Source organism: Euleptes europaea, chromosome 4 (genome assembly GCF_029931775.1).
Source record: "Euleptes europaea isolate rEulEur1 chromosome 4, rEulEur1.hap1, whole genome shotgun sequence".
NCBI lineage: Eukaryota > Metazoa > Chordata > Lepidosauria > Squamata > Sphaerodactylidae > Euleptes > Euleptes europaea.
This window is the reverse complement of record NC_079315.1, coordinates 95057701-95129789: the sequence shown is the minus strand read 5'-3', so window position 1 is coordinate 95129789 and position 72089 is coordinate 95057701.

Genomic DNA, 72089 nt, shown 5'->3' with positions numbered 1-72089 from the left:
GTCCAGCAGAAAAAACAAGTTCAATATATGAATATATTGTGCACTTGTCCACTTTGAGACCTACATGAATTTCTTCTGGTCCTATTTGAGACTGTGATTCTTCCTTGCACTTTATTGATACAGATAGCTGATGAAGCCATGAGCGAAACGTGATTTGGATCTAGACAACACGTCCTGACAGCTTCCCTCCGTGGCCTCTTGCCTGGGACTCCGCTTTCCAGCAATCTACAACACACAAAGAAGTCTATATTTGAGTATAAAAATTGACTTACCTGTTACTCAGGATATTCAGGAATTGAAATTGACTTACCTGACTCTCAGGATATTCATATATTGAACTTGTTTTTTCTGCTGGACTGCTATTGATATCTATATGTGTATCTTGTTGTTACCTTGTTGTATATATATATTGTTCACTTTTGCACCTTTCTTCACCTTTATAAATTAGTACTTTAATATATATTGTGTGAGTGCTGTCTGGATTCTTTCCATTATCCATACAGCATTGAGCCTTTCTTTCTCCAGGACTACCTGGAGGTTGGCAACCCTACTCCTATTGTAAGAGACCCTTCATGGCCGACATACTTTAGAGACCACCTCTTCCAGTATGACCCTCTGCATTCTGTCAATCAGGCTCTGCTCTGAGTATCTGTGTCAACACCTTGAATTGGAGCCAGAAGCTTACAGGCAGACCTGGATCAATATGCTCTCATTGCCTTGTATCAGTCAGGATTAAAACAGTATCCTTCTCTAACAGCTGCAGCATTTCAGTCATCTTCTAGGGCACAAATAAAGCGGTGGACTATGATCTGGAGGACCGAGTTCGATTCCCCACTCCTCCACATGAGCGGCGGACGCTGATCTGGTGAACCGGGTTGGTTTCCCCACTCCTACAAATGAAGCCAGCTGGGTAACCTTGGCCTAGTCACAGTTGTATTAAGAGCTCTCTCAGCCCCATCTACCTCACAGGGTGTCTGTTGTGGGGAGGGGAAGGGAAGTTGATTGTAAGCTGGTTTGATTCTGCCTTTAGTGGTAGAGGAAGTCAACATATAAAAACCAACTCTTCTTCTTCTTCTTCTTCTTCTTCTTCTTCTTCTTCTTCTTCTTCTTCTTCTTCTTCTTCTTCTCATTTCCATAGTACCTACTAAATGCTCCTCCTCCCCAGAAAGAGTGGGGACCAGTGCAACAAATGCAACTGATGAAAAACTACTTTGTTGTTTTGTAAGTTATTTAGGACCAAATCAGGATCCATGAGTACTCCTGGACGTATTCAGATGGAGGAAATGTTACCCTCCTCAACCTATCACAACCTTCCATGGGATCTTCAGAGCATTCACATTCCTTTACAGCATTATTTCCATCTTGATTCGGTTTCAGCTTTTCCCATCTTATCCTCTTGATCCCTGCCTCCAGCCGTTGGCTTTGAACTGAGATGGCTGATCCTGGGGGCTTAGATAGTGACATATAAAGTGTCATCATCATGCTGATGCTATCTAATCTCAGAACTCCAGATAATCCTTCTCAGTCATCTTATATCACTGGCAGTGATATATACAGTGATAACATGAAGCGGTACCATCACAAGACAATTCGCAAGGTGCTCAACCGGCATAAGCAATGACCACCCTGTTTTCTGTCTCAAAAAAAAGTATTAAAGATCTAGAGACCCAGGCCAGAAACCTCAGTGAAATGGTATGGTCCAAATTAACAAAGCTACTAAAGGGTATTAAAGCATTAATTGGTATCAGTGGTAAACGTGAACCTTTTTTGTTCAAGTCCCCTTGGCATTAGCATTTCAAAAAGCAGTTGATATAACAAATGAATAGGGCTGTTGATTTGGTTCGGGCCGAACCGAAAAACAGCCGAATTTCCCCCGATTCGGCTGTTTTTCAGTTCGGACGAATTGAACTCAAAAAAGGCAGGAAACGGGGGAGCCGAATTTGCCGACTTCGGGGGTTCGGCGAATAAATTCGGCAGATTCGGGCCCCCCACGCCTTCACGGGGCTTCCATGAAGGCACGGGGAGGGGGCCCTTTAAACAGGTCTATTTAAAGGGCCCTAGCGCAGAGAGCGCAGAGGGGTTTGACAGCCCCCCGCCAGCCTTCCCGGGAATCCCGGCAAGGCTGGGCGGGGGTCTTTAGACCCCTCTGCGGTCTCTGCGCAGAGGGCGCAGAGGGGCTTGACAGCCCCCCGCCAGCCTTCCCGGGAGTCCCAAGAAAGCCAGACCACTGCTTGCTTTTGGTCTTGCCTTTGGCCCCTTGTCCCCTCAGACCGAGCCCCAGTAGGGATGCCAGCCTTCAGGTGGGATAGGGTTGCCAGGTCCCTCTTTGCCACCAGCAGGAGGTTTTGGGGCAGAGCCTGAGGAGGATGGGGTTTGGGGAGGGGAGGGACTTCAATTCCATAGAGTCCAATGGCCAAAGCAGCCATTTTCTCCAGGGGAACTGATCTCTATCGGCTGGAGATCAGTTGTAATAGCAGGAGATCTCAAGCTGGTACCTGGAGGTTGGCAACCCTACGGTGGGACCTGGGGTTTCCCCAGAATTACAGCTCATCTCCAGACACAGAGATCAGTTCCCCTGGATAAAATGGATGCTTTGGAGGGTGGACTCTATGGTACCCCACTGAGTTCCCTGTCCTCCCCAGGCTCCACTTCAAATCTCCAGGAGTTTCCCAACCTGGACCTGACAACCCTACCCACCCACCTCCCAAAGGTGGTCAGGGAGGACCTAACAATCCTAAGCCCGAGTATCCTGACAACCACCCTCTCGACATTTGTAAAAACACCTAAAATATAGGGCCAAGTCTCCACTTTGAATTTCAAAAAGTGTTTCATTGGATGTGAACATCCCAATTTTATTTTCATTTCTCCCTTGTTAGAAATGAACCTTCTAGTCTTTAGTTGCGCACTGTTTTCTGTTGCCTCGTGTTGATTTGCTCCCATTAAAATTAATCAATTTTTCAATGTTATTGTTGTGTCAGTTGTGCATAAATGACATGAAAAATGGAGGTAAGTATAAATGGCACATAAATGGTACAAAATGAAATCAAAGGAACAAAATAATAATTGACAGAAAGGAAAATAAAGACAAACCGTTATGACTACATACAAGTTCAAAATGAAATAAAAATGTCCATGTGGCCTCATTCCTACTAAAATATATTAGTCCTTGTAAAAAGGAGGGGCTCCATAAACAGGAGCAAAATCCTCAAAAATACAATGATAAAGGCTTCTTAAACCCATTTTTTCAGTGGTTTAATAGGTAGGGTTGCCAGGTCCCTCTTCACCACCAGCAGGAGGTTTTTAGGGTGGATCCTGAGGAGGGTGGAGTTTGAGGGGAGGGACTTCAATGCCATAGAGTCCAGTTGCCAAAGTGGCCGTTTTCTCCAGGTGAGCTGATCTATATCGGCTGGAGATCAGTTGTAATAGCAGGAAATCTCCAGCTACACCTGGTGGTTGGCAACCTTATTAATAGATCAAACAAGTCTTGAGATTTTGCAACCTCTGTTTTGCCTAAGGTTGCCAACTCTGAGTTCAGAAATACCTGAAGATTTGAGGGAAGAGCTGGGAGAGTGGGGTTTAGGGAGAGGAGGGAGCTTGGTTGGCTAAATTGCCATGCAGACCACCTTCCAAAACAGCCATTTTCTCCAGGAGAAGTGGAATAAATATCTTAAATAAATAAATAAGCAATATATGTAGTCTGGAGATTAGCCGTAATTCCAGGAGATCTCCAGGCCTCACCTGGAGGTTGGCAACCCTAGGCTCACCTATACAGAAACTCTACATGCATGGAAGACCTGTGTGTTGCCCTTTCCACATAAAATGACAAGCACACGTATTGGAAATATTGCCTGTAGCACTTATTCCTCTTGGTGGGCTCCCAGGACGCATGGTTTTAGCGTCTGAAATTTCACCCTGGCCTGCTCTCAAGCCAGAACCTCTGAAGTGCCCATTTGTGGTAGTATCATTACATAATGGCCTTGTGGTTCACCTATTGATCTTCCATGTTCACAATTTCTTGGAAGAATACACTACGATGAAAGGGTTGAGCCTCATTAAAAACAATAATACAACAAACAACATATATATCGGCTGGCTGTACGTAATTATGGAACGAGCTGATTTCTGTATGGAAGTGTCTTATATTTTAGGGGATGTAAATGGAAGCAGCTGCATAGTCATTAAATAGTATTCACTGAAGTCAGCAATTATAGCACATGCGTGAGAATTGGGGTGAAAATGCACATCAGGCAAAAAACTTGGATGGAGGGAAAGGGCAGCATCGATTTACCGAGGGCTACTGTCAGATGGATGGTATGAGGGGACCTGCTCAGCCATCACCTGTCGCTGACCCAGCGCATTTAGAAGTTGTCACCGATTCTACAGGAAAGCCATTCTGCTGACATCTTGCAGAAAGAAATCTTATAAAAGAAAACAACTAGCAACTGTTAACGGTTTCATTGAAACAAACCTCACCCTCTACTCAGTAGACGCTTTACAAAACTAAATAATTTTGTAAGTATTCACTTATACAAAGAGAGGGGATGGGGTGAAGCAGGGTGCCTTGGAATCTTCTCCCATTTCAATTTATGGGCCGAAGATAGGGTTGCCAGGTCCCTCTTCACCATCGGCGGCAGGTTTTGGGGGTGGAGCCTGAGGAGGGCGGGGTTAGGGGAGGGACTTCAATGCCATAGAGTCAAATTGCCAAAGCGGCCATTTTCTCCAGGTGAACTGATCTCTATTGGCTGGAGATCAGTTTTAATAGCAGGAAGTCTTCTGCTATTACCTGGAGGTTGGCAACCCTAGCCAAAAATCATGTTGGGGGAATGATCAGTGCCTAGCATGTTCGCTGGTATTACTATTTTCATTTTAATGATTGCTTTGGCAGCATTTACTGCTTACATACTGAAGAGCAATGCTTGATGTGCCTTCTTTGAGCATGAGGGACCAGCTCACAGAACGTTGACAGAGGCCCGTCTCTGCATAGCTTGTCCATACTGGATCAGAGCAAAGGAATTTTGTGGTACTTTAAAAACTAAAAGCCACTACGCAGCGGCAAATCAGATTTACCATGAAGTGTAAACTCTGCAGGGAATCCAGGCAATCACAACTCTTGGATGCATTTATCTATATGACTGATTGATTGATTGAGTTACTTACTTCATTTAAACCCTGCCTTTCTCCCCAATAAGGACCAAAGTGGCTTTTCCTCTCCTCCATTTTATCTTCACAACAACCCTGTCAGGTAGGTCAGGCTGAGAGTGTGTGACTGTGTCAGGCTGCTATCTCGGTTTCGTTATTGCCTCTGTCTCTGTGCTGTATTGTCTGCCCCCCAAGGTCGCATGCCTAAGCCTAAGCCTGGGAACTCAGCTCCTGGGAAACTGTATTCCTGCGTGTAATCTCCCGCCTTTCCTGCCTTATAATATCTCCCAGCTAGTGAGCCTTTCATAGCTGTCATTTTATTCGTTTGCACTGTATGCCTATTTGATCAGTAAAATCCACCTGTTTGGACTCTATACGACTTTGTGGTGATTTCTGGTTCTGTGGGCCAAGGGCTGACATTATGACAGCTATCTCACATCTTCACCGTTCTCCTAGCCAGGCTGGAGCCCAGGGGGGTTCGCCTGCCACTTGGATGGGAGCTGTGCAGCTCTCCAGGTGATCTACTACCCTGGAGCCCTTCTCAGAGGACCCTACTCTGTTACAGGACTTAATTGCTGAACTTTTCCGGACGAACCGAGAGGTTTGCCGCTTGAGGGGACTGGTACACGCGCAGTGGCAATCTCTTACAGGACGTCTCTGGATGTTAACATCGGAGGATACTGATGCTCGTTTAGATCTTCAGGACTTGGATCAATTACTGGACGATGCCCGATTGGCGACTGAGGATTTACAAATATTAACTGGACTTCTGGATAATCTTATTTCTCGACAAACTCTTTCTACCATGGCGGGAGCCCCACCGGAGGGTTTTTCCCTGATCCCGGATGCGGCCAGCTGCCAGGCTGAGGCCAAGCGAGTCGCTATTAGCACCGCTCTTCTCCTTGTGGAATGTACAAAGGACACCCCGGTAGCCACCTTGGCTCAAGTTTTGACCCCGACGTTTGGAGCCGAGGCATCCGCACTGGCGGTTCGAGTACAACCTCTGCTGGGCGGGGAACCTGACCCCATACTCTTGCTCCTCGAGACAGAACTTTTGCCGCGCATTACGGCAGAGGCTGCCCTAAGACTTGAGAACGCCAAAGTTCTTGCGGATCAGCAAGCCGCCGAAGCGGCTAGGGTCGCAAGAGAGAGAGAGGCGGCGGAAGCAGCCAGGGCGGCTGCAGCAAGGAATCAGGCGAACGTGGACACGCGCCCCAAGGACTATGTACTGGGACTATCAGGTCTCACCTTTTCCCCGGCGTTTGTCCCGTCGCGTACGACCCAACGCGCACGCCGTTTGGCTGACCGACGTCGAGACTCAGATGAGTCTGAAGACGAGGATTTATATGGGGATAGCTCTCAATGGGCCACGAGCTTCCGAACCAGTAAGCCTCATCTTACTGGGGGCCCAAGTGAGGAGGTTCATCTTTTACGAGCCCAGAATCGGGAGCTCTCCGACCGTGTGGATCAACTCCAAGAAGTAATGGAACTTATGCTTCACGAGAACAGGCAATTACAACAAACCCTGATAGCTCAGAGACAGCCCGTTCCGATACCGGGTCAGGCGGTACCCGTACAACCACCCGCTAATGTGCCTGCTCCACCCTTACCTCCTGGAGCTCCTGTTGCTCCTCCGCTCCGACCACCCGTGCAACCACCTGCTAATGTGCCTGCTCCACCCTTGCCTCCTGGAGCTCCTGTTGCTCCTCCGCCCGGACCACCCGTGCAACCGGGTCAGCCCGCGCCCGGCCCTTGGAAGCAACTCAAATTGAGGACTACGTATGACGGATCTCTTGAGACTTTGCCTTGTTTCTTGCATCAAGTGGACAGTTATATGCGAGAACAAGGTCAACTTTTCCCCACGGAAGATAGCCGGGTGCGGTACGTAGCTTCCCTCCTGACAGGCAAAGCGGCTGACTGGATGGTCCTCCAGTTTGACACCCGCTCTCGTGCGATTCGTTCCCTCAACAACTTCATGACTGCCCTGAGAAGGAGGTTTGAGGACCCCTTCCTGGGAGAAAGAGCCAAAACGGAACTTTTACAATTAAAACAAGGCTCTGCTACAGTTCGGGAATTTGCCGATGAATTTCAGCGACTGGCAAGTAAAATTGTAGGTTGGCCCGAGACCACCCTAATCCATCATTTCAGGGAAGCCTTGCATCCTGACATTCTGAACTGGTCTTACATGCGGGGCGATCCCGATACCCTCGAAGGCTGGATCCTATTAGCCGAGGAAGTGGAAAGCCGCCGCCGCTTTATTTCTCTCGTCCGTCAAAAGCACAAGGAGAAGGGCACCCAAAAGCCTCAACCCAAGGCACCACTGCTCGTCCCACGAAATCCCCCACGTCCGCTCCAGGAACGTGAAGTCCGATTTCAGAGGGGTGCCTGTCTTACATGCGGAGAAATGGGCCACTTTGCAGCCGTTTGCCCACGCCGCCAGGAATTATTTCGTCCCAGCACGACAACCCGCGCCCGAGGTCGTCCACCACGCAGAGGCACCGCGGCCACCCGCAGCGCAGCTCCGGGAAGGCCCACACCCTCTGCACTCCATGCCGGGGACCCAGCCTCCCTGCCTGCTTCCAACGACCCCGCCGGGTCTCGGATTACAAGTGCCCCATTGGGGGACAGCTTTCCCTCTTCGGATGAGGAAAACCCTTGGATTTCTCCAGCCTTAAACCTGGAATCTCCCCTCGACTTATCAAAAAACGGCTTCGGTCTGTGGTGAATGGAGCATCTCCACAGACCTCTCAGGATCTTCCTATCAAACCGAATGCTCCTACCAAAATCAAAGAAGTGGACTCCACCGTCTACGTAGATGCAGTTTTACAACAACTTAACGGAGGTCCACAAATCCCCGTCAAAGCACTAATTGACTCCGGTTGCTGTCGCACTCTCATAAGCGAAGCCACGTTTGCTGCCCTCAGAGCCGACTCAGAGGCTTTACCCGCCCCCGTCCAATTTGCTCAAATGGACGGGAGCCAATTCCAGGGGGGCCCAGTTGATCATCGCACCATAGGGGTGGCAATGGGAATTGGTTCCCACTGGGAACAAATAGACTTCACTATAGCCCCTATCCGATTTGAAGTGGTCTTGGGAATTAACTGGATTAAAGGACATAGTCCCAGTATTGATTGGGAAACAGACACTATTTCTTTCGCTAGTCCCACCTGCGACCAGCATCGGCAAAACTTTGCTCTGCCATTTCCGCCCGTTCCAGCGTTAACCTCTACTGCCCCAGTACCACCGGCTCTACCCGCTGTATACCGGGACTTTGAAGATGTCTTCGACCTTAAGGAATGTGATGCCTTACCCCCCCACCGGGCCTCAGACTGTGCGATTGAAGTAGTAAAGGACTGCACATTAACCAAAAGTAAGATTTACCCTATGAGCGCTTCCGAGCGCACTGTCCTCCGGGACTTTTTGGACAAAAACCTCGCCAGAGGGTTCATTCGCCCTTCGAATGCCCCAAACTCGGCCCCCGCGTTTTTCGTCCGGAAAAAAGAGGGCGACCTTCGCCTGTGCATTGACTTCAGAAAGCTCAATGCGGTTACCCAGACCAACGCCTATCCTATCCCATTAATATCGGATATTTTGGGACAATTACAGGAAGGCCGTGTGTTCTCTAAATTAGACTTGGTGGAAGCCTACTACCGAGTCCGTATCCGCGAAGGAGATGAACACCTCACTGCCTTCTCTAGCTGTTTCGGAATGTATGAATTCCTTGTAATGCCGTTCGGATTAAAAGGGGCCCCGGGGGTCTTCATGCAACTCATCAATGAAATCCTACATGACCTTCTATATCGTGGGGTGGTGGTCTACTTAGATGACATTCTCATTTATTCGAAAACTATGGACGAGCATGTGACTCTGGTCAGAGAAGTTCTACAACGCCTGCGTAACCATCAACTGTTCGCTAAACTAGCTAAGTGTGAATTTCACCAAAGCAAACTCACGTTTTTGGGATACATCATCTCCCACCAAGGTCTTCGCATGGACCCCGCCAAAGTCCAAGCCGTCCTCGATTGGACTCCCCCCACCAACCGTAAGCAAGTACAGCAATTTCTGGGATTTGCAAACTTCTATCGGGGATTCATCCCTAACTTCGCCCAAGTGGCTCTACCCATTACGGACCTGCTGAAAACTAAAGGAAAAGTAAGCTCGGCTGCCTTGCCCTCCGCAAAGATCCTATGGACTGAGCAATGCCAAGCCGCCTTTCTGGCCCTCAAACGCCTCTTCACTTCGGAGCCGGTGCTACGGCACCCAGACCCAAATCAAATGTTCATTGTGCAAGTCGATGCTTCCGATGTAGCCATGGGAGGGGCTCTCCTCCAGCAAGGACCGGACGGTCTTCTTCACCCTTGCGCTTACTTTTCAAAAAAATTTGCGCACGCTCAATTAAACTGGCCCATCTGGGAGAAAGAGGCCTCTGCAGTTCATCATGCACTGACTTTATGGCGGCAATTCTTGGAAGGGTCTAAAATACCCTTTGAAGTTTGGACCGATCACAAAAATCTAGCTGCCCTCACGGGGTCCCATAAGCTATCGGCGAAACAACAACGGTGGGCGGAGTTCTTTGCTCAGTTCCGTTTCACCCTGAAGCACGTCCCTGGGAAGCAGAACGTTCTCGCGGATGCCCTCTCCCGTTTACCACAATATCCGGTAAAACTCGAAAGACCCACCAACTCTCTGTTCACCCCTATACAACGTGGGGCCCTACCTATGCTGGCTGTGCAAACCCGATCCCAGCATCAACACACCTCGCAAGCTCCGCCAGCCCAACCGGCTGCCCAGCCGCCACCGCAACAGACCGGAGTTCCCGCCCCTCCTACTCCTCCGACCGCTCAGCCGCCTGCAGTCTGCGCGCCGCCACACGTAAGCACTAGCCCTATAACTATTTCTCAGATCTCCAGAACCGACGGGGGGGCTCCCTCCAAACTCCCCATCTCCGAATCCTTTTTAACTGTCCTTCGGGACCAGTGCCTTTTAGAACGTTCCGCTCATACCCTACCTCCTGGTGTTTTGGAACAAGGGGGATCCTGGTACAAAGACTCAAAATTGTATGTACCCAAAGCTCTCCGGAAGGACGTTTTACATTTAGCTCATGGAGCCAAAACAGCTGGGCACTTTGGGTTTCTGAAGACCCTTCACTTATTGCGCAGACAGTTCTGGTGGGGGGGAATGCGTTCCGACATTGACTCCTTCATCCGCAGCTGTCCCGTTTGTGCCGCTGCGAAACGATCGCAGGGCAAACCCCCGGGACTGCTACAACCTCTTGAAACGCCCAGCAAACCTTGGGAAGTGATCGCTATGGACTTCATGACTGATCTCCCTCTCAGTGGGGGTAAAACTGTGTTGTGGGTTGTTACTGATTTGTTTTCTAAGCAAATACATTTGATTCCATGTGCAGGGATCCCCTCTGCTCAGAAACTAGCCCGCCTCTTCGTGACGCATATATTTCGTTTACATTCGTTTCCGCGTAAAATAATTTGTGACCGCGGAAGTGGTTTCGTTTCTAAGTTTTGGAAAGCTTTCCTCAAGTTGGTGGGGGTGGAACAGGGATTGTCTAGTGCATACCATCCTCAAACTGATGGTCAAACTGAACGTGTCAATGCTGTACTCGAATGTTATTTGCGTTGTTATGTTAACTACCACCAGGATAACTGGGTGGAACTGCTACCTTTAGCAGAATATGCCTACAATAATGCCATGCATCAATCCACAGGTTTTAGCCCGTTTTTTGCTGTGTATGGACAAGATTTCAGTCCCATCGTTCCTACAGATGATGTAGAGGGGGAGGGGAACCCCGACATTGCCTCCTGGGCACACGCCCTCCGTACCACTTGGCCCTGGCTCGTTAGCAACCTCGACCGGGCCAAACGTAAATACAAAGCGCAAGCTGACAAACATCGCTCCACCGGGGGTGATCTGCAAGTGGGTGCTTTGGTTTACCTTTCCACCAAAAACCTCCGGTCCACCCAACCGTGCCATAAACTCAGCGCCAAATTCATTGGCCCTTTCCCCATTACTCGGGTCATAAACCCTGTCACAGTGGAACTGGCTCTCCCCAAATCTTTGAGGCGTGTGCATCCTGTTTTCCACATAAGCCTCCTCAAACCCCATGTTGCTTCTCCACGGTGGCATCCGGACCCACCGCCTGCGCAACCCATCATGGTGGGGGGGGGAAGAACACTTCGAGGTCTCCAAGATCCTTGACTCCCGTATTCACCATGGTACTCTCCAGTATCTAGTTCGTTGGAAACATTTCCCCCCTGCCTATGACGAATGGGTGCGCGCACGGGATGTCTCCGCCCCCGGCCTCATTGACGCCTTTCACATTGCTTACCCGAACAGGCCAGCCCCCTTGCGAACTGGGAGGGGGCCTTGAGGGGAGCAGAATGTCAGGCTGCTATCTCGGTTTCGTTATTGCCTCTGTCTCTGTGCTGTATTGTCTGCCCCCCAAGGTCGCATGCCTAAGCCTAAGCCTGGGAACTCAGCTCCTGGGAAACTGTATTCCTGCGTGTAATCTCCCGCCTTTCCTGCCTTATAATATCTCCCAGCTAGTGAGCCTTTCATAGCTGTCATTTTATTCGTTTGCACTGTATGCCTATTTGATCAGTAAAATCCACCTGTTTGGACTCTATACGACTTTGTGGTGATTTCTGGTTCTGTGGGCCAAGGGCTGACAGACTGGCCCAAGGTCACCCCGCAACCTTCCATGTAGGGTTGCCAACCACCAGATGGTGGCTGGAGATCTCCCATGCACTTGTCCACTTTGAGACCTACATGAATTTCTTTTGGTCCTATGAGACTGTGTTTTTTTCCTTGCACTTTATTGATACAGATAGCTGATGAAGCCATGAGCGAAACGTGATTTGGATCTAGACAACACATCCTAACAGCTTCCCTCCGTGGCTCCTGCCTGGGACTCCGCTTTCCAGCAATTTACAACACCTAAAGAAGTCTATATTTGAGTATAAAAATTTTCTTACCTGTACTCAGGACACTCAGGAATTGACATTGACTTACCTGACTCCCAGGATATTTATACATTGAACTTTTTTGCTGCTGGACTGCTATTGATATCTATATGTGTATCTGGTTATTACCTTGTTGTATATATTGTTCACTTTTGCACCTTCCTTCACCTTTATAAATTAGTACTTTAATATATATTGTGTGAGTGCTGTCTGGATTCTTTCCAACCACCAGGTGGTGGCTGGAGATCTCCCACGATTACAACTGATCTCCAGGTGACAGAGATTGGTTCCGCTGGAGAAAATGGCCACTTTGGCAAGTGGACTCTATGGCATTGAAGTCCCTCCCCACTCCAAACCCCGCCCTCTTCAGGCTGCAACCCCAAAATCTCCAGGTATTTCCCAACCCAGAGCTGGCAACCCTACATAGAACTGATCTCTGTGTCTGAAGCTTAGTAATAATTCCAGGAGAACTTTAGGCCACTCCTGGAGGTTGGGAAGCCTAAATCTGCTAAAAATTCATAAGAGCCTCTCCAGTCACAAAGACCAGGCTTATTGATAGCTAACTATCCCTATTAAAACAGTATGGAGTATGCAAAAAACAAAACAAGGGCACTCATCCTTACCAGTGTGTCAGGAACCTAAATTCCTGCTCCCACTATTACAACTGATCTAGGCAATCGAAATCAGTTCTCCTGGAGAAAATGGCCGCTTTGACAATTGGACTCTATGGCATTGAAGTCCCTCCCCTCTCCAAACACCGCTTTCCTCAGACTCTACCCCCAAAATCTCCAGGTATTTCCCAACCCAGAGCTGGCAACCCTATTTCTTTTCCATCTTTCTCTCCATTTGGAAACTCAAGACATATTACAAAACAGTAAAAAAAAACAAAAAAACAAAAAAAAACCCAACTTCTTGGCCACCCTAATTTAAAACATGAAAACACTAATTTCAACGCCTCCCTAACAACCCACAGAGCTTACTCTATACCCAGCTCTAAAACCAGCCATTAAATGCAATGTACTTTAAGAGATGGTATGCTTAAACAATTCAGCTTTATACTCTTTCCAAAAGGGTAACATAGTGAGGGTTTTCCTAAACATTTTAGGTAGGCCATTCCACAAAATCAAGCAATCGGGAATATCATTGCTCCTGACTATATCTAAAGCTGGCAGTGTGCAGCACATCTATAACATTGCAAGGGTACTTTCTGTTCTTCCTGAAACAGTTTTTCAACTATAAAAAAAGTTTAAAAAAAATAAGAGGAAGAGAGGAGAAAATAAAGTCAGTTGGTTGAGTGGAGGAATATGGTGCACTTTTTAAAAAGTTGGTGGACTACCTGAATAATAGAGGGAGTAGGAAGACAACGGTGTTTGATTTGCTCATTAAAACATCTATCATTGGCGGTTCTAGGAAGGGAAGGAGAAAACCATGTGACCACCAGAGGGAAATATTACCTGCAACTCTTGTTTGCATCTGTACGCACCAAACATCTTGGCACTTTGGCAGTCCATTCATTACCAACATGAAAAACAGCTGTATATTATGTGTGATGTGCAGCAAGTGTATTCTGGAATTCTAATTCCATGCGGACGCATTCCACTTTTCAGGTACACTCACTTCAGAGAATCCTGCCGCTGGTTAGGACAAGATTCCTCACTGAATGACTGCTGCTACAGTCTATATTATTGTCTTGCACAAGGCACCGCTGGACTGAAACAATTGTGACAATGCCATCCGGTGTTAGAGCGTTTAGACTGCCATCTATGGGATGGATCTATGCAGCTGAGAAGAGAGAATACGCGTTGCACGTCAAACACAATGAAGAAAAAACTCAGAGCCTATCTCAGTGGCTGTGGAAGGCGTACCCATGCATTTCAACATCTGCAGCTCCCGCATTCAAAGTCAATAGTTCAGTATGTCATGGAGGGTGCAAATAAGATGAGTGGGAAAATACGCGCTTCTAATCTCCTCTTTAATAGAAAAATGCAGGTGGATCTCTGTGCTCATGCTTGAGAAGGGGAGTGCATAACCTTCAAAACATTTAATGGAATAGATATATATAATGAGAGCAAAAAGAGTCATGCAGTGGTATAGAGGATGGTGCTGAGTTGTTTTCTGTTGCCCCAGAAGGTCGGACCAGAACCAACGGGTTAAAATTAAATCAGAAGAGGTTCCATCTAGACATTAGGAAGAATTTTCTAACAATTAGAGCAGTTCCTCAGTGGAACAGGCTTCCTTGGGAGGTGGTAAACTCTCCTTCCCTGGAGGTTTTTAAGCAGAGGCTAGATGGCAATGCTGATTCTATGAACTTAGGCAGTTCATGAGAGGGAGGGCATCTTAGCCATCTTCTGGGCACTGGGTGTGTGGTGGGGAGGTAGTTGTGAATTTCCTGCAGTGTGCAGGGGGTTGGACTAGATGACCCTGGTGGTCCCTTCCAATTCTATGATTCTATGATTCTATGGTAGAACATTTGCATTGCTACAGGGAGTAGTTCAAGAGTCCCTTTCCCAAAGTCTGGGTATTCAAAAGGTAAAGATCTGTGTCCTTTTGGTTTCTCTCCCTTATTCAACATTGCTGTGGATGGAAAAGAAGAAGAGTTGGATTTTATATGCTGATTTTCTCTACCTTTCAAGGAGAATCAAACCAGCTTACAATCTCCTTTCCTTCCTTTCCCCCAACGAACACCTTGTGAGGTAGGTGAGGGTGAGATAGTTTGAAGAGAACTGTGAATAGCCCAAGGTCACCCAGCTGGCTTCATGTGTAGGAGTGGGGAAACCAACCCGGTTCACCAGATTAGCCTCTGCCACTTATGTGGAGGAGTGGGGGATCAAACCCGGTTCTCCGGATTAGAGTCCACTGCTCTTAACCACTATACCACTAATTGCAGTATCACACCGAGATCTGCCCTAAAGGAAGATGTCATGTATTGGGGGCCCATCCTTATCCCTCCCCTCTTGAGTTGCCAACCTCCAGGTGGGGCCTGGAGTTCTCCCAGCGTTAAGTGATCTCCAGACTACAGAAATCAGTTCCCCTGGAGAAAATGGCAGCTTTAGAGGATTGCCTCTATGGCAGGAGTGTCGGACTCAATTGTTATGAGGGCCAGATGTGACATACATGTCTCTTGGTTGAGCTGGGCCGTGCCTTGCCAGCCCAGATTGAGAGTGGGGGTGGGGGGTGGCTGCCTTGGCTGGCTTGCGGGCTGAATAAGAGCTCTCAAGGGGCCATATCTAGCCCGCAGGCCTTATGTTTGACACCCCTGCTTTATGGCATCACTTTCTTGCTGAGCCCCCCTCCTCAACTCCACCCATCCTAGGTTCCATCTCCAACTCTCCCGGAATTTCCCAACCCTGAGCAGGTAACCCGACTGCTCTCCCAGAAAGGGGATGATCCCTGGAGGGGCTATTGCAGCTCAGCGTGGTGTAGTGGTTAGGAGTTGTTTCCCCACTCCTACACACGAAGCCAACTGGGTCCCTTGGGCTAGTCACATTCTCTCAGCCCCACCTACCTCATAGGGTTTCTGTTGTGGGGAGGGGAAGGGAAGGTGATTGTAAGCCCGTTTGATTCTTCCTTAAGTGGTAGAGAAAGTCAGCATATAAAAACCAACTCTTCTTCTTCATCATCATTTCAGATCAACCCACTCCCCACAATACCACACACTCTAGTAAGGGGTTTTGTTTGTTTTACTCATGAGTTTGTTCTTGAGCCCGTAACAAACATTACAAGAACCAACAGTCCTGGTTTCATGCATCAACCCGATTAAGAATGGCTACATACATGAGATTTAAATTGGATTTTCTTTTGATGTGACTGTAAATCTAGGATGGAAGGTTGATTTTCCTTCCAAGTTCTCTCCTCCACTAAAATGTATTCTTATGGGGTACAAATGGTGTGCATGAGGTCCAAATGTACTTCTTTATTGCATGGAAGGTAATATCCCAAGAGCCATTTCATCCTCTGTGGGAAGCAAGTATAAGTATGAAGACATAAGGTCTGTTTATAATAATTCCAAAACACCTTCCTCCCTCATATTTACTACATGCTCCTCGAAGTGCACCTCCCCTCACATATTAAGTGTTTGTTGTGGCAATGAAAGCCAGTGTGAGACTGGGATCTGGGAGGCCCAGGTTCAAATCCTCAATCTGCCTTCAAAGTTAGCTGGGTGACCTTGGGCAAGTCACACACTTTCAGCCACAACATTCCTGGTAGCAGCCTGTTTTGAGGAATGGCCTACCTAAAATGTTTAGGAAAACCCTCACTATGTTACCCTTTTGGAAAGAGTATAAAGCTGAATTATTTAAGCATACCATCTCTTAAAGTACAGGGCATTTAATGGCTGGTTTTAGAGCTGGGTATAGAGTAAGGTCTGTGAGTTGTTATGGTGGCTTTGAAATTTGTGTTTTAATGTTTTAAATTAGGATGGCTAGGAAGTTGGACAAGAGTCACTGGAAAAGACCATTATGCTAGGAAAAGTTGAGGGCAGCAGGAAAAGAGGAAGACCCAACAAGAGATGGATTGGTTCTTGTAGGTTATCCGGGCTGTGTAACCGTGGTCTTGGTATTTTCTCTACTAATGTTTCACCCACAGCTGTGGCAGGCATCTTCAGAGGAGTTACACTGAAGGACAGTGTCTCTCAAGAAATGGATTGACTCAATAAAGGAAGCCAAAGCCCTCAATTTGCAAGATCTGAGCAAGGCTGTCAAAGATAGGACATTTTGGAGGACTGATTCATAGGGTTGCCATGAGTCGGAAGTGACTTGACGGAACTTAATACACACACAGGAAGCTGGATGGGGTTTTTTTTACTGTCTTGAGTTCCCAAATGGGGAGAAAGATGGAATAGAAATAGGGTTGCCAACTCTGGGTTGGGAAATACCTGGAGATTTTGGGGGTGGAGTCTGAGAAGGGTGGGGTTCAGAGAGGGGCGGGACTTCAATGCCATAGAGTCCAATTGCCAAAGCGGCCATTTTCTCCAGGGGAACTGAATTCTATTGCCTGGAGATAAGTTGTAATAGCGGGGGATCTCCAGCCACCACCTGGAGGTTGGCAACCCTAAATAGAAATGCAATCAATAAATCAATAAAATATACCATGTGTTCTATTTATGACTTTTCAGAAACAACAGAAAGAAGTATTTAATTACTCAGGAGGTCACATGTAGGTGATGAGATAAGGGAGCTGGTCTTGGGATGCTCTATGGCCCATGCCTCTTACCCGCAGTGACAATCAGAAACACATCACACGAAAAGGGCTAAATCTACATTGTCTCCCTTGATCACATCTGCAGTGGGGATTTTGATAGGGGATTTTGATAGGCTATTGTGGAATCATCTTGGATGCACAAAGTTAAGGCTGCCATCATAAATGATTTCACTGGAACTCACAAATGTTCTACATATATCTGAAGAGTCATCATCCTCATAAAGGTATTTGTCAGACCAAGAGAGTCAGAACTGATTAAACCATGCTTGGTTTATTATCATTGTCTGAACATCTCACAGATTAAAGTGGAAACTAGTCTAATAGCACACATGAGCAAACGGATAAAAATGGATGTTTCTAACTGTTTTTGATTAACTGGGCCTGACGGAGGCTTGATAAACATGATAGTATTTTATGATTTTAATGAGGTGCTCAGCATGTTCATTCTGATTTTTCTCTAAAAAGTGTTCTGACATTTAATCAAAATTACCTGGCAGTCCTGGACCTAGTCTTCCAGAGAACAAAAATGTACTGGAGAGATCACGGACAGGATTTGGGTGTCATTTCAGAAGAGACCTCAGAATACAGAATAAGTTCCATTAGTTTAAATTTTGTCTCGGTGAATATAGATGTTAAAGAATAATAATAATAAAAAAAAACTACAGCAGTGAGGGCTGTTTGAAAGCATCTACACTGCATTCAGTATCCATTTACCTACTAATATCAGACCTTAAAAAGTAAAATACAATGAAACAATATTAACAGTACCAAAACAAATGTTAAATGCAGAATTGCCACAAGTTGTCCAGGCTTCATCCTTTGGAGCGGTGGAGTCTGATCTGGAGAACCAGGTTTGATTCCCCACTCCTTCACATGAGCAGTGGAGGCTAATCTGGTGAACTGGATTTGTTTCCCCTCTCCTACACACGAAGCTGGCTGGGTGACCTTGGGCTAGTTACAGCTCTGTTAGAGCTTTCTCAGCCTCACCTACCTCACAGGGTGTCTGTTGTGGGGAGGGGAAGGGAAGGTGATTGTAAGCTGGTTTGATTCTCCCTTAAGTGGCAGAGAAAGTCAGCATATAAAAACCAACTCTTCTCCTTCTTCTTCATCCTCCAAATGCCTTGCTCAAACTGTAAGTTTTGGGCCTCAACCAAAAACAGTTACAGCAAAGCAACCTAGCAGAGACCGCCCCCCTCCCAAAGATGGCAACCACATCACTTTAAAAGCCTTGCTACTTGTGTTCACCAAATATATTTAAGACATATATTTGACCAGGGGAGAGACAGATGTGGAAAAAACGCAGGCAGGTATGGCCTCCTACGTTCTAACTCCTACAAATGTATCAAGCTTTGCCAGGGTCTGACCAGAATCTGGAGCTGGTGTGCTCTCCAGCATTCTCTTTCGGTGGGTTTGCCTTGGGAAGGGCCTCAGAAAAGACTGAGGAGGAAGGGTTTGCTCAGCACCCGGGTCCCTCTCTTGCTGCTGCCAGTTGCCTTTCCTACACCTCAGGCTCTTCCTCCCTGGGTCTCCCATGGTTCCCCTTTAAAAGGGGACCCTGGGAGTGGGACATCTCTAGCCCACCCTACCCATCTATTCTGCGGGCTGTACCTGAGGGAGTGGCGGGCCCACAGCCCAATGGGATGCTGGTTTGGGGTCCCAACTCACCTGCCCCTCCCCGCCCTTGGTTGCTTTAAAGGGCATCACTCCTGGTCCCTGCAGGCCTAAGGAGGCCACTGCCACCTGTTTCCTATTCCACCCTTCCAAAGGAGCCTCTCTTTCTCCCATGAACTGTAGAGGGCTGTGCCCTACTGAGCCTCTACCATTATAACTGCCTCCTACGGTTGTTGCTGCTTCTTGGGTGCTGGCGGGCACTTCGCAGGAGCTCTTCCAGCTGCCCTAGCTTCCTCTGGTGGCCACCTCTTTGCAGTTACCTCTGATGGCCTCTACCCCCACTTGTTGCCACTCTTTCTGGCTTGCTGGCCTTCTCTGGCTGTTGTGGTAAGGCCAGGGGCAGTTTCCACAGCATCAGGCCAGGCTCCTGTGGCCTTCTTCCATCAGCTTCCCCAACATGGTCTCGAGGCCTCCCTCTCCTCATGGGTAAGAGGGATGTTGGGAATGCTGGCCTTGGCACAGTGGTCTGCAATAAACCAGTGTCCATCTTGCTTAAAACTGCGTGGTGGTGCTATACCATAAAAACACAACTGCACTGCTGGACCAGATTGATGGTCCATGCAGTCCAGCATCCTTTTCACACAGGGGTCAACCAATTGCCCTGGGACCCAAGGCCTTCCCCCAATACTGCCTCCTAGTACTGGTATTCAGAGGTTTACTGTATGGAGGTTAGTCATCATGGCTAACAGTCACTGATGGACCTATCTTTCATTAATCTAAGCCACTTTGAAAGGCATTTATATTTTGGCCATTACTACATTCACTGGCTGTGCTCCACAATTTAATAACACATTGAGCAAAGAAGTAGAGGCCAAAAGCAGCTCTTCATGGCGTTCCAGAGCTAATGGTAGAACGCAGTGGCTTTCAGGAACACTCAACCTTTCTGCTTCAACAAGCAGTGATCAAATCCACAGGCACACTCAGCTCAGCAAAATTTGTTCGTGTTGAGTTCACAACATATTGTGGCAGTGAACTCCTTAAACTGATGCTTTGTTGTGTGCAGAAGTACTTCCTTATGTTAATCCTGAACATACTGCCAATCAAGGGCCTTCGGTGATTGTTGCAGGAAGTGGGAAGCTGTTCCAGAAAAGCCATTGCCCAAGAAGAAGAGACTCATGCTTCTCGTTCCAGAAGACAAGTAAATCAAAGGTTAAGTGGAGATTGTGGGGATTATGAAGAAGGACATTGTGAAAGCCTTTTCATGCCGGTGGTTATATAAGTCAATAGATATGCATTTCCGGTCAAGAACATCCTGAAAGTTTGGAAGCCACCACCCTTGAATGTTATGTGAATAATAGATCTAATCCCATCACTAATAACAACCAAGCTGATGGCAGCTTTGACTGAATAGAGATATAGCAAGACTGTTCTCATGGAAACCAGGTGAACGAATTGCTAAGGAAATAGCTGAGGGGGACACTGGAGGAAACTGACTAGTAGTGACAGGTAGATGCTAATTAGCAATCAAAACATAATTGAGATAAACAGCTGTTTTTTTCATCACAGTGACTACCACCGAGACAGGAGAAGCATGATGATCAACCAGGATATGCAATCACTTCTTTTGACGGCGAGGAGGCAGAAACACACGCGCAGGAAAAAACACCACGAGTATATGAATACTGTAAACTCTCGCAGACAAACATGAAAGGGATGAACAGGCACACTGATGAGATCAGAAAGTGAGACAAGCTGACAGGTTGGAGAAGGCTGGATATGTAGAGAACCAATCACAGCAAGTAGAGGGGGTGGGCCACAAATGATATGCATGCAGAAGGGGGAAATAGTACAGAGCTTGGGCATTATCTGTTTGAAATCCATGAGACACCTCTGTGAGCAGCAGCCTGAAACTGAATCATTCTCCTAAAGGGTCTGCTGGACCACTGTGCACAAATGCTTTCTCCAAAACCTCCGAGAGCACACAAAACTGGGGTTGAGATCTGTACATTCTCCAGAACTTCAACCTTAAATCAAATGTAAATGTTAATAGTATTGACAGAGAGCAAAGAGGGGATAATGTATGCAATTTAGGAATACAACAAAATGATCTTTATGGTCAGCCAAAGTGAGGATTGCTACCTTTTCACTGCCCCTGTGCTCCTGCAGCTTGTGCATGTAATTGCAGCCCAGGGCAGCCTCAAGGTATTTTGCTTCCCCCAAGCAGCTCATAAGTAGTGTAGGTTTAGAATCATAGAGTTGGAAGGGGCCATACAGGCCATCTAGTCCAACCCCCTGCTTAATGCAGGATCAGCCTAGAGCATCCCTGACAAGTGTTTGTCCAGCCTCTGCTTACAGACTGCCAGTGAGGGGGAGCTCACCACCTCCCTAGGTAGCTGATTCCACTGTCGAACAACTCTTACTGTAAAAAAAATTCCCCAATATCCAGCCTTTCCACCCACAATTTAAATCCATTTTTGTGAGTCCTATCCTCTGCTGCCAACAGGAACAGCTCCCTGCCCTCTTCTGACAGCCTTTCAAGTACTAAAAGAAAGCAGTCATGCCCCCCTTCAACTTACTCGTCTCCAGACGAAACATTCCCAACTCTCTCAGCCTTTCCTCACAAGGCCTGGCCCCTGATCATCCTCTCACTCTTCTGCACCCGCTCGATTCTGTCCACATCCTTTTTGAAGTTTATTTAATGTATTAATTTATTTATTAAAATATGTATACCCAGGCTTTCCTTGTGGTTCAAGGCAGCTTGAGGAGCTTCCGGAAATGAGCTACTCCAGTCTTCTCCTCTGGCACCACTAGCCATCTGGACTCAAGAAGAAGCTGAGCCCCAAATGGTACAGCTAGCACTGCCAGGTGGCAGCAAGGCAGGTCTAGGAAGCCATGATGGGTGCGAGCGATAGCTGATGCTACTGCTCCTGTACAATCACCATCTTCACACTGTGGTGTCCTGAGTGATTGCTTAAGGTGCTTGTGTGCTGAACCAGCCTAGCAGCAGCCAGACTCACAGAAATTAAGCTGATGACCTTCTCCTTGTCACTGAATCATGTCAGGAGATGTATAACTTGCTACATTCCTGCATGTCCATCTGCTATTAAGGCACAAGCTAAGCCAAATAATGCCCTGAGCTGGATGGCCCAGGCTAGCCTGATCTCGTCAGATCTCAGAAGCTAAGCAGGGTCAGCCCTGGTTAGTATTTGGATGGGAGACCACCAAGGAATACCAAGGTTGCTGTGCAGAGGAAGACCCTGGCAAACCACCTCTGTTAGTCTCTTGCCATGGAAAAACCCATAAGGGGTCGCCTTAAGTCGGCTGCGACTTGACTGCACTTCACACACACACACAAGCCAAATAAAGTTATATAACTAGGCATTATTTTAACAAAAGTCTTTTATGCATGGCTGTTTCACTCACTTTCCCCTCCGACGACTTCGGGTCTTTGAGTTATTATGCATGCCGTTTCCGACCATCAGAAGTCGCCTCGCTCTCCCCCTGTGTTTCCCTGCATTTTCAAATTCAAGATAAAACAGGTCTCTAGCGGCAAGAATAGTGTTAGCATCACAGTGGAAAACAGATAAAATACCAAAAATCGAAATTTGGATTGATAAAGCATATGAATTTATAACAATGGCTCACTTAACAGAACTATTGCAAACAAATACTCAAAGGTCAAATAAAGATAAATGGCACGCCTTCTATAAATATATCAAAACCAAAAAATAACAATGAAATCTTATAAAAGTTATGAAAGTTAAATCGATGATTAAATGTATTATGTTAACAAATAATGTTAATTTGTATTTTATAAGGGGGTAGAAAGATGTATTTTTATGCTGATGCTCTCCCCCTTCGTTTTCTTTTTTCCTGTATCCCTATTTAATATTATAAATCAATAAAATATTTAATAATAAAAAAGATAAAACAGGTCTCTGAAAACGTGGGCAAAATGCAAGGAAATGCGGGAAGTGGGAGTGAGGCAACTGCTGATGGTCAGAAACAGCATGCATAATCAACACAAAGACCCAAAGTCATCAGAGGGGTGATGGTGAGTGCAACAGCCAACCATAAAACACCAAAGTCTCAGGTGACATAAGAAAGGCAGCATTACTCTTGGAGTGCACAATCTCCTCCCACCCCCCACACTGTCACATCACATAGGTTTTGTAGGTTTTTGAAGTCCTACAAAACCTTCAAGACCTCTCCGCTGATTAGAGAGCATGTAAGCAACAATGCATCTTTCATACCACTTCTCTCTGAAACATCTGTCTCTAGCCTTTGTTGGGCTGTTAAAGATAGAACCATCTCTTACCAGACTTGTGATGTCTATAGGCACTTGTTTCTTGATGAACACACAGTAAGTACTCTGCTGGTCTTAGACTTTTACTTTAGAAAGCTTTTTACAGGCATTATGAAGTAGGCCCAAAACACTTAATGATTAATGAAAGGGACGATTACCGATTTTGGATTAGTGTGTAATGTCTGGCAGTGGTCAAGGCAAATCAACCAATATGGAATGCATGACCATCTTGGAAATTCATTTGGTATGAAAGAGATTTGGGGGCAATGTGGTTGGACAAGTAGAACAATTGGGTTGAGTTATTAGGTTGGGGAGGGAGCGAAAGTCAGACTTCAGAGGGATAAGTGTCAGATAAGATTATTGAAACCCTTCAGGATTCATCCAAACCTCTGAACATCAAGCATCCCTATCTTCTGTTTGAATAGGCAGCTTGACAGCAGAGTGACCTTAATAGGATCAGAGGATGGGCCACTTACAAGTCAGCAGAGAGGATCAGAGCTAGAATGGGATCTCTAAGCTTTGGAGCAGAGAAGAGAAGAACAGAAGCCTGAGAGGAAGAATAGTCTAACAGTCAAGGTCTTGACAAGGAATTAAGGAGATGTAAATTCATTTTCTGGATCCCCCAATACTTTTGGCATGAACTGTCAGCTTCTGATCTGTAAGACGACAACATATCTCTCATTAACATACGACCCTAAGAAGTTGCATTCTATTGAGCCAGATTCCAGGATTATGGTGATGGAAGATTCTAATATACATGTGAGATGTTCAGCTGAAAAAGTCCTTGGAAGACCATATGAGCCTTGGGGGTGCTCAGACACTCACTGGTTGGTATCAGGGTATGTTCGTCAGTTGAAAACAGGGAGCCAATATTTTACTGATGAGTTTCACTGTTCAGTGTTCACAAAATGTTGAGATCTGTTTGTTGGGTTACTTTCCACTATTAAAACAGTACACTGCAGGACAGTGTAATCAGCAGTGTTTCATGCATGTATGTTCTTGGTCCCCCACCCTTCACCCACTGGCCTGTAGTCACTACGCACCGCTTGTCAGCACTTCCTATCAATAAACAATGAGCAAGTCAATCACTCACCCAGCAATTATAAGTAAACACTGCATTTTCTTTAAAAAGCCTTGCTGTTTGGAGTTCGTTTAAGTCTGTGGTTATCGACATTATTGTGTGCATGCACATTTTTGCAGACTTAGGGGAGGTGTAGCTCCCCTCTCAGGTCATTTGGTTACCTGACCCAGCTTTCCATGTCTTAAAGTCATTTTGCCTACTGCAAACAAAAGCCCCTTCTTTGGAAGGTGGACTCTGGGGTATTGTACCCCACTGAGGTCCCAGTCCTCTCTGGGCTCCATCCCCAAATCAAGGATTTCCCACCCTGGATCTGGCAACCCAGCCCCCCTATCCTCCATTGGTGCCCAGGGGGGACCTGGCAACCCTAGGTCCTGGGCATCTGCCCTGGTTTCCCCATAGTTAAGACTATATGTGATCTCCCAATAAAGCCATAGTTTTCAAGGTGCCACATGACTCTTTGTTGTTTTGGCTACAACAGACCAACACAGATATCTCTCTGGAGTTCATAAACTAAGGATAGAGCCTCAAATAATTTTTTCTCTATGATTAAACTATTAATCAGACTATAACTTTTCTGGATCTAGAGTTTGAGGATCACAGTCTGATAGCTATTCACACAAATACATGTGTTCACAATTATGTGTTCCTCATGTTGAATTTATTTTAAAAAATAATCTATTAGACTGATGACAATTCACAAGCACAAAATAGCACCAAGTAAGACAAAATTAATTTGTAATGTATTATCCAGCATTTTGGTTCATAGCCAACAGCAACAACAGCCAACCAATGTTGGAAACTGTCAGCAAAAGGTTCATTATAAGTACGGCGCCAACATAACATTGTGTTGGAATTGCCTTAACCTTGCTTCAGTCTCTGAGTGATGATTAGCAGAGACAAATGAAGGGCATCAGCCTCCAGGTGCAACCTAGTTACATACCAGGCTCACACCCAGATTGCTAATTAGGAGTGTAAGCACCTCATAGAAGCCTGCTCCATGGAATGAATAAGACGTACTCTGGAGCAGTTCTTGACAGACTGCACAGAACGGCTCTACTAGTACAGTAGATGCTGTGTTAGAATCGTAAAATCAGAGTTGGAAGGGACCCCCAGGGTCATCTAGTCCAAAGCTTCTTAAACTGTGGGTCGTGACCCCATATGGGGTCACGTAACTGAATGTGGGGGGTCATGAAAAATTTGGCAACAGTAAATGGTAAAATTATTTGTATACCAAAGAATTGTTTTAAAATAAATTTCTTTATGATTTATTATCAGTAAATGTTTGATTTGTATACCTATTTTATATACCTATATACCCAGGGTCGCGTAAAAATTTCTCGGGTGAAAAGGGGTCGTGAGTGGGAAACGTTTATGAAGCCCTGATCTAGTCCAACCCCCTGCACAATGCAGGAAATTCACAACTACCTCCCCCCAACACCCCCAGTGACCCCTACTCCATGGCCAGAGGATGGCCAAGATGCCCTTCCTCTCACGATCTGCCAAAGGTCATAGAATCAGCATTGCTGACAGATGGCCATCTAGCCTCTGCTTAAAAACCTCCAAGGAAGGAGAGCTTACCACCTCTCGAGGAAGCCTGTTCCACTGAGGAACCGCTCTAACTGTTAGAAAATTCTTCCTAATGTCTAGGCGGAAACTCTTTTGATTTAATTTCAACCCGTAGGTTCTGGCCCAACCTTCTGGGGCAACAGAAAAAAACTCTCCTCTATATGACAGCCCTTCAGATACTTGAAGATGGTTATCATAACACTTCTCAGTCTTATCCTCTTCAGGCTAAACATACCCAGCTCCTTCAACCTTTCCTCATAGGACTTGGTCTCCAGTTTCTCCAGAAAGTGGACCAATTTCAGGTCCCCTTGCCAGAGAATAAGGCAGGCAGGCATGGATCTACCAGCCACATATTTTGTATGGCATTATGCCAATAAAGGTATTGAATTTGAAAAATATCCTGTATGGTTTGGTCATAAGGCAAGACATAAGGCAAGACATTTATCAATACAGGTTGAGTATCCCTTATCTGAAATGCTTGGACCAGAAGTATTCCGCATTTCAGATCTTTCCATATTTTGGAATATATGCATATACATAATGAGATATCTTGGGGATAGGACCCAAGTCTAAACACAAAATTCATTTATGTTTTATATACACCTTATACACATACCCTGAAGATACCATATTTAATTTTGTGCATGTGGGGCATTGTGGGGAACCTGCCATTGGCATGACTAGCCTGCACACACGCACACATGCCATTTTATTACCCTTTGTGGGTGCTCAAAACCTTTTGGATTTTGGAGTATTGTGGATATTGGATTTCTGGATAAGGGATTCTCAACTTGTAGTAATTATGAAGAACATCATGATAGACACTTCTGTGCTTTAACAAAGAAACTAACAAACTTTTAAACTATTCCTGTACGGACACATTTAACAGACAACATTATGTGCATTGAAATCAATGCACACAGAGAGGGAGTGGGCATGAGATTGGTGACCTCAACCCAACCTATGTACAATTACCAGCTTGCAACCATGGAGTCTATGTATACAGGAAGTGTACATTCATTGGCTCTCTCCCTGTGATTGGGAATGTCTGAAAAGCAGCACAGAGATGGAACCTGTGCACACACACTTTGTATATGCATAGACTCCATGCTCATGAGACAATTATTCTGCATAGGCAAGGGATGGGGTCAGCAGACTCATGCCTGCTTCCAATCTGTGCAGGTTAATTTCAGTGTGCATAATGCCATTTGTAGCAGGCTGCAGTCGACACAAGATCCAGGCAAAATATAGCATGTGCAAAGAAAAACACCTACATGCAGCTTAGGGTTGCCAACCAATATTGTAAATGGTCGATCTATCCTATCTGTATGCACCAGCTCATCCTTGAGAGATCGAGTTCTCCTATATCCCAAGAGGGGTGGTTCAGAGCAATCGGGTATAGATCTAAGGATATGCCAATGTTTATTAATAATTTTATGAATTCCACCCACCAGTGGGGTGTACTGAAAAGAGGCAGTCAGTTTGGATGTTTGTTTTACAGAGCGGGAAAACATCTGTTCACGTATCTGTGCGTCCGCTCGTTTCTTAGCAGAATCAATCACTTGAGTCGGATACCCTCTACGAGTTAAAGCACTTTTCAATGAATTAGCAGCATTATTAAAATCTTCTACTTTAGTTGAGTTCCTTTTTAACCTTAACAATTGACTAAACGGTAAGTTTCGTTTGAGATGGCCAGGGTGATTAGAGTTGAAGTGTAGGAGAGCGGTCCTATCAATTGGTTTCTTAAAGGGCGATAACCAAATTATTCCATCAGAGTTCTTATTCACATTCACATCCAAGAAATTGATACAGGCAGAGTTACATTTAGATTCAAATTTGATGTTATTTACATGAAACAGACAGTTACCGGAAGCCTGTCTTGATCTATATTAATTTTGTATACTTTGAAATTTATTGTACTGACATCCAAGTTTGGATATATATTGTTTTGTGAAGAAACAAAGCACTAATAAGAAATTCATTTTGTGTAATTTTGGTCTCATATGGGTTTTGTATATAGCCATAGTGATTGCTCTCCTTGACTAACTATTTGTGCAATCCGAGTATTTTTTATAAATTGTAACCTCCAGGTACTAGCTGGAGAACTCCTGCTATTATAACTGATCTCCAGCTGATAGGGAACATGTAGAAATCTGCACTGTGCAGAAATAAAGGAGAGAAACATCATACCTACATCAGCTCATGTATGTCAGGTTAGCCATGCACAGAATTATCCAGTGCAAACCCAATGCTTGCCAATCTAACCTTTTTCCTCAGTCCTCCTCCTACGCCCCATACCATCATGCACATATAGTATACACTGGATTTTTCCAGGTTTCTATATGAAGAACAGCTGTTTAATGCATATAACAATCTGACCTCATCCCTAAGCAATTTACTGTATCAGGGGAGTGGTACATAAATTCTAAGGGAAATGTAATTTGATTATTATGTGGGTAATTCACTGCTTATGTTCAGAATGATCCGTAGGGATCTGTTCCTCTATGTAGGCTCCTCCAAGAGAAGGTATAGTTCCACCTTTGTTTATAAATGCAAGTAGTAAATCTGTGTTGTATGTGAGATTGTGGGGGTAGTTGTATATTTTGATACTTTACTGCATGCAAATTATTGTGTTGTGAGCTGTCTAGGCTCAGTTCTGAGAAAAAGTGGTTTAACTTTCTCAGTGGTCATGGGAGCCAGCATGGTGTAGTGGTTAAGAGTGGTGGAGCAGTGGACTTTGATCTGGAGAACTGGGTTTGATTCCCCACTCCTCCACATGAGGCCAGCTGGGTGACCTTGGGCTAGTCAGAGCTCTCTTAGAGCTCTCTCAGCCCCACCTACCTCACAGGGTGTCTGTTGTGGGGAGGGGAGGGGAAGGTGATGGTAAGCCGGTTTGATTCGTCCTTAAGTGGTAGAGAAAGTCGGCATATAAAAACCAATTCTTCTTCTTCTTCTTCTTCTTCTTCGCTACAACAACTGACATGGTAGAAGGATTCTAAAAGGATTTTGAGCCAAGGGAAAGTGGTCCTCATTCTGCCATGTGCCAGGAGAGTTGCCATTTAATCCTGTGCTAAAAACACTTCTTCATGACATAAGTAAACAGTATTGGTTTGCTACTTCAGTGGTGCATCAGCAGTTTCACAGTGGAGGGCTGTAGTGGTTGCATAGTAAATGTCCATAGTTGGAAGCAACAGTGAAAAAAGCCATCTTGAAATGATTGTGTGTGTGGTGTGCATATAACATATTAATAATACATTCTGTTAATACTATTTTCAATAATGTATTATGCTAGATTTGCATAATAAATAATACATAGAAAAAGTAATCATATTGTGAAGTAATACAAAATTAGTAATAGTGAGAGTCTAACCTCTTCAAGTTGCTTCAAGAGCAGATTCTTGCAGGTTCAGAATTGCCAAATCGTTGTCACATTTCAGTGGCTCAGCTGACAATGAATCCCACCAGAAACAGCTCACGATGAACATAAAATCCTCCTTCCACATTTCCAAGTCATAGCCATGAGCCACATTTAAAACACATGCTAATATGATACTGAAACTCTTAGCTTGGATGGCAGACCTGGGAAATGGCAAAAATGAAATAAACAGGAGAGTTGTTGGAGTCTTAAAGACTAATTTTATCCCAGCACAAGCTTTTTGTGGGCTAGCGAGCACATCTTCAGATGCTGTGAGCGGACCCTCACTGGGCAGCTATCTTATGTAGGAGGTGTGGAACGAAACAAACGAACAGCAGTGTCAAGGGGCCATGAAATGCAGGAAACACAATGTAACTATGTAAAATCAAATGCATTTGAGAAAAATGCAGTCATCATTTACGAGTTAACACCAAGGATGCTCAAATACCCGCTGGTCTGGCTTATGTCCTGTTCACGAGTGGTGATTTTAAAACTCCTGATGGGGCGAAAACGCATGGCCACTTTATCCTCCTTTAATCCCTGTTTCAGCCAGGATTCAGCCAGGATCAAACGCATGTGTTTCGCCTAATGCGGATTGATTTTAAGACTGCTGTTTTTGGCTGTTTAGCATTTGCTGTTTTATTGCATTTTATTTGATAGTTTATATTGTTGTGTTAATGGTTTTTTTTGGCTACCGCTAAACAGCTCGTGAAAACTGTTAAAACAAACAAACAAACAAACATTTGTTTGTTAGAGCAGAATATTTCTCACCTTATGTTTCTGAATGCATTTGAACACAGTGCAAGATAGCGTTGTCAAGGGTTGCACCCCATGTTCTTATACTGTATTGCTAGCCATTAACCTGTGGTTGATCTACTGGGGGTGCGGGAGGGGAATCAAAGAATGCTGATTAGGTTTATTTTCACTACCAAAGGTCAGTTTGTCTGTTAGATGTGCACTCATCGTTTGTTTGCTTTTAAAAAGAAATTACTGAAGTCGTTGAGTTACAGACCATGGGTATATTGTTCTCCAACAACAGAAGCTAAATTAAGGGGGCAGGCGACAACAAATTTGAGAAAAGAAGGATATTATCGAGTGGTTTAGCAGTGCAGAAATGTTTCATACTCCAGCTATGTTTTGGCTCCATTCCCAGAACTGCTACCTGTGGAAGACAGTAGTAATAATGCTTACATCTTGGATGGCATTTTCATATGAAAGCCCTTTACAAACACTGATTAATTCATGCTACAACGTTTGTAAGACAGGTTAAGTATTATCATGTCTGCTCAGAGAGAAGACAGGTTTAGGCTTGCAAATCTAGGTTTTCATTCAGGAAAGTTCCTAAATGATGTCCTAGCATGGGTCATTATTAAAGCATAGCAATCATCCCAAGGACGGGGACAGGGATCTGCTAGGATGAGTGCTGAAGACACTGGTTTGGTCGATGCATGAAACATGCTTCAGATGGTAGAATGGATTGTACCACTGCAAAGTGCTGGCGGTTGTGGCATTTTAATGCTTCCCTCTTTTGCGCAAACCCAGTAGCTATCAGAAAGATACCCTGTCAAATAAATCACCCTACCTGCACCATCAAAGGTATTAATATGCCCCTTCTCTATAGGCTAATTCAATTATCCCATCACAGGCTGTACTCTACAGTTTGAACCAATGAGCACCTCAGTATTCAATTGTCTAATCAATAACTCTCCGGCATGGAGTTTGCAAATCACAAACTGGATCCAAAGTTCTAGACCATTTTCCCCATAAGTATCCAGACAACACAAGCCCTCCCACTTTTTAGATAGTTCTTCCACTTGCTACAGAAAACAAGACCCCTCCACTTCAAGGCAAGTGGTGTATGGTTTATTATATGTTTTTCTTTACCTTTTCATATCTTAGGATGTGAATCTGTACTCTGTTAGGGTAATTAAGTAACTTGCAGGTAGAGTACTTAGTCTCCTTCACATTTCTTTCAACACTTTGGATCACTGGGTCAATTACGGGTGTTGTGTATACATTGCAATGGCATGGTTCCAATACACATGTACATATGTACATACATATACATGTAAAGGATTCTGATATCACAGACCTAGCTTAGGAACTGATTTGGGTAACACATTAAATATAATTATAATAATATAGAAATGAAGGTTTAGTATAATAATATATACCCATTACAAATTTCAATGAAAAGAAAATTTAAGATAAATTACATTAAAGAAGAAGTTAATAGGAAAAACCTACTGCTTTCTGTTCAATAAACCAGTATCTTCTGAAGTGGAGCTGTTTTGGGGGGAAAACCTCTGGGTTAAAACATCCAGAAATGGGCAGGCTCATTCAAATAGGTTTTATTTGTTCTTTTATTGGTTCTCTGCCCTGCCATGTGACATCAACAGGTCCCACGTCATGACATCACCAGATCATACCTCATTGATTTATTGGTGAAATGGCGAATCTAAGTCCAAGTCTTGAACTGGGCAAATGAGCAAATTTATATTGAAGTTAATATTAATCCCTTACTTTTCATCAGATGCAGTTTGGGTTCAGAAATATTTGTTTGTGCTTAATATTCTTCAAAATGTGACAAGCAAAACAGAATAGTTTAATCCACTCAGTTTGTACAGAGACTTCCTTCAATATGACTGTTCATTTGAGATAGGGGTAAAAAAAAAAAATCCCACTTTGCCATCCTGAAGACAGTTTATCAAAAGAATATATACTCAAACAGATGCACACATACATAGACCAATAATTTTATTTTAAGTGCCTCATGCATAAGTCAGGTAACAGTAAAATCAAGCAATCAGTGAAGCTATTCACAGGAGTCTGGGTTGTTAGATTATTTCTCATTACCAATAGAAGTGTAAAATTAGGACTCCCACCTCATTCCTTACTCAGAAGTCATTATGGATTTCTTTTTTTAAACAAAACCAAGCATACAACTGCCCCAAAGTTGGCAAGAAATCCTTTTTGTGAGAATGCAAATCTGGTTTTCCATAGCAAAATGTTGTATTAAACCAATAACAAGAAATGGCAATTTATTTGGAGCAAAAAACACACGGACAGCATCTGTGGGCCTCAAGAATTCCTTCTTTATAGACTGGCAAAATGCCCAAACCACTCAGCATTCAATAGGTCAAGCAGTCCAGAGTCTTTGGCCAGAGTCTTTGGCTGTCCTTAAGTTATCAGTGGTTGTTTATGCATAGGGTTGCCAGGTCCCTCTTCTCAACCGGTGGGAGATTTTGGGGGTGGAGCCTGAAGAGGGCGGGGTTTGGGGAGGGGAGGAACTTCAATGCCATAGAGTTCAATTGCCAAAGCGGCCATTTTTCTCCAGGTGATCTGATCTCTATCGGCTGGAGATCAGTTGAATTAGCAGGAGATCTCCTGCTACTACCTGGCAGTTGGCAACCCTATTTATGCATGGGAGTTTTACCTGAGGTTTGTTGCTTGCTGGACCCACTGTTGGGAGTCTATGCACCAGCAGTCTCCAAGCTCAAATCAGGAAGTATTTGAATTTCCACCCCTTAGGGTTGCCAACTTCCAGGTACTAGCTGGAGATCTGCTATTGCAACTGATCTCCAGCCGATAGGGATCAGTTCACCTGGAGAAAAATGGCCGCTTTGGCAATTGGATTCTATGGCATTGAAGTACCTCCCCAAACCCCTCCCTCCTCAGGTTCCGCCCCAAAAACCCTCGCCGGTGGCGAAGAGGGACCTGGCAACCCTACCACCCCTTGAAATGCTGCTTTGTAATTGGCTGTAGTGAGACAAAAGTTCCCTTCCCCCCAAACCCAATTGCCGCATAAAAAAGCATTTTAAGAACATAGAACAAAAAATGGAGCAATCTAAAAAGAAGGTGGGGGGAGGGGGAGAAATCCAAGCTTTGGTTTTAAAAAGCATTTCTTCTGCTCAGAAAGAGCTCCCAGGAAGCAGGATGTATTTGAATACCTGCCTCTGGACATGCTGCTTTGTAATTGGCTGTAAGCGAAACTAAGCTTGCATGTCCCACGCTTTGCCTTATGCATGGGGATTTCAAGCGGGCTGAGCTCAGGGGAGAGGGAAGAATCGGGTTAATAGAGGAACAGGAAGTTCCAGGATTTGTGAGGGCTGGCAGTGAGGTAATCTCTAATAGAGTGAAAACTCATGCATAACTCCAAGGAACAATAGAGTCCAACTGGGGGGTAAACGTGAGTGAAAGTACCCATGCATAAGAGACCTATGGCACATCCACTTCGAGGATCCTGCATATCAAGAAGGAGCTAGGCATTGGAGAAAGCATGAAAAGAGAACAGTGAAGGCAACTGGCAGGGTAGATTGTCCTCATTATAAAAGATTGTTGAAACATTTGAGTGGCTTTACTTTTGAAAAATAGCGCAGGAGAACTTAGCAGAGTTTTATAAGATCTTGTATGATGACGAGAGAATGAATGAGAACCCGTTATTCACTCTGTCTGACCGGGTCATCCCACTAGATAGGCTGGAGGTTTATCATGAATAAAGGGAAACACATATTTATCTAGTGCACAATATATTATGGGGCTCATTGCAACAGCAGGATGCACTAGCATAAATGCTTCTTAGTTCAAGATCCAGATATGCATGTACATATAGTGGAAGGAAATAGGGCTCTGGAAGGTGATAATTAATTGTAAATGTATTGATAACCTCCGTATTCACTACATATTGCTCAAATCTAGCAGCAGGTGTTGAATATCCCCATTATCTCTGCCTTTTGAGTGTCCCTGTACCATCTGGTTGAGTACCATTAGTAAGAAGAATTCTGAGTTAGACAGATAAGTGTTCTCACCTGTAAGAGTTGTCTTATGCTTAAATAGTTGAATCAGAGTTTCTCATATATTCATACTGAATATTTTAAACTTTACAAAAAAGTCTTAGTTGTCCAAGTTTATTGGGCAGACTAATTTATTGATTTATTTGGAACATTTTTATGCCACCTTTACACCCAATCAGGGTCCACAAGGAGGTGAATATAAAAAGCATTAACACATTTGAACAATTAAAATACAGTTAAAATATAATATTCGATTTAAAAAAAAGGTAAAGGTCCCCTGTGCAAGCACCGGGTCATTCCTGACCCATGGGGTGACGTCACATCCCGACGTTTCCAAGGCAGACTTTGTTTGCAGGGTGGTTTGCCAGTGCCTTCCCCAGTCATCTTCCCTTTACCCCCAGCAAGCTGGGTCCTCATTTTACCGACCTCGGAAGGATGGAAGGCTGAGTCAGCCTTGAGCCGGCTACCTGAAACCGACTTTCGTCGGGATCGAATTCAGGTCAATTAAAAACATGTAAACAAACAACCCTCGAAAGAAGGCCAATAACCGTCATTGGGGGATCAAGCAAAAAAGCCTTCACCTGCTGGCAAAAGACATAAGTAGAGGGAGGCGGATTAATCCCCCCCCCAGGAGGAAGTTCCAAAGTTTTGGTGCCATAACAGAGAAGTCCCTTTCTCGGGTTACCATACATCTAGCCTGAGACGGTGGGGGCAGCCAAAACTGGGCCTCCAAGGATGACCAGAGCAAGTGGGTAGGTTCATATGGGAGTTCCATAAATGTACATCAGCTTCTAAAGTAGCATCCCTGGAACAGGCTTGACAAGTATCTGGCTCACTGGAGGTGTTCAGGGATATGCCAATAGGGTTGCCAGGTCACTCTTCACCACCGGTGGGAGGTTTTTGGGGCGGAGCCTGAGGAGGGTGTGGTTTGGAGAGGGGAGGGACTTCAGTGCCATAGAATCCAATTGCCCAAGTGGCCATTTTCTCCAGGTGAACTGATCTCTATTGGCTGGAGATCAGTTGTAATAGCAGGAGATCTCCAGCTACTACCTGGCGGCTGGCAACCCTACCTGCCAACCTTCCTGTTTTTTTGTATCTGTTAACATCTGTGGTGGCTATGGGAGGGTGGGAGGCTCTGAGGCAACTGCCTTCTGGACTGAAGAATGTGTAATCCCCAACTCTGGCCTCTCCTATGGAGTCTTTAAACCACAACCCCCCACAATCCAATAAAAGGGGGGACACAAGCTTTGATTAATGGATTGGTAGCATGTAAGCAATGTGCTCCCTATAGGTCTCTTATTTGGAAACCTGCTAGACCAAGGTTGTAGTTATTTGTGAAGTAAATAGATTTCACTATTTCCTAGACATTTGACTAGACAGATGGAGTTGAACAACAAAGGTGTATTTAACAGAAAATAAAGTATGTCATAGGGTAAATGCTTTGTGCGGATGGCTTCAATATATAAAGTAAAACTGGCTCTCAACTTCACCCCCCCCAAAGTTACAGACTTTTCCCGAATCAGAGTAACTGTTTTGTAGCTGAGCCTCAAATGAAGCAAATAAATCCCAAAGGGGTATTTGATTCCCCTTTCTTCAGACAGGTTACCTGAGCAGATTCAAGGTTGCTCTTTTACAACACAGAGCTCCTTTCCACAGAACCTTCACACATAGGGTTGCCAGCTCCGGGTTGGGAAATACCTGGAGATTTCGGGGGGGTGGAGCCTGAGGAGGGCGGGGTTTGTGGAGGTGAGGGACTTAAATGCCATAGAGTCCAATTGCCAAAGCGGCCATTTTCTCCAGGGGAACTGCAGGCCAGTAGAGAGGCTTTAACTGCTCAATCATAGCCTCACTAAGAGGACAATTAATCCCATTCGCAAGGAGCATGTAACTTTACAGCCTTGGTGTAAGTAGGCTTTTTGAACCTTATTATTTGTATATATTTGTATGTTTTGCTATTTATTGTAGAATGATTGATGTATAAAATGTTCATGTAACATGCATTTTAGAAACTCAATGCATTTCAGTGATGCTCTCTTCCAAACCAGCAGTATGTTTTGAAATATGGATGTAGTATAGCTTGACAAGAGGCTTGAATAGTAATGTCATTTGCACATGGCATGTGCTATGATATATGTTTAATAATGACTTTCTAATGATAGTGGCAGCTGAAGAAGACCCCGAATGGTCGAAATAGGGAATATCCGGCACCCTGTCCTATAATCTGAAGATTGCCACTTGGCTACAAATTGGAAATTGCCACCTGTGAGACCTTATACTTAAAAGACTGTGGCAAGAAGAAAAGACTATCTTATTGCCAGAAACCCTTGCCACTGGGACTACCTTCACGTCTCCAAGACGCAAGTCAAAGCGAGATATTTGCACAAATTGTGATTGTCAATTGGTATATTGTGATTGTACAAATTCATAAATGAACTTTAATATAATGTGAATATTTGTGAAACATCTATCTAACTAAAAAGATTGCAGTATAAAACTTTGCATATTTTCTGCTATTTCATGGTTTACTAACTACTTATATAGCAGGCTAACTTCATATCTGTTCTACTACCTGGCAGTTGGCAACCCTATTTTTGCATGAGGCCTAAATCACAAGGATTGGTTCAGAACCCTGGAGGAGAAGCAGGACTTTCGGGTATGATTGCCACAACGTCCATTGTTTTTTGGTGGGGTGTGCTGTGTGCATGAGTGCGCATGTCAGTCGCTGGTGGCCCCAGGGATGGAGAGAAACACACCAGAACTAGAGAGAGAGCAGTGGCCGGTATGAGCTGAGGGCAGGTGGGTGGGCAATGCGCCACCAGTCGGGCCACATGTGGGCCGTGGCGGTGCTCCTTCTCCCCACGCTCCCCATTGCCACACTGGCGGCCTCCCTCTCCTTGCACCAGGGGTAAGTGCCCCCGCCTAACCCCCCTCCCCAAGATCTGGCCCTGGATGCATAACTGGATGCCCATCCAGATTTGAGGAAGCATCAGCCTTTCAAAGGGAAAATGTTCCTTTCATTTACTTGGCTCCTGTCTTCTTGTAAACAGTTTGCAAAGGGTGTGAAAACTTGTGGGGAAAAAGAGCTCATTTCACGGAGGGTAGAAATATTTGCAATCTCCTGCCCTATTTTGGCTCAGCACTCCTCAAAAGACGTCAGGGGACTCCAACATGGTGCCTAGGGTTGCCAGATCCTTCTTTGCCACCGGCAGGATGTTTTGGGGGTGGAGCCTGAGGAGGGCGGGCTTTGTGGAGGTGAGGGACTTCAGTGCCATAGAGTTAGGGTTGCCAGTAGGGTTTCCAGGTGCCCGTTGGTGGCGGGCAAACCCCCAGTAAAGTGCCCCTCTGCCCGCCGACCACCTGAAGGTCGGCGGGCAATCGTGCACATGCCAGCTGGGAAGCCTCTCCTCTCCCTCCCTCCCCGGGGCGAGCGGGTCGCCGCTGCAGCCGCATGCACCAGCGGGAACCTCCCCTCGCCCTCCCCGGGGTGCGCGAGCTGCCCGCTGCAGCCGCACGCGGCAGCTGGGAACCTTCCCTCGCCCTCTCCAGGGCACGCGGGCTGCCTGCTGCAGCCGCTCGCGCCAGGCGGCACTTCCGGTTTACTCTCTGACATTTTGCGGTTGGATCCGCCTCCTGTGGCAGCCATTTTGCACTGAAAGGAACTCTCCCTGATGTGACTCTTGCGTTATGCAGAAGGTGATTTTGTGGGGAAGTTTTTATGTCACATGGAAGCGGCTTTTTCTTCTTGGCTTCTAATCGATGATTAACTCCTCTATTTCATTTTAATCTGCTTTCGGTAGCAAGCGTTCTGCAGGAGAGAGAAAAAGCCTTGGTCCATTGTCATTGCCTTGCAGTTTTGTTTCCTTCTGTTAATTTTGGAGTCGGTCCGACAGCGTAGCAATATTACTGAATGTGCTTTTGCTTAGGTCTCTTGTTTCTGTTGCTCCACTTATTACCATGTGGTGGGGCACCCCATAGGCGCAATAAATAAATAATACAACACCGAGAGCCGTAACAAATCACCAAATACATTATTAAAAAAATTAAGAAATAAATATCTCCCCCTCTTTCCTAAATAGAGATTGATTTTATAAAGTGAACTGCTGAGGAGAGCTGCAGGAAGATACATTACGGCTTGGGGGACAAGGAGAATACACAGCAATATGCATTTTTGCTCCCCAGACTGGGGGTGGGGGGAACTATATATCCCAGAGTGAATAGATCTATTTGTCAAATTGAAGCAGACTGTTTGTTCATATGCCAGGTATGATGCACATTTTGCTTCATCATTTTATGCCAAAAACAAATCCTGCAGGATGAATCTGTCTTTCCTGATCACACACTGCTTTATATGTATGTAATTCTTTAATGCATACACTCCAGGGTCACAATACAGTGTGTGGTGTGCTTAGGGTTGTCAGCTCCGTATTGGGAAATACCTGGATGAGGAGGAGGAGGAGGAGGAGAAGAAGAGTTGGTTTTTATATGCCAACTTTCTCTACCCCTTAAGGAAGAATCAGACTGGCTTACAATTGGCTTCCCTTCCCCTCCCCATAACAGACACCTTGTGAGGTAGGTGAGGCTAAGAGGGCTGTGACTTGCCCAAGGTCACCCAGCTGGCTTCATGTGTAGGAGTGGGGAAACCAACCCAGTTCACCAGATTAGTGTCCACCACTCATGTAGAGGAGTGGGGAATCATACCCAGTTCTCCAGATTAGAGTCCACCACTCCAAACCACCACTCTTAACCACTACACCATGCCAGCTCACCGGCTGCATACCTTAAAAGATGTATATCAGGAGCCTAGCATGTTCTCTTCTTCCACTGCGGTGCTACAATGATCTTCTTCTAGTAATGTGACTATTAAACCAGCAGAAGACCCTTGAGGGTTAGGTGTCTGGGTTACATTCTATCTACTCTTGACCAGCCATTGTGCTATCAAAGGTTGTTCTCCATTTGTTCTTTGCTGTTATTTTAAAAGGATTGAACAGGCTGTCTTTGGAAGCCTTTAAAAATCAAAATAGTAGCAGTGTATGGTTTTCTTTCGATAAAGGTTTTAGGGCAAGTATGAAGGAAAAGCACCATATGCATTCTCTTTCTTTTCTCTTCCCCCATTACATCTTTCTTTTCTCTCCCCCCATTACATCACAAGGCAGGGCCTCGCTTTGAATTCTGGAGGGTGCTATTTGCCTGAATGAGTTGCAGGCAGGGGGCAATTTATGTTCACATGCTATGTGCTGGTTATCACTGGTATAGATTTTCAACAGATAAATTGCCACTAGGGTTGCCATCCAAAGTCTGGCAACCTGGGGGCAGGGACATGGGGGCATGTGATGTTGGTGATGTCACCATGTCACTTCTGGGTACCAGTCAGAAGTGACAGTGGGTAGCTCTAGGAATCATAGGAAACCTCTCCAGTAAAATCATGCAGTTTCGGGCTATTCCTAGAGCTACCCCAGAAGTGACATAGGTTGGCTCTAGGAATCACTGGAAACACTATGATAAAACCATGGAGTTTCTGGCTATTTCTAGTGCTACTTCCTGATTGGCTACATTAAAAGAAAATTCTTCCACCGCCACTCAAATTGGGAACCCTAATTGCTTCTGAAATAATAACAGAACGTGAATTCACTCTTGGTGTTGAGTCAAGCCTTGCTCTGCTACATTCAAGGCTGTATCTCCCTAATATTCTTTTCTTTCTTGACATAGCGCGGAGAGCCTGAGATATGCATGTCTTAAAATTACACACAGTTTCAAGAATTGTATATACTATAAAAATCACGCTTTCCAAGGTTGCAATCTTCAGTCAGTTCACAGTTGGTTAATAACTCTGTACAGGGAATTTCAACCATGGGGCTGAGAATCATGAGGACATTTATTTATTTTTTTAAACCATCTTGATTCCAGCATGCTACAGCAGTGGCTCTTAAATTATCGCACACTTCAACATATTCTTCAAACGGGTGTAGGAATAGGGCTGCCAAATTTCCTGGATTAGCGGGAGTCCTGCTGGCAACCCTCTTCCCCTGCAGACACGCTGTGGGCCGGTATGGGGAAAATGGAGAGGAAATAGGTGGTGCTATGATTAAACTAAAGAGTTTTAGGTGACTGCTGGTAAGTCTCTCCCAGCTGGCAACCCTATGTGGAAAACTCCCACTTCCTGAAGCCCGTAGATATTTGGATACACGTCGTTGTGCCTATTAATTTGCCAATGAACCCAACAATGGCCATTTATTCATGGAAGGTTTTGCATTGAATTTGCCACTCTTTCGATGCACTTTTCCCCCATCCATATTCTCAAAACTCAACAATAAGCCGCCATGCAGAACTTTGAGAATTCAGATGGGGGAAAACGTGCATCTAAAGAGTGGCAAATCCAATGCAAAACCTTCCATGAATAAATGGCCAGAGAGATTTATGCTGCTTTAACACTTCTACAGCACTGTCGATATGAATAATTTTTTTACTGAGCAAAGAAAGAAGCAAGCTCCAACTAATGGTACAAAGTTAGTCGCGGGGGGGGGGGGATGGATATTTCAAAGGAAAAGAGAGGGTTAGGGACACAATAGAACTTGAATATGAGCAAGAGAAAAACATGAATTTGTAAATATGAGTAGGAGGGAAATCAGGTGGAGGAATCGTGCAGAGATGCATACTTTAAAAGGGGGTTGGAATGTGAGAGAGAGGCAACACAGCATAGTTCTACCTGGCTTATGGCAATATTTCATTGTTTCGTGTTCTTCGGAGTTGTTTTTGGTCTCGATTCAGCTGATGAGGATTCTGAAGAGGGAGCAAAATACACCCTTCTAAGTAGCTCTAACTGGATATGAACTTGTCTTGCTGGGTCTGCATCCTCCTGCCTTCCCACAGGGAAATCTGAAGCTGAACGTGAAAGAACGGCCACTGGTTATGTTTTTGATGTTGCCAAAAGAACAGAAGGAAATAGATTATTCTCTGAAATGAATAACAACTAGATAAAATATCCAAAGGGTACTTATTCAGCATACAAATTAAATTTCGTGGCTTCAGAAAGAAACATCAGTGGAAGGTTTAAAAATATACTTTGTCAAATCTCGATTTCCCCTTCAGATTGTTATTGACTGCATTTCCATTCTCTCTAAAAATGATAATGGCATTTGGCATTGATGGGGATAAATAAGGTTATTCCAAATGTATTGTTTTAAATTGGAGGGGGGAAGCTTGGTTTGTTCATGTTGAAGAATCAAGTGGTAGAATCCTGAGGGGGTACAGTGGACTATACGACTGCAGGTTGTGGGAAGAGGATGGCATTTCTGAATGCCCCTTCATGTAAAAGTGCCATGAAAAAATATTTTTAAAAAGCACCAATAGAGATAAAGATTCTAGTCCAAATGACTCCCTGCTGTGCTAGTAGCACAGAGGTTTAAATATCGTTTTTCTTCCAGATTTTGAATAATACTGAGTACGCCCATGGAAAGAAGCTGTCAGCCCATCCATAATGATGCTTCAGGCATTATCCAATATGACCTAAGCACATTTGTTGTATTTTTAAAACATCTTTCCCACGTACTACAGTGATTCTGTCTCAGAGGACAGTCATATGTGAGAGTGCAAGATATATATTTCAGGGCAGGAGATGTAAGGGGCTGGGGAGGAGTTGTGGCTCAGTTTGTAGAGCATCTGCTTGGCATGCAGAAGGTCCCAGGTTCAATCCCCGGCATCTCCAGTTAAAGGGACTAGGCAAGTAGGTGATGTGAAAGACCTCTGCTCTGAGACCCTGGAGAGCCACTGCCTGTCTGAGTAGACAATGCTGACTTTGATGGACCAAGGACCTGATTCAGTATAAGGCAGCTTCATGTGTTCATGTGAAATATATGAGAGACTGGGAAAGTGTGCTTCAAAGAATTTGCAAGGCTCTCTGTCCTACTAAAAGGTCAATTGACAAATACCTAAAGTTGTAGCGTTTTTTCTTTAAATACTAGATTAATATGAATAAAACTAGCACTGTTAAATTTGAGGCTGGGGGGCAGTTGTTTATCATTAATTCAGGAAGGGGGGCTACAACTGGTTGTTGTATACCCGCTTGCAAATATATCGGCATCAATTCATATCAGTTTGTACAAAAGCCCAGGGATGTAATGTCAGAAGGCTTGGCTCTCTTAAGCTCCGTGGAGTTACATTTGCTCATCCCACTCATCTGTCCCTCAAGTCTTATATTCTAAGGAGGGATAGAAATCTATTTTGTTCATCTGGTTAACCTTTTATCTGGATTTGTGTTTGTATGTGCCTGTAGGGTGAATGGACAAATTACTTTAGGCAAGGTACAGACGACAATTTCTCTGGGGATGAGACAAGAAATATTCTACAAAGCAGTTTGATTCCGCAATTAAAAACAGGGGAGTGAATTACACTAACAACTGTCAAGGAGAGAAAATTAATTCCCTCCTAACTATACCGTTACTGTACTTAGAGTACCCTGGGTGATTACAAGCTGATTGCAACTGGAGTATTTCCAAACTAGCTCAGGCAAAGGTAGGTAGTGCCAAACAACATAGTAATTACTAGCATGCAGACAGTGTGTGAGAGAGAGAGAGAGAAAGGGAGAGAGACAGACAGGTCTGATCCTGCAATCTTGAGTTCCCATATTTCATGCTGAAATAGGAATTTGTTGTGGTTCAGCACCTTTCATAGCCCCCTTTTTGTTGCCCTATCGAGCGCTATTTTTGTTGGCGTGCACCTAATCTGATACTTCAGAATGGTACTGGATTGTCTGGTACTTCAAGGTCAGGTTTTGTTTAACCTGGATATTGTTTACCTTTCATGTGAATACACTTCTGTAAGGTACAGTACCTTACTTCTGGAAGGCATACTACTTACTTTGTGAGCTCATCTTTTCTTTGAGGCCCACGGAATGGAAGTCAAGTGGAGGAATGTATCCAGCAAAACGTACGTGGAGCTTATCTCCAAGTAAGCAGTATTCTGTTAGCACAAAGGTCATTGAACAACCGGTAGCACTAGGTAGGGCATGATTCTATGGCTGTTACCGCACTTGTATTCCCAGCGATGTATTAAGAGTTTGAAAATGTTATAAAAAATACTGTTCGCACTTTCTATGTATTCCCAGCGATGTATTAAGAATTTGAAAATGTTAAAAAAATACTGTTCGCACTTTGTTTGGCCCCTTTAGCTGTGAAGACTTCTTCCAACCATTTATAAGCCATGGTATCCAAAAACCCTTTTAAAGCGATGTTTTTTATAACATTTTCAAACTCTTAATACATCACTGGGAATACAAAGTGCGGTAACCCCCTATGTCTCATTTTTGTATTCGATGTTTTTGCTATCATGTCAATAAATAAGGTTATGGATGGATGGAATGATTCTTGTACAGTCATGAGTGATTCCCATGTCCTTCTTTGAAAATGTGTTATTTAATTGCATTATTAAATTATAATTATTGTACAAACCTACATTTACCCAACTAACAATCTGTTGGTAACACTATGCCTCGTGCAAGCAGAAATTATTTATTGGATATAGAGAGGTTTTCCTTCAGCAACAGCTTACCGCAACTATTTTTTTAACCTAGTGCTAATGCTTTACATCAGTGTTAGGGGACCATAGGATACATCAAGTAGCTCATTCAAAACCACCTAGTGTACTTAGCAACTAGGTGGAGAATTTCAGCCTGGTCTCCTGCATCTAATCCCAGAATTTGGAGCATGGGCTACACATGCTACTTTTAACATGCTAAAAGGACCAAGAAGTGATTTCATCATATTCATTTTTAAAGAAATGGGAGGCATATGTAAGCCAAACCAAACTACTCTCAGAAAAGTATGAGGGCCTGATTGAAGAATATGTGGTGACAGCTAGTTGAAGAATATGTGGTAACAGCTAGTTGGGCAGCTAGTTGGAGGGGCTGTGGCTCAGTAGTAGAGCATCTGCTTGGCATGACGAAGGTCCCAGGTTCAATCCCCGGCATCTCCAGTTAAAGGGACTAGGCAAGTAGGTGATGTGAAAGACCTCTACTTGAGACCCTGGGGAGCCGCTGCCAGTCTGAGTAGACAATACTGACTTTGATGGACCAAGGGTCTGATTCAGTATAAGGCAGCTTCATGTGTTAATGTGTTCATGTGACCTGGGCAATGTAAGATAAAGGTAATGTAAGAGAAAGGTAACTTTGACTGTATGGGTCTCCCACAACATTAGAATTCTCTTGAATAGAGACCAGGAGAAAAGGAGAAGGAAAAAGGACCAAATAGATCCAAGAACCCCCACAAAACCCTTGCTATTTCCTTCCCTGCCACTGAAGGCTTCATGTGTACCAATAGGCTACATGTTACATTTCCCAAATAGGGCAAATAGCACTCCTAGGGGTCATTTCAAATCAGAAAAAATGGTATGGGGGAAGCCATAGGGGCCCTCTCTCTACAGCTTCAGTCTGAATTAGTCCCATGCATACCTTGAAGGCATGGAACTCCAGAACACATCTCTCGATCCAACCTTGGGACATCCCTGGGTAGGTTGCTCTCTCTATATTTTTTGTCCTCATGCTATAAAATGTATAGTGGTAAATCTGGTCTGACTCTGGTTTGCCTCTAGGTGCACCACTCAGTGAGTTTGTACACAGTCAATTAAAAAAAAAAACACCCATTAATTTCAATGGGGTTTGCACAGATGAGCCTCTGGGTTGACTCTGCCCACTGTCTCTCTAAACAGCCCCTGCCACAAGTAATGACATTTTCTAACAGTAGGCAACTCATTGGACTGAAAAACAGCATCTCTGAAAGCTTGAAAGGAAGGCTAGGCTGCCTCCATTTTGTTCTAAGTAACTCCACAGAGGTCCACGGGACAAAAAGATCTTGTCACTATGAATGAGCTGTAAAACGTATTTTAGAATGCGGCTAATTACAATTGGCATTTCTGAGGCTGAGCCCTCATGCTAGAGGTGGCATTCATAGTGGCAAGCGATTAGGGTGACATTATCAGGGCAAGAGCCCTGTGAAGAGGCTGGAAAACTCTGTTGGGTTTTCGGTAGCTGTTCCCCCCACCCCACCGCCAAATTTAACTGTCAAAGGACACAGTCCCCTTTTTAATTGCCAAGTTGAAAAGAGGGAATTCAGTTTATTCCCAAATTGGGCGGCGAATCGTGCTGTACAGCAAGCTCCTTTCGCCTTCTACAAACCGAATTGCTATTCTGAGAAACCTACACCTTTGATGCTGAGCTCAGAAAGGTCAAGTGTGTGTGTGTGTGTGAGAGAGAGAGAGAGAGAGAGAGAAAGAGAGAGAGGTATGAACACATGCACACAAGCACAAACACCGAGAGTATTTCATTTTTGATTTGCAACAACAGTCAATTCATAACTTCTGAATATATAAAATTAGCAAAATGGATACTTTCTTTTCGATACATTTCTGGTTATCTAGCAAAGGGTAATATCTATCTGGGAATCTTGACATGCTAACATTCTGTTTTATAATGAAAATTAAATAATCCATCTAGCTTGCTGGCATTTGATTTTTTTAAAAAACTAATTTCAGATATTCAGAAGGGAAGGGATGTGTATCATTGCCTGTCACATTTCACCAATGGGTGGGGGTAGTTTGGGATTCAGGAAGGAGGTCGCCTCCAACTCATCCTTGTCTCCTTCTGAAGTTCTTCCTTCTGTTCCAGCTCCTTTCACTTCCAGCCCCTGTTTATTTTAAGATATATTCTCTGTGTTATGGGGTATCATCAGTAGAAATTGGATGTGTCATCATAGTTTAAAGAATATTGATTTTAATTTTATTTATTTAAGCATCTATTGGGCTTCTTCTTCACAGCACAAAGGGGCTTACAATCCAGCAAACCATATATGCCCATCTCTATACACTCATCCGTGCTGGCCCTTGGTTGGCAGGGAGCCCAGACTCCCAGCAAGTCTCCCCAAAGAAGCTCAGCGTCCTCCTGCATGTGTTTACTTAAGTCCTTTTAGCTCTCTGTACACCTTCTTCTGATTTTGTAGAGACTGAAGGGGGCTAGCGGATGTGTTCCCATTCCCTTCTTTGCACATTCTGTATAGCCGAGACTGATCAGTTGAATAAGGCGACCCCCATGCTCCTTATTTGCCCCCAAAGACTGATGTTAGTGCTCCTTGTTCAATGAATTGAAGAATGTGAAGCTCTCTTCACATTGTTCCCTTTTCTACTTTTATATAGTCTTCATTCGGTAACTCTGCCTCTACAATTAATTCATTTTGCACCATCTTTTGTCCTCATTACATTTTTATTATAAGAATTAATATATTTTTTTGCCATTTGCTATTCTGGTGAAATCAGGAGAGCAGCCGTGAGAATGAATACATTTTGTTCCACTTTGTCCTCATTATAATTTTAAGGTGTTCTCAAGAATGGATTTATTCAGTGCCACTTCTCACTCTTTATCATAAGAATGGGAGCTAAAATAGTTATGAAACTTTGCAAGGCCTTCATCCATCGCTGTTTTGTCTTCAGAGTAAAACCAATGAAATAGGGAAAGTTTTACAAATATGTAAGAAGGCACCCACATATACACAAATGTAAATATATATTTCAATGTACTGGGGGCCTGCGAGACAAAGCTGAAAAAATAAACAAAGAAGCAGATGACCTAGCGCTTGTGACTGTCTCAAGATCATAATCTGGCATGCTGTCTGGCTTCACTAATCACGTAGCTATGATTTTCATTAAATTATTCTTTCCCCAACAGACAATAAACAACTACTTATTGATAGATGGCTGGATGTGCCATTAACATAAAATCTCAGCATTCCACTTCACTAGAAACACTCAGAATTTCAGAAGCCTGGTACATTTCAAGGAGACAAGAAATACATCCCATTTTCATTTTTAAGTTGCAACCTGTACCACAAACACAAATAAATGAAAAGAAAGCTGAACGGAAAGGGGAGATATGGGGGCATAACCTACATACTACAAAATTCTATTTTTAGAAGGATTTTATATTAGTGGCTTGGAAAGAACCCAATTATCATGCCAATGCCCAATATGTGGGATTATGAATTTCTTACACTTTATCCCACATGAAGCTGTCCAAGAATAAATTTCATCTTCAAAGGCTCCGCTTTGGATACCCTCATGGTGAAATGACATCTCAGCCTGCAGGTAACTTGTATAAAATGTATACATTGGTATAAATTTAACGTTTAAATTGCATTCTGCCAGTGGTCAGAGGCTAGTGACTCTCAAACACAGTTCGGCTCATCTCCTGTTCCCTGGTCACAAATAGAGAATGGTTTGGGTGGGGGGGGGGGTGATGTTCGGTTTGTCTGTTCCTTGACCAGTTTATGGCTTTTCAGCCAGTTGCTTCATTGTATTCCTTCCAAACCATTCAAAACAAGTGCAACTCACGCATGTACAATCTCACACAGCCGAGTCGAGTTCTTCTGCCCGCCATCTTTGTTTCATAACTGCTTTGCTCAACAGGCATTTGTTTAAACAGGCAATTCAATCAGTCACAAAATCATATAAATCAGTAGGGTTGCCAGGTCCCTCTTCACTACCGGCGGGAGGTTTTTGGGGTGGAGCTTGAGGAGGGTGGGGTTTGGGGAGGGGAGGGACTTCAATGCCATAGCGTCCAATTGCCAAAGCGGCCATTTTTCCCAAGTGAACTGATCTCCATCAGCTGGAGATCAGTTGTAATAGTGGGAGATCTCCAGCTAGTACCTGGAGGTTGGTGACCCTATAAATCAGCCATAAATAAATTCTGTGTTTTAATAAAAAGTAAAATAAAACCCTATCCTTTGGACTAAGTAGTCTTTATTCACCCTGACCTGGATGGCCCTGCCTAGCCCTATCTCGTCAGATCTCGGAAGCTAAGCAGGGTCGACCATGGTTAGTACTTGGAATGGGAGACCACCAAGGAAGTCCGGGGTCATTATGCAGAGGACACCACTGGTAAAGCCACCTCTTGAATGGCTCTTGCCTTGAAAACCCTACAGAGTTGCCATAACCTAACTGTAACTTGATGACACTTTCCACCACTGGTCTCCACTGATGCTAATGGCTGCTGGCCAATTTGAATAATCTTTGGACATGTACAAAAAAATAATGCAAACCTGTTCAGCAGGCTTTGTGGATGTTTGGTGCAGATGGGGCAGGCTGGGTGATGTCTGATCAACACCTTTCAGCATGGTAAGTTCAACTGCTGACCACGTTTGTGGCAAAATTCACATTATCCCTATCTAGGATTGCCGACCTCCAGGTACTATCTAGAGATCTCCAGCTATTGCAATTGATCTCCAGCCGATAGAGATCAGTTCACCTTGGAAAAAATGGACACTTTGGAAATTGGACTTTTTGGCATTAAAGTCCCTCCCCCTCCCCAAACCCCGCCCTCCTCAAGCTCCGCCCCAAAAGTCTCCAAGAATTTCCCAACCTGGAGCTGGCAACCCTATCCCTATCGGACACTAGCTTAGCAAAGCTCTCCCTGCTGGACAAAGGCTGCATTTATCTCATTAGCTTTCACCATTCCTGGTTAGGAGAATGGGAGGTCATATGATGATGGTGGATAATGAACAGCACAAAAGGGATTTTTCCTGCAGTATCAGGACCCTCATGTACACATCAAAACCCTTCTGGAGCAAGGAGACCAGGATTTTTCAGCAGCTGCAATGGATGGGATCTGATGTGATTTTTTAAAAAGGATGGATTCCTTTTTTTTAAACACATATTTGGAATGCCAGGAGTTTCAGGAGAGAATTCTTGGAGATTCTGAGGAGGGAAAGGGTTGCCATGGAAGGCTTTTTTCTGACTTGAGAGGGAGGCATAAGGCCTGGCTCTTGAGAAGAAGAAGAAGAGTTGGTTTTTATATGCCCACTTTCTCTACCATTTAAGGCAGAATCAAACCGGCTTACAATGACCTTCCCTTCCCCTCCCCACAACAGACACCCTGTAGATGGGGCTGAAAGAGCTGTGACTAGCCCAAGGTCACCCAGCTGGTTTCATGTGTAGGAGCGGGGAAACAAATCCAGTCGCTCATGTGGAGGAGTGGGGAATCGAATCGGGTTCTCCAGTTCAGAGTCCACTGCTCCAAACCACAGCTCTTAACCACGACACCACGCTGAATTCAAGAACATCAGCTGGACGGAAGCACAGAGAGATGGATATTGAATCCTGATAACCCTAAGTTCATTCCACCTTCTCTTGTTAAGAACATCATAGAGAGAGAGGTTTTAGACCTAAGGAAAGAGGGTTGCATTTCTCTCTCATTTTATCCTTTGCTCAGTAGTTGCTAGACATTTCTGCTCACTATATGTTTTTCCCTTCTGTAATTGATGGCTTTAATTACAAGTGCCCCCCGCCCCTTTATGCAACTGAGTGTTACAGTGCAGTCCAAGCAGAGTTACACTCTTCTGAACCCACTGACTTCAACTGGCTTTGAAGGGTGCACAGCTAGTCTGCCTATTCTTTCCCACGTGCAATGCCCAATTTGGTCCATGAAAATCAAGGAACAAATAACACGACCAGGAAATGTATGATGTTCTTAATCAGAACAAGAGTGTTTGCTTCTAGTACAACAAAGATGGTTTAGTTTCCACAAGGACTCAACTGATGCATTTCTTCAAGAATTTGATGGTGGCAGTGGTAGCAGTTTTTTATCTGATGAGGTGGAAAGAGAAAGGTCCTGTGTAAGTTGGATCAACTCCTCATCCCATGGGAGAATGGGAGCCCTCTTTTACCAGCATCAGAGGTGAGATATGTGGCCACTAGGGACAGGGTTTTCTCTGTGGTGGCCCCTGTGTTGTGGTACTTTCTCCCCACAGTTGCACTCCTGCTTCCTGTTCTTTCTTGTTTCAGGTGTTTGGCTAAGTCTTTTCTACTCACGCAGGATTTTGATTCTGATTTTGGCCGAAGCGAATCCGTATATTTATTTTATTTTATTTAAAACATTTCTATACCGCCTTTCCACCCAACTCAGGCTGGCAAACATTAAAACATTTCAAACATTAAAACAACGTTTAAAATACAAATATGTAAAACATTTCAAGCAATTAAATAACAAATATAAACACACAAACAGGGAGGAAGGCTAATACAAGTTAGCAAGGGAATGCCAAACAAAACGAAAGTCTTAACCTGCTGGCAGAATACAAGAAAATGATGGAAGGAAACAGATGAATCTCCCAGGGGAGGAGATTCCAAAGTTTCAGCAACATGGCCAAAAAGCCCCCTCCCAGCTTCTCAGTAGGGTTGCCAGCCTCTAGATACTAGCTGGAGATCTCCTGCTATTACAACTGATCTCCAGCCAACAGAGATCAGTTTGCCTGGAGAAAATGACCCCTTGGGCAATTGGACTCTATGGCATTGAAGTCCCTCCCCTCCCCAAACCCTTCCTTCCTCAAGCTCTGCCCCAAAAACCTCCTGCTGGTGGCAAAAGGGGACCTGGCAACCCTACCTGCCACCCATCTAGCCTCAGCTGGCAGGGGCATCCGAAGGAGGGCCTCTAAAGATGACCAGAGTGGACAGGTAGCTTCATATGAGTTTAAGTGTCAATACTAGCACCCTTATGTGTGCACGTCTGTTTTCCTGATGTTCTGTGCTGGTTTTGCCAGTTATGACCTACATTTTCATTTGTTCGCTGATGCAGTGGTTGCTTTTAAGATTGGAGTAACAAGTTCTTTATCAGTCTGTAGCTGAGGACCAGACCAGAAGCTTTTGAATAGATGGCTCAATAAATGAAGTCTGATCAGGTAAACCACATCCTTCACTTTTCAGATCTGAATCTAATGGGTTGCGGGAGTATCCAGAGAGCTTAAAGGGGAGGCTTATTGAAAGAAATACAGTCAATAAAAGGAAAAAATAAAAATTCTGCCAGGACTTCAAGAAAAAAGCCTTGTTCAGAGGAAGACCTGGTGACGTTGTGGGTCACCGGCTCTCTTCAGTAGCAAAACATGCCGCAGAATGGATTTTGCTGCTGCCACCTATTTATGTATGATAGATTTTGGATATTAAAGACATTTCTGCCCACCCAGAAATATTTGAGACTCTTACACACTTCCTAGACACTGACATTATTTTTTGACTGCTGTAACCACTCTTTCAAGCTTGCTTGGAGGACAGTCAATAGCAACAACAAAGTGTTTCCAAAATTAAGTAATGATTTGGGACAACAGCAGTCACTCTGAAGCAGAAGGAAACATTGCAGCGATGCTTTCCCTAAAAGACTCCAAACAAGGACTGTCTGGCTATTATGGAAAATGGGCAGCTATTCAACACCCTTCTCTGAATGCCTCCTTGGTTCCAAATGGAGGTTTTGCTCTTGTTTGGTATGCAAACCTAAGCCGGGTTTGTTTATTTGTTTGTTTGTTTGAGTCTTCGCACAATGTCACCCCCTAATGGTCCACTTTCAAGAGTTTCACCCTGTTTTGATCCAATCTTTCCAAAACCTGGTTTGATATGATCTTTTTGGTAAGAGAAAAGTCAAAGCAGGTTTGCAGGCCTAACAGAGAGAGAGAGAGGTATTTTGCTGGGAGGTCCCACTCCCAATTGGGACCAATTTCCTGGCTTCATTCTCTTACAACAGCCATTGCTTCCCTGCCATAGAAGACTTTGAGGGACTTTATTTAAAATCAGTACTTTCTCAGTCATTACACTGTTATAACATTATAATGGTCTATTGCCATGAAATATTATTATCTCTGAATTCCCAGCTTTCATTTAAAAAAGCAAACAAACAGAAAAAGTAAGTTGCCACTCTAGTCCTTGTCATTGTGAAGATATAAGGGGAAGCTCCTTAGTGTAACTTAGATAGTACATAGCCTACAGATAGGGTTGCCAGATCCCTCTTCGCCACTGGTGGGAGGTTTTGGGGGAGGAGCCTGAGAAGGGCAGGGTTTGGGAGGGGAGGGACTTCAATGTCATAGAGTCCAATTGCCAAAGCTGCCATTTTCTCCAGGTGAACTGATTTCTATCGGCTAGAGATCAGTTGGAATAGCAGGAGATCTCCAGCTAGTATCTGGTGGTTGGCAACCCTACCTACTGATTACATGTAGTATTTATAGTATTTTATTCTCTCTCCTAAGCAGTAGAAAGGGGTAATAATTTCTTGGGCCACGGTCATTGGAAGGGTAAAGTATTGTTCATTTTGCAGTAACCTGTGTATATACAGGTTGGGTTTATTGAAAGAAAATACTCTCTGAGCGCTATAAAGGCCTTTACCTCTGCCAGTAAGAAACCTTTCCCAGTAACTTCCAAACTCATCTTACTTATCTTCTCTATTGTTCACTATCAAGTGCCATGGTAGACAAAAATGTACAGATTTTGGGTAACCAAAAAAACATCTGAAGTAAGCCAAACGGGATAAGCCCCCTCCCATAGTATCTCCTGTTAAGAGGATCTGAGGTGCCAGGGCTACAGTAAAGGTCTCTGCCTGAGAACTAGAGTTGCCAGGTCCCTCTTTGCTACTGGTGGGATGTTTTTGGGTGGAGCCTGAGGAGGACGGGGTTTGGGGAGGGGAGGGAATTCAATGCCATAGAGTCCAATTGCCAAAGCTGCCATTTTCTCCAGGTGAACTGATCTCTATCAGCTGGAAATCAGTTGTAATAGCAGGAGATCTCCAGCTATTACCTGGAGGTTTATCAAACAAGTAACCTGTGCTGTAATAGGATACCTTAGGAGATAGCACGAAGGCTCAATATAAATCACGGTACAGAAACAGACATATGCCGTGTGTAAAGAAACAATCAATATTTACTGGACATTAACTTCATGCCTAGAAATAAATCAAATGCAAAGTCCAGAAAAACACATGCATACAATATAACAACAAAATTACAGAGTGTAGAATTGCAATTCATTACCAGCACAACAATTGTTCATAGGCACAAAGCCTCAAAGTAAGTTGTGAAAGCATCCGAACAAGGACCTTTCGTGGTCCACAGAGGCATAGCTGTCAGGTGCAAGAAAGGCCTTGAGAATTCAAGGTGAAAGGAATAAACAAAGAGGACGCAAGACCAGTCGTACTGCGTTTCACGAAAGCTTCATCAGCTCCTTTGAAATATTTTTCAAGCATTCAAGGGTGAACTGTGTTAAATGCTGCTGGTTATTGCTTTATGGCCAATTGCGTCTTGAAACTCCCCCCCAAAAAAGGGAGTGAGAGTGTGCGCAATCTTTCTCTCCAGTGGTAGTGATTTATATTGAGCCTTCGGGCTGTCTATTACCTGGAGGTTGGCAACCCTACTGAGAACCTGGGCAGCAGCAGCGAATCAGTGGGTTAGATGGACCATAAATTGGAGTCAGCATCAAGCAGCTTCATAGTTTTTCAACAATGTGGACAAAAAACTTTATGGCCTGTCAAAGCATTAATGACTTGCAGCGTTGAGTACTTCCCCCTATACTTCTGTGTTGCCTTGCTATAGTTCTAGAAGGCCTCATACAAAAGGGACTGGGATAGACTTTTCTAAAATGAGGGAAATGCAGCTTTCAGGCATTGTCTGCTTGGCAAGGACTTGTCCGGTGTGCTGCATTAAATCACACAAAAACGGTCATGTGACAAGTCTGCCACAAGCAGATCAACGGAGCTCTGTTTACCTGCAAACACATATGTTGCCCCGAGAAGTTCGCAAACCTGCAAGTCCCTGAAAGTGGCTGAATTAGAGAGGCGTCTGCATATTTCCCTCTGCTTTAAGAGACTCCGTTGCCCTCAAAGAATGGCTGACTGATGTCTCCTCCACTTGAATTTCGTTACAGGCTCTGTAATTAGCAACTAATAGAATCCCTCCCTCCTCCCTGTAGGCCAGCAGCAGGTGCTCCTATTTTCAGATGTATATGAAATATCTGCCAAATCATTTGGCAGATTTCAGGAAGAAATGTGCCAAATTACCTGTCATCGCAAAACTGCCTTTTTAAAGGAAAGATAAATGTTCCTGGTGCTCTACTTGAACTGAGCAACAGTGCCCCCAAGTGGCTGCTTGTACTGACCACACGTTGGAGGCTCTAGATTTCCTTTGGGATCCAGGTCATGCAAATTGTAATGCGTTATTATTTGGAGGTTGATTGGAAGATTTGGGGCTAGAAAATGTTGTTGTTTTGCCATTTTGAAGAATGAGTTAATTCAGTTCATCGTGTTCATGCAAACTGTGTATGAAGGGAAGGTGATTGTAAGCCAGTTTGAGTCTCCCTTAAACGGTAGAGAAAGTCAGCATATAAAAACCAACTCTTCTTCTTCTTCTTCTTCTGTAGTAGTAGGAGAAATAATATTCTTCCCTAGGTGTCACCAGTTTGCTTGTGGAAACCAGTCCTGGTTTTTAAGGTCATCTGTTGGTTAATTTTGGTAGTTAGTTAAACATTTGTATTTGTATGGCACCTTTCCCAATGATTTCAGTCAAGATAGCTTACAAAGCCAACCAGACAAGCAACAGACACATTAAAGCCACAAACAGTCAATTTATAAGAAACAGTAATAATGGTTAATCCAATAAATTGATCAAAGACAGAGTCATCCATACACCATTTTGACCTGGGTCATTTTACAAGCCAGATTCACAATGTCATGAATAAAGAGTGGTTACATTATATATAGAAAGTACCTTCAAAGAAAATGGCTATGAATTCACCTGATTGATTACAGGAAGTTGTAAAACCCATTCTGCATTGACCCAATACATATATAAAGCTTTTTTCAATGGGTAGCATATTGGCAGATGAAGCGCTTTATTTGGTACTGAGGGACTAGGAAATCTCCGAGACAAATCATTTATAACTGTGGAACATGTGAAGCTGCTTTCTTAGGGTTGCCAACCTCCAGGTAGTAACTGGAGATCTCCTGCTACTACAACTGATCTTCTGCCGATAGAGATCAGTTCACCTGGAGAAATTGGCCGCTTTGGCAATTGCACTCCTCAGGATCCGCCCCTAAAACCTCCCACCAGTGGCAAAGAGGGACCTGGCAACCCTAGGCAGAGTGGGGTTTGGACCTGGTTTGCTCAGATCCTAGTTGGACTTTCTTAACTACAATACCAAGCTGTCTTTTACTTGGTAGGGGAGATTTTCCCATGATCAGCAAGGCAGGGCTGCCAGATTGAGGTTCACCCACTGCCCTTTGAGAGTGCAGACCTTTGCAATTTCCCCAGATGTGGGAAACTCGACTGCATTATTTCTGGCTGCTAATTCTGCCAGCTGATTGAAGCAACTGAAGTTGCAAATGTATCCTCTAATTTCCTTCTGCATCAGAAAAGAGCTCTAAGCTCCATGAGCTCGTCCAGTCTCAGCTAGCTCACTAGACTAAGTTCCCACTGCCTTTTTGGCCTGGTGGGAATCCCATTCTAGTTAAGCGAGAATATTCCTGGATCAGGATCAGGCTTTATGTATATAAAATTCAAGAGGAAAGCCAATAATTGGAGAGAAAACCCCAAATAGATTTCAAAGGAATCTCAGTTTCAGCAAAATTTCATTTCTGGATGAAATTAACTTTTCTTTTCCTTCCTTCCTTCCTTCCTTCCTTCCTTCCTTCCTTCCTTCCTTCCTCCCTTCCTCCCTTCCTCCCTCCCTCCCTCCCTCCCTTTCTTTCTTTCTTTCTTTCTTTCTTTCTTTCTTTCTTTCTTTCTTTCTTTCTTTCTTTCTTTCTTTCTTTCTTAGAAAGAGAGAGGAGGTTGGGAGGGAAAGGATGTTATTAATATGGGTTGATAATGACAGATGAAATTCTTTTTCATCCACAGCTTGAGATGTCGTTCTTGGATTTTTCCTGGTTGAGTTTCCCTTTTATCACAACCTCACATCCTCTCTCTCTTTGGAGAGTTTTAATTAACTTGCAAAGTGTTCTTTCAGTATGAATAAATGATTATGTTATTTATAGCTGCTGTTTTTGCAAAAAAAATCTAGTTGGAATCCTGTTAATTTCTAAAATGTTAATGATATGGTTCCCTGTTACAGTAAGAAACGCTTACATTCTTACACCATTTCCTTCTCTTCTGAAGTTCTTCTTAAATACTAACAGGGCCTAAAAGGAATGCCGGAAGGGTCCTCTTCCTTCTAGCATCAGTAAAAGTAAGCAATGTAAGGCAGAATGTCCGCATGATCGAAAAAGACAGATAGATAGATCCTCGGTACAAAGCTCTCCTTTTCAGACTTATCTGAAGCTAAACACACAGCTAAACAGTTAACCTTACCTGTTGCAGGAAATATGTATATTCTTGCTTATTGGGAACAATGACTTAAGTACAGTAAAGTACAGTAAGGCAACCTTCTAAAACCCACTACCACACAGTAGAAACAGTTCTCCAAAGAATCCACATTGTTTTGGGATACAAAGTGGTAGGATTATCTATTTTTTAAATGTATTTTTTTCCTTTTCAAATGTGTGTCCTAGATGTATACATTTTCCTTAACAATTAGCTTCTTGTTTAATAGATACATGGTACAACATTGTGCAATTCACTCTTGACTTGATTCCATCTTGACTTGATTCCATCTTTAAAATGGTGAGCTACCTTGCAAAGCTGTGGGGGGGACACAATAAAGGCTGTAAATCACTTTGAAAATTAAAAATGCTTTATAAATTATAAGTAGGAGTGGTCACAGCCAAAGTAATAATCTGTGGTTGTGTGTGATCGACTACATTTTGGACATCAAAATGGCCTGTCTACTGATCTGCTGTTGTGCTGTTGGAAGTGGTTGGAAGTGGCCCCTGAACAAAACAGCAGAGTACATCTGGGATGGTACAATGTTTCGAGAGCAGACTCCAGTTTCTACATGACCTGGGAGTGAAGAAAAAATCCAAGCGGTCCAAACTCCAGACTGAAGTCTCTGTAAACTGGTGAGAATCCATCCCTTGCGATACACTCCAGTGTCTTCACAGTCTTCACAGCTGAGTCTTTCCTAGGTGTGTGTGGGAAGATCCAAGGATAACAACTTTGAAGCATCGGATGAACTTTGGGAAGGGACTGTGGCTCAGTGGTAGAGCATCTGCTTGGCATGCAGAAGGTCCTAGGTTCAATCCCTGGCATCTCCAGTTAAAGGGACCAGGCAAGTAGGTGATGTGAAAGACCTGTACCTGAGACCCTGGAGAGCTGCCTGCAGGTCTGACAATACTGACTTTGATGGACCCTCAAGGGTCTGATTTGGTATAAGACAGCTTCATGTGTTCATGAAAAAGAATTCATTGATCATTGTCAACATGTATTACTAACATCCCATTCCTCCCAACTCCTAACTTTCTTGCTAAAAATGAAAGAGAAGCTTTGGCTTGTCAAACGAGTGTTTAACAAAGGAGGGTTTCACAAGTAACCGCTATGGACACTGCTAAAGTGATGTTGGCTTTCTGGGGAAAACTTGAGGAACCATATAATTTTCTATAGTGACACAAACTGTACTTTCTGTGACAGAGCATTAAATAACTACCATTTTGCAAGCATAAATAGATGGTTCTATTGGCCAGTTGGCAATAGGAAAACCTCTCCCTGCTGCTTGAGTCAAACTTGATCCAAATATGTGAATTCCATCAGCATTTTGATGGTTTTTCTAGTTCTGTCCTCTTTTCAGTGATATTTTTATGCTGCCATTGAAAGACTTGGGGATAATTTTATATTTTATATATGCCAATAAAGGTCGAGTGATTGATTGATTTTATATTCTCCTTGTTGGTCTTCAGGTGAAAGGTTTTTTGTGTGTGATATTTTGGGTTGTTTCATAATGTGTTGTTTGGATTATGATTTAAATGTTATACTTGCTGCCCTGGTTATTATAATAATAGAGAGCACAGAACATGAATTTTTTAATAAGGTAAACATGTGCAGTTTGGCGTATTTGATTTTATAATGATGTAAACTTTGTTGTGTGGGTGTGAAAGTTGGACAATGAAGAAAGCTGGCAGGAAGAAAGTAGATTCCTTTGAAATGTGGTGTTGGAGGAGAGTATTACGGATACCGTGGTCTGCCAAAAAGACAAATATGTGGGTTCTAGATCAATTCAAGCCTGAGCTCTCCCTAGAAGCTAAAATGACTAAACTGAGGCTGTCGTACTTTGGTCACATTATGAGAAGGCAATAGTCACTGGAAAAGACAATAATGCTAGGAAAAGTGGAAGGCAGCAGGAAAATAGGAAGACCCAACATGAGATGGATTGATTCTATAAAGGAAGCTACAGCCCTCAGTTTGCAAGATCTGAGCAAGGCTGTTACTGATAGGACGTTTTGGAGGACTTTGATTCATAGGGTCACCATGAGTCAGAAGCAATTTGACAGTACTTAACACAGACACAAATTTTTGTCTCCTGGGTTTTGACTGTTAAATGTAAAGAAATCGCCATTTCCTGGGCATGTGTGATTGCTCACATTAAATCAAGACTGTAAATCTGGGCAATTCTAATTTGGAATGGGAATTTATATTTGGATATTCAAATTGGATATTTGGCTTGGTAATATGAGGATGCTAGAACTTTTCTTGTTTCTCTTCTCTTCATTTATCTTGACGTCTCAAATTTTTTATGTTATTTATTGAAATGTGATTGTTATTGTGTTTGTTCATGTTTGTAAAGCAATTTATAATTGTAAATAATCCCAGTTTCCATACTTTTTATATGCAGCAGTTTCCTGGGTAGTGGGGGACTAATCTGTTCTTTCAGAGTGCACTTTGTGTTGCAGTTTGGAGGGGGTTGATGTACAATGTTGCGTGTTTATGCATTTCCATAATCAGGGTTTACTAGACTTCAGAGTGACCAAATGTCAGTGTTCTAGCTCATGGGGGTAAGTAAAAATGTAATTTTTATACCCCTATAAAGGAGTCAGTCAGAAAGTGAGTCAGTTCCAAGTGTCTTTTTATGTCTTCTAACAGTAGGCAAAAGATTGTCTCTAGACATCCAAGCAGATGTAGCATACGAAAAGTGGACTGGATGCAGGCTAAACTTTCCTTCAGCAGAACAAAACTTTCCTGCCACCCCCTTCCCACTGCAGCCCACTGAGCTCCATGAAATCCTGCTTCTATTAAAAAGGAAGAAGAAGAAGAGGAGGAGGAGGAGGAGTAGGAGTAGTAGTTGGTTTTTCTATGTCGGCTTTCTCTACCACTTAAGGAAGAATCAAACTGGCTTACAATCACCTTCCCTTCCCCTCTAACAACAGACACCCTGTGAGGTAGGTGGGGCTGAGAGAGATCTTAATAGAACTGTGACTAGCTCAAGGTCACCCAGCTGGCTTCATGTGGAAGAGTGGGGAAACCAACCTGGTCCACCAGATTAGCCTCCGCTGATCATGTGGAGGAGTGGGGAATCAAACCTGGTTCTCCAGATCAGAGTCCACAGCCTCAAACCACCGCTCTTAACCACTACACCACGCTGGCTCTCTGGGGAATGACATTGGGGGGCTAGACTGGGAATGGAGGTCTAGACAAATTACCAATTTCATTTGGATCCAACCTGTTTTGTACAAGAAGAATATTAATTGTAGTAGGGCACCAAGGAGACGCAAAGAAATATGCAAAGATGACAGGAGGGGAAAGGCAGAAAGATCACTCTTCCTTGGGAGAGAGGAATTTGCTTTAGAACAGAACAGAACAGAATAGAACAGAGTAGAGTAGATATTTTATTTGTACCCCGCCCTCCCCCAGCAAAACCGGGGTCAGGGCAGCTAACATCATAGGTATAACAAATTGTAAAGAAATTTAAAACAACACTAATTTAATTCATTTAACTTTAACTTTCATTTATGAAGAAATTATGGGATAATTTTACTGGAATGTATGAAATGCTTCAGAAAATGAATGAGTTTTATGTGTCAGCCCTGGACATTTAATCATTTCATTATCTCAGTCTAACTCTTATCCCTCTTCATGTAGATCTCTTTCCTCATTCAATTCTGGGAGCATAAATGCACAGGGGTGTGTGTGACGTGGTATCTTCATTTCTTGGATAGAATATGGACAGAGAAGAAGGAGAAAGTTGTGGACGTGTGCACTTAAGAAGGAAAAGAAGTTTCTATACTCACAGACTGTACAAAGTAGAAAAGGGCAAGAGTCCAGTAGCACCTTAAAGACTAACAAAAATATTTTCTGGTAGGGTATGAGCTTTCATGAGCCACAGCTCACTTCTTCAGATACGGAGTAGTTTTGGGAGCCAAATTGTGATAGCAAAGTCCAAATTGAGACTTTTTTCAGATGGCAATTTTGGATATATGGGGTTTTAGGGAAATCTAGATTGGCAAGCAAATGAAGCCCAAGGCATATTGAAATACACATAGTAATACAGAAAGAAAAGATGGTGGAAAGTCATAAGATCATATTTTGGATTAAAAATACAGCAAAAAAGAGGACAAGGTTCAGGTTAGATCAGATAATATTTTAAAGTTTTATTATTACATTTCTGTCCCATGTTTCTTTCTTCATGAAATATAAGGCACCACCATACACGGGAGTTCTCCCATCCAAGCACTTACCAGACCTTCTTAGCTTCAATGTGGTTGCACTTGTGCCTTTCAACCATATTGTGGGACATGGAATCCTTCCATTCCTAATCTATGTACTTTGCCCACAGACAACTGTCAATCAAGTTATGACCCACTGTATGCTCAGGGATGAGAATTTTATGGGATCTCCCCATGGCTGTCATGGGAGCCATGAAGTTCCGAGATGCTCCCTTCAGAGAGGCCTCAGGATGGCCATTGACGATCCCAAGTCTTGAGGTCCTCAACACCAAATCCAAGTCAACTTCCAGACAGCTCAGGCAGGGAGACTGTTGGGCAGAGGGTGGGTGGGACATGACAGAATCCTTAGTCTCTCTCCAGTCTCCAGCACTGGGCACAAAAGAGTTAAGATTCAGAATGACAAAGCAGCCATGGAGGCTGGATAGATCACAGCCACTCTTCTTCCCTGCCCGCCACGCCTAGGCTGAAATACAGAAGGCCAAAGTTGGGAGACATCTACTCTTCCCTCATCACCCAGCCAGATCTCTGTGAGGTGTACCAGGTTGGCCTCCTCATCCAGGATTAAACCATGGATGGTTACTGACTTACTGTGAACGGACCTAGCATTCAGCAGCAGCACTTTTATTATACCTGCCAATCAGGACAATTTTTTAAAGTTCCAATTATGGGAGGAAAACTTCTCTGGTAGGGGAGATACAAAGCTCCTTTCTGTCAAAGAAGGTTGATAATTAAAGTTAAGAAGCTCATCTCATCTCAGCAGACCTCTGAAGAGTCCCTCATTGTAGATATGGATGCTAAGAATTTCATGTTGAACACATTTAACAGTCAAACTTACATGTTCAACTTTGATTACCAGACGTAAACCAATATTGGGGTCTGGTCTGTTCAGCCTCTAACAACTCAAACACCTGCTGAACAGATTTGCATCAGTACTTTTCAAAATTGTGCATGCTGCTGAACCAAACAGATCAACAGACATTAATGTCACTAAGGATACCTCCAAAGAATTTCGAATGGTAGGATTTATTTATGATTTATTTATATGGTTTGTGACTGATTTGTCTATTTATGCAACTGCCTACTGAGTAGAGCACTGGCACAAAAGCCTACTGTACCGAATGGTACTGTTAGGAAAGAATATGGTGAAACAACCTGCTGAAAAGCCACAAACATAAACAAACAGGAATAGCCCATCGAAAAATTTGGCTCCCGGTTCCCGGCTGGTTAACAGGACATGAGCTGTATTAGCAGGTGTTCAAGAATCCCTGATTAGATAAAATCCCTCATGCTCCATGAGAACTGAGAAGTTCAGAAAGCAAAACCCTGCAGGGCAAAGCAGAGACACGCTTAGAACACAAGGACATTATAGTGGGATTAGAGCTTTGCCTTCTATTCAGTTTGTGGCCAGAGCCTTTAAACACTGCATGGTTCCCATTTATTTTCCCAAAGCCAGTGTCCAGTCATCTCCACTTCCTTTCACTGCCTTTGCTGCCACTACCCTTTATTACATATGACATCTATCAGTGCGACTTGCTTTCTGTCAGTAAATATATCCTTGACTTTGCCTCGTGAACAGTTTTCCCCCTTCGGCGTGTGGCTGGTATTCCCGTAGGATTGGAGCTTCTGTTCTGACAGCTGCTCGTTCTGTATACACGGAGAACGAAATTAGAAGAAACAATGAGACTGATCCATGTCCTCGGAGGAAAGCGAACAATGGAAGGCGGGTCAGCAAAATAACTGCGAACGGAATACTGCAGACATTCAGGTGGCCTTAAGGAGAGGAGGAGAAGGTCCGAAGGGTGGAGAAGATGTGCATGAGAAAGGTTCACCATAGCGTGGGGAAGACGCAAGACACCAGGCGTGGTTATCAATGGGAAGCGATCAAGGCTTCTGCAACCTTGGAGGCCCCACAGCTAACCTTGACCCATTGCTGCACAACAGATGCCACTACCATTACCATTACAACTATACCCCCACTCTGGCCAGCAAAAGTATTAGAATCCCCAGGGAGTTTGGGGCCTTCCCCTTCCTCAGCATGGCTCCTCCTCTTCCTCATCCACCAGAGCCAGCTACTTGCTCCAATAGTATTTGCATATTGGCTCACCTAAATAAGCGAGCAGTGAGAGCAGCTAGGAGAAACAGATATGGCTGCACCAAGCAAGAGAGGGCTGATAAGTAAGAGGGGGAGTAAGTGGTTGCAGCTATATAGAGAGAGAGACAGAGAGGGGGAGTAAGTGGTTGCAGCTATCTATCTATATCTATCTATCTATCTATCTATCTATCTATCTATCTATCTATCTATCTATCTATCTATCTATCTATCTATCTACCCTCATTCACTATGGATAGTGCCTGTAGCCATGGGTCCCCAAAAGCTATTATAACTTGGGATGGTGGGTGATCTGTAGCAAAGCAAAAGCCGGGCAACACCTGTCCTCTGTCTAGCATAAGGTTGCCAACCTCCAGGTACTATCTGGAGATCTCCTGTGATTACAATTGATCTCCAGCCGATAGAGAGTTCACCTGGAGAAAATGGCCACTTTGGCAATTAGAGTCTATGGCATTGAAGTCCCTCTCCTCCCCAAACCCCACTCTCCTCAGGTTCCACCCCCAAAACCTCCCGCCAGTGGCGAAGAGGGACCTGGCAACCCTAGTCTACTATAGGGTTGCCAAGTGCCAGGTGGTGGCAGGCAAAAACCCCGCCAATCCATTTGGCCGCCCGCTGACCAGTTGAGGGTCAGCGGGCAATCTGTGCAGGCAGGGACAGGTAACTTCCGGTTCACATCCGGAAGTGCTGCATTGCAAAGGGCCGGTTTCGTTTGAGTGGTAAAGGCCTGTTGCAATGCGGCACTTCCGGGTGTAAAACGCATCACAAGGGGCCATTTGAGTGGAAAACGGCCTTTACCACTCAAACTGGGAGTTTGAGTGGAAACCGGCCCTTTGCAATGCAGCACTTCTGGGAGCGTGCGACCCCGCCCCCCACCTCCACTCCAAAAACCTCCCGCCGAAGAAGAAGAGGGACCTGGTAAGCCTAGTCTAGCGGCTGAGATGAGATGGGGAAAGAGGAGTTGCTGCTGGACAAGAAACAGCCAACACAGCCACGTGTGGTGACAGAGTGAATAATAAGATGGGCCTGCCAAATGGGGTCTTGAGGAAGACCCTTCAAAATGTGGGAACTAGAGTCACTATTCTTCATAAGGGCTTGCTGCCCCACAGGTATTAAAACAGAGTGCTGGGAGCTAACAACCCTGCTTTCAAACACTGAGAGATATGTCAGAATAGGATCATATGGAGTTTGGTAGCTTATTTAGCCAAGTAATATCAGCAGATTATGTGATGGCCTTTGGCTTAGATGGTTTCAAGAGGGGAGGTGTTCATTGTTGAGGGTATCCTCATAACATGGAGGCCACAGCACACAGGAATGGGATTCGGGTTGGCAACCTCCAGGTGGTAGCTGGAGATCTCCCACTATTACAACTGACCTCCAGGTGACAGAGATCAGTTCCCCTGGAGAAAATGGCCACTTCGGCAATTGGACTCTACGGCATTGAAGTCCCTCCCCAAACCCCGCCCTCCTCAGGCTCCACTCCCAAAATCTCCAGGTATTTCCCAACCCAGAGCTGGCACTCCTTAATGGGATCCATACCAGAGGCTGGGGAGGTGGAGGCCAGCTCAGGTAAACGGTGGAGGAAAATGCATTCCAGCTGTGATGGGGTATTGTGTCATGTCTTCCAACAGGTCATCCAGAGCGAGAGAATAATGAACCCCCAAAGCACTCCTTTGCCCTGACCTGGATGGCCTAGGCTAGCCTGATCTCGTCCGATCTCAGAAGCTAAGCAGGGTCAGCCTTGGTTAGTATTTGGATGGGAGACCACCAAGGAATACCCAGGTTGCTGTGCAGAGGAAGGCACTGGCAAACCACCTCTGTTGGTCTCTTGCCATGAAAACCCCCAAAAGGGGTCACCATAAGTCGGCTGTGACTTGAAGGCACTTTAAACACACACACACAAAGCACTCCTTCAGCAAGAACACTCAACATTAAAGGCTTACTCATGACTTGCTTACATGGGCAAGAAGGTGGGGAGTGGATCAGGAAAGAGGAATGACGTGGAAGCTGTTTCTAAGAGGCAAGAGGTGGAACAAACTGTGGTGGAATTCCTTTTGCTGCTCTTAGAGTAAGTTTGGAGAAGGTGTAAGGAGGATTGTCAATCCCTTTCCCTTCTTTGGAGGCCCTTGGTTTTGGATGAACAAGAAGGATATAACACCAGGTCGTGTTATATTGTGTGCATGTAGGCAATTTCACAGAGAATAGTTCTGCCAGCAGCTGTTAGCCCAAATATGTGAATGGCATCTCTAGGTTCACAACACGAGTTGCTGGGAGGCCAACAGTAAAGGAGGCCTGTAACACTCATACCTAGGGTTGCCAACCTCCAGGTAGTGGAAAAGATCCAAACAGCACTACAAGGTAATATAAACGCAAGATAAATTTATAAAGGTGCAGGTAAGTGCAAGGAGTGAACATATGTACAAAAATTAAGGGAAACACAATCAGTTTTTTTTTTTAAACAATTAGCATAAATAGTCCAGCAAGATATGCAATATGACAAAAGAAATTGTCCAATGGATCACATAAAAACAATATAGCTGTCCATGAAAGACTTTCCTGTACTTCTCGGTAGCTGGACACAAAATGTCAAAAATGAGGACCACAGCGAGGAGGTGCCAGAAGAGGTGCCCGGACGTGTCGTCTAGATCATGCCCGGACGTGTCGTCTAGTAGCTGGAGATCTCCTGCTATTACAACTGATCTCCAGCCAATAGAGATCAGTTCACCTGGAGAAAATGGCTGCTTTGGCAATTGGACTCAATGGCATTAAAGTCCCTCCCTTCCCCAAACCGCGCCAGAAACCTCCCGCCGATGGCGAAGAGGGACCTGGCAACCCTCCTCATACCCCACTTGTGAGCTTCCTGGAAATGTTGGGCTGCCCACTGCTAAAAACAGGATGTTGGATAAAATGGATCCTAGTCAGATCCAGCCGGGCTGTTCTTATGTTTTCAAGTTTAAAAGAACAAACAAGCTTTAAAGCTTATCCGGTTTTTGCATTACTGTATTTTATAGCCTGCTGTATTCCTTTGTAATTGGGATTTTCTTCTCATTAAATATGGAAGAAGACATAGTCTCCTATTGAACCCAAGGATGCGTTTCAAGCAAATAGTTTTAGGAATGCTATAACCTCAAAAAACACATAGTGTGAGAAGTTTATGAACAGCAGCAGATAGCAGAGGTAAAACGACTGCCTTGGGATTTCATAAGACTGTGTAATGTTATTGGGACAATTGTGCACAGGAATAATTGTTTCAATCATATTAAACATGAGCAAGGCTTTTGAAATTAAATAATTTATAATGTATATTAAGTTAAATAATCTAGACAGTCAACCCAATGCATTCCAATTGGAGGAACGCATATATTAACCTCCAGGGAACAACAGCTTTTTTCTACTTAACTGTCCAGGGTTGCTAGGAATGCATTTAATGTGTAATATTGCTGCTGTAAATTGAAAAACAAGATGAGATTACTACATTACTGCTGACCATGATGGACTTGGATTTTGAACTTTGTGAAACAGTATAGACAGTGCTTAATTTCTTCAAAAGAGGGGTCAAAGCTCCACATTAGCTCACCATAGCCCCTGGGCTAGAAAACTTTTCCTATCGTTCCTGATATGTGGGGTGAACAGTGGAAACATAACAGTATATAAGCCATGGCAGAGATACTCCTTCCCATGCTGTTTAAAAACATTGGAAAGCTGAGACCGCACTGGAAGAATCCACACCAGTGGTTCCCAAAGTGGGCAGTACCATGGCCCGGGTGGGAAAGGGTTAACACGGTTTCTTGGGCGGTCCTAGCAGCTCCATAGCTAACAATTCTTCTGCAAGGGGGGGGGAAGGTTCTCTTTCTCAGCAAAACAAACTCACATCTGCCTTGAATAGAGGCTATTCCTGTCCGTGGGAGGGGGCAGATCACCAGTCTTAGATCCTTCTGAGCTAGAGATCTGCCAGGACCCACAAAGGGCCAGACCAAATTATTTTGCAGGCTTTAAACGGCCCCCGGGCCTGACGTTCCCCACCCCTGGAGTAAAGGATGCCTTTTGGCTCATGGTAACTATATTCCCATGATGCTGAGATGCCCAGATATGCTCAGTGGCATCACAGGTTCAGTTCAGACTATAATTCAAATAGTAGGGATTGGATTTCCCCTTCAACCTATTCACTGCACCCAAGATCTCTGATTCATACTCACGACATCATTGTATTCACCAAGTTTGGTTGATTCTTTGTTACATTGAAATTTGTCTTTATGTCATTTGTGTTTGGAGGAAAAATATAATAGACTGAAAAGAAATTTTCATGTTCATCCCTGCGCCCCCAGCACGATTGAATCCACGCCACCCATTATCCACAGTTCCAGTCTTATTCCAAGGGCACAAACCATAAAAGGAACCCACGGAGGGAAAGAACAGCTCTGCTAGGCTAGGGACACAGCGGCAGGTCCTCGTTTTTCCACTTGCAGAGATGCTAATATCCTCATTTCTCTCACAACCTTCAGGAAGATAATTGTGACACAAATCTCAGTGCATAGTTCTACCCTTTTCTTGCAATAAAGATACAAACGCAGAAGGCAAGTCGGGTGGTTTAATGTGTATTCAAAGTTGTCATGCACAGAAAGGAAATGACCATGTGTTTGGGGAATGAGCTCAGATTGGGAAAAACCGCTGATCAGCAGCGAGGCTCTGGGAGGCATGGGGAGGGTAGCTAGAGGGGAGGAAACAGACTTTGCTCCCCTCCAGCTACCCTCCCCGCGCCTCCCACAGCCTCGCCGCTGATCAGCAGTTTTTCCCAATCTGAGCTCATTCCCCAAACACATGGTCATTTCCTTTCTGTGCATGACAACTTTGAATACACATTTCTGTACTTGACAACTTTGAATACACAATTTTGAAGCCTGTTTCCTCCCCTCCAGCTACCCTCCCCATGCCTCCCAGAGCCTTGGGGCTGATCAGCTGTTTTTCCCAATCAGCTATTTGGCGCGAGGCAGGAGGACGGGGCGCCGCTTGCCAGCCTGTTTTACCTTCCTTGCTTCTCTCGTCTGAGTGGTTGCGGGGACTGCTTTTTTTCTCGCGCCCCAGTTGGGCTTGTGCTGTCAGGCCGATGGCTCCCCCTCCCTTTCCCCGCCAATTTCCGCCTGCCCACAGCTGAGAGTGGGCGGGCAACAGGATCAATGAGCGGCAGATTGCCCGCCATAACTGGGTAGTTGGGACCCCTAGGTTTACTAGCTGCTAGAGTTGCCAGCTCTGGGTTGAGAAATATCTGGAGATTTTGGGGATAGAGCCTGAGGAGGGTGGGGTTTGTGGAGGGGAGGGACCTCAGCGGGATTTAATGTCATGGAGTCCACCTTCCAAAATGGCTTTTTCCTCCAGGTGAACTGATCTCTGTTGCCTAGAGATCAATTGTAATAGTGGGAGATTTCCAGCCACCACCTGGAGGTTGGCAACACTAGTAGCCATTGATAGACCTATTTTCCATGAATCTGTCTAACCCCCTTTTAAAGCTGTAAATCAGTTGTACTCTACATAGGTACACTGTTGCCCACAGTACAGGCCTATATCTCCATCACAGGGCAATTTGATACAGGTATTTATCTTCATAATGATAACGATTTCAGTATTTTACAGTATTAGAAGAGGGTTAAAAACCTTTTGAACCCAGACTTGGCTCAGTGTTTCTAGACAAGTAATAATAACCCAATCTATTTGTTGCTCCTGGCTACACCTAACCATAGTTAGGCTGCTAAAATCCTACTGTGTGGGTTCTGAGGGGCTGCTGTTCTTGGTTTATAAAATTGCCAATGTTTTCCATGTTTATGTAAAAAAAGTCTGCTGTATCGTGTAGATAAGGAAATGGCATTTTTGGGAGCAGAAGCTATCTGTAAAACTCCCACACCATGAAGCCCGTTTAACTGAAGCCTTTGCTGCACTGAAGCAATGTAGAAGACTATTCCATAAATTGGTTCTTGTAGGTTATCCGGGCTGTGTAACCGTGGTCTTGGAATTTTCTTTCCTGACGTTTCGCCAGCAACTGTGGCAGGCATCTTCAGAGTAGTAACACTGAAGGACAGTGTCTCTCAGTGTCAAGGGTGTAGAAAGAGTAATATATAGTCAGAAAGGGGTTGGGTTTGAGCTGAGTATTGTCCTGCAAAAGTATTGTCCTGTAAGTATCAAGATAATGTGCTAATGAGGGTATGGTATGTTAATATGGAACCATTGTATCCTGAAGTGATCTGTTAATGTGTGTAATCCAAAACTAATCTGTATGGCTATTGTTGAATGTTGTCTTTGTCTGGAGGTGTTTCAGGGCAGGAAGCCAAGCCTTATTCATTCTTAAACTCTCCTCTTTTCTGTTAAAGTTGTGCTGATGTTTGTGAATTTCAATGGCTTCTCTGTGCAATCTGACAAAATAGTTGGTAGAATTGTCCAGTCTTTCAGTGTCTTGGAATAAGACCCTGTGTCCTGTTTGTGTCAGTCCATGTTCAGCCACTGCTGATTTCTCAGGTTGGCCAAGTCTGCAGTATCTTTCATGTTCTTTTATCCTTGTTTGTATGCTGTATGCAGCATACAAACAAGGATAAAAGAACATGAAAGATACTGCAGACTTGGCCAACCTGAGAAATCAGCAGTGGCTGAACATGGACTGACACAAACAGGACACAGGGTCTTATTCCAAGACACTGAAAGACTGGACAATTCTACCAACTATTTTGTCAGATTGCACAGAGAAGCCATTGAAATTCACAAACATCAGCACAACTTTAACAGAAAAGAGGAGAGTTTAAGAATGAATAAGGCTTGGCTTCCTGCCCTGAAACACCTCCAGACAAAGACAACATTCAACAATAGCCATACAGATTAGTTTTGGATTACACACATTAACAGATCACTTCAGGATACAATGGTTCCATATTAACATACCATACCCTCATTAGCACATTATCTTGATACTTACAGGACAATACTTTTGCAGGACAATACTCAGCTCAAACCCAACCCCTTTCTGACTATATATTACTCTTTCTACACCCTTGACACTGAGAGACACTGTCCTTCAGTGTTACTACTCTGAAGATGCCTGCCACAGTTGCTGGCGAAACGTCAGGAAAGAAAATTCCAAGACCACGGTTACACAGCCCGGATAACCTACAAGAACCAATGAACTCTGACCGTGAAAGCCTTCGACAATATTCCATAAATGTAAACATAGTGATTACTCCATAAAAATTATATGTGCACTCTAAAATAATACATGGTTCTTTATTCTATACTAGGCATTTAGGCATTTACAGAGGTCATCTAGATGATATATGGATGGCAGCATAGCCAAGACTTAAATGCAATTAAGATGGTTTTTATTATATAAAATATTACATCCCACTCAGAAAAAGGCTTCTATTTAATTATTTGTACAGTGTGCCTCTTCCCCCCCCTCCCCTCCTCCTCCTGGCTACATTACACACTGGAGGACGTTATTCTGCTTCCGTAGGTTTAGCTTAATTAATTGGCTAATCTCTCTCTCCCAAAAAAAAATCTAGTTTTTCCATATAATTTTTATGCACAATATCTTAATTAACTGCAAAGAAAAAAATGCTCATGGATTTGAAACCAAGCTAACTCTTTGCTAACTCTTGCAATTTGCTAACACTTGCAATTACATTTGACCCATGACTTTGCCATTAGCATTTTTGAACTAAAACACATTTTTACATTTGATTTCAGGGTCATGTACATTGTGCTGCATAGGGTTACATAATCGGCATAATAATGCTATGCAGATTCATGCACGAGAGAGGTCCAAAAACTCCTTTTGCCTGAATGAAAGGAGCAATTTGTGTTCCATTTTGCCTGCCTTCCTGTGCAAGCTGTAGTGATGTCTAATCTGTGTGTGAGTGTATAAAGTGCCGTCAAGTTGCAGCCGACTTATGGCGACCCCTTTTGGGGGTTTTCATGGCAAGAGACTAACAGAGGTGGTTTGCCAGTGCCTTCCTCTGCACAGCAACCCTGGTATTCCTTGGTGGTCTCCAATCCAAAGACTAACCAGGGCTGACCCTGCTTAGCTTCTGAGATCGGATGAGATCAGGCTAGCCTGGGCCATCCAGGTCAGGGCAATTTCTAATCTAAGGCTGTACTATTACTAAATATTCCAATGGACATTTTTGTCATGTGCTCTTGGTGGGCACACTGACCCTAAACCTCCTCTTTTGTGGTTTCACAGCTGGCAAAAGATTTTGTAAATCATACCTTCTTTCTCTTCGGCTCTGACATTTTGGATGGTATCAGTTGCTCCACATGATAGTAGAATATGATGTAGTTTCCATAATAATTCAAATCAGTGGTTTTCAAACAGGGCACTAAGAATTCTGGAGCTTCTTGGAGAAGAGATTAGTGATGGCAGACAAACTTTCCTGATGTCCACTATTACTAGGGTTGCCAAGCTCCAGGTACTAGCTGGAGATCTCCTGCTATTACAGCTGATCTCCAGCCCATAGAGATCAGTTTCTCCTGGAGAAAATGGCCGATTTGGCAACTGGACTCTATGGCATTGAAGTCCCTCCTCTTCCCAAACCCCACCCTCTTCAGACTCCACCCCAAAAACCTCCCGCTGGTTGCCAAGAGGGACCTGGCAACCCTAACTATTACTGATCTTCCTGCAATCTGCATTTGCTGGAGAGCATTAGGCATACTCTAGGCCGGTACGGATCCTCAATATTGCTTAGTCTGTGGGTACGTTTGGATATCTTTAGGCACCACCACAAAATGGCTGCCATGGGGGCCAAGGCCAATCACAAGATGGCTGCCATGAGGCCCAAGTCAGCTAGGAGTGGCTGTTTGCTTTAAGACACCAGGGAATGGGCAAATGGGCTCCAGGAAAACCACTGGCAAGTGCGATAGAGCCCATGGGTGTCATGTCATGGGTGACTGTTCTAGGTTTATGAGGGGACAGTGGCAATGCCTCACTAGGAATCTACCTGTTCACTCCATTCATCTTCGGAGGTCCTGCTTCAGTGCCCTCACCATCTTAATCTAGGACAGTTGGCAACCCAACAAAGGGCTTTCCTCAGTCATGGCTCCAAAACTTTGGAACTTCCTCCCCAGGGTGATTCATCTGCCTCTCTCTATTGTTGTCTTCCACCAGTGGGTGATGACTTTTTTGTTTTATTTGGCATACCCTTAATAAATTGTTACTGACCTTCCAACCTGGTTTAGCTATTGCATGCTTATGTGGCTTAACTGAAGTATTTTATATTTTTAAATGCTGTTTTTAATGTTCAGATGCTTTAATAGTTTCATGGTTGTCACCTTGGGGGCCCTAATCAGGTGTAAAGGTGGCATAAAAATGTTTAAAATAAAATAAATAACTAGCCTGTCTTGTGCACTTAAATGCACCCAGGAAATCCCTGTTAATACACAGGAAATGCAATTTTCAGCAGACAAATCAATATGGGAAGGAGTAGATGAAAGTAGATGAAAACAATTGGTTCAGATGAAATCACTAGGCTAAGGGGATGGACATCCATTCCTGAAGG